General features: G+C 57.0%; 1 protein-coding gene across 3 annotated transcripts; it reads left to right on the plus strand.

Moving 5' to 3' along the window:
- Positions 1–4,297: 4,297 nt before the first annotated feature.
- On the plus strand, positions 4,298–59,427 carry VIPR2 (vasoactive intestinal peptide receptor 2). Of its 3 annotated transcripts, none has more exons than XM_032305236.1 (13): positions 4,298–4,541; positions 6,914–7,013; positions 25,050–25,157; positions 29,005–29,102; positions 44,830–44,927; positions 45,829–45,970; positions 49,785–49,902; positions 50,584–50,644; positions 52,215–52,284; positions 52,773–52,864; positions 55,823–55,952; positions 56,025–56,066; positions 56,731–59,427. In XM_032305236.1, the coding sequence occupies exons 1-13, from the start codon at positions 4,479–4,481 to the stop codon at positions 56,902–56,904; spliced, it is 1,296 nt and encodes a 431-aa protein (XP_032161127.1). In that variant the 5' UTR covers positions 4,298–4,478; the 3' UTR covers positions 56,905–59,427. The 3 variants fall into 3 exon arrangements, with proteins under 3 accessions (XP_032161127.1, XP_032161126.1, XP_032161130.1); XM_032305235.1 differs by having other exon boundaries at positions 49,752–49,902; positions 56,731–59,426; XM_032305239.1 differs by lacking the exons at positions 55,823–55,952; positions 56,025–56,066; positions 56,731–59,427 and adding an exon at positions 53,188–55,812 and having other exon boundaries at positions 49,752–49,902.
- Positions 59,428–69,530: the final 10,103 nt, after the last annotated feature.

Here is a 69,530-nt window from a genome sequence, read left to right on the forward strand (position 1 = left end):
TGCTCAGCTGAGAGCCTGCTTCCCCCCTGCCCCTCTGCCTGCCTATCTGTGATCTCTGTCAAATAAATAAATAAAATCTTTAAAAAAAAAAAAATCTTAAAAGCTATTAGCCAGGATGTTTCTTTTAAAAAACGTAGATACATGTGTAGAGCTAAGAAGCTGCTGTCCATGTATGATTTAATAAAAATAATTTTAAAGGGAAAAAAAGAACATTGGCTGGAAAGGTGACGGGGATGCAGGAGCCCTTTCCTCCCACCCAGGTTTGCTGCGCGTGAACTGCTTGGCAGACGAAGCTGTTTACAAAACTGCACGTTCCAGGTGCGGCTTACACACACTACCATGCTTCCTTTACTCTGGGGCCTCCCCAGGGACAGACCCTCTTCTGAAGGTCTCTGGGCCAGGCTCAGCAGAGCTGGAAGAGCATTGAGGGTGGCTCAGCCATTGAAACCCAAAGGCCAGAGAGCTGTGAGGAGCACCCCACATTTCAAAGTCAGGTGCTAGGCCATGGACGGGGGTTGCCAAGCTCTGTTCCAAGCTGGATTACAGAAGGAGACCAGCAGGGCAGACTTAGGGGAGACCCCACTGTGCTCAACATGGCCCTTCTCCACCAGGGAGCTGGGTGCTTCCTCTCCCCCGACCCAGGTGAAGCACCTCAAGACCCATTTGGGGAGCTCGGCCTGTGTTCTCTGAAGGAAGCAGCAGTGACTCTGACGCCTGGGAAGTCTGAACGGGAGGCTGCATCTGGCTGGCTGCCTCTGTCTAAAAAATAAAGGTCACGTTTTTGTCTCCTTAGTCAGCTGTCGCCTCCCATGGACCATCTTCAGACGGACTTTCAGGAGAAATGGTCTGGAGAGGAAAGGCGATCCCAGTGGAAGGGAAACCATCCTGAGGGGCGCCCTTTGCACCCAGAGGGCAACAACTGTAGGGTCTTGAGGACAGTGGGAGCACAGGAGGCCTGCAGACCTCACTGTGCTGGGGAAGTAGGGCTTCCTGACTCTTCCCACCCTCCCTCTGGAGGATGCCCGGGCTGCAGTGCGGAAGTGTAAGTCCGGGGGAGGGGAGGCTCCTACCCTATGGTGCTGTGCACAGCTCCCGGCACTGGGTTCTGGCCCCGGGTTCCAGCTGGTGCAGGACAGGGCTAAGTGGAGGAGGGTAGTGAGAATTTTAAATTAAGCAGCTGAAGGTGTTGCTAACCCATAGCACTGGGCCTTTTCTATCTGGAAAAGAGATCCTCACCAGAAAGAACCGAGGGCTGCCAGGGTGTCACAAAGCCACAGGCGTAAGGGAAGTTTGCTCAAAGGAATCCATCTCATTGAATAAGTTGGTTGTGGCTGAAAATAGGAAGGGCCAGAAACGGCCCGCGCAGATGAGCAGCCCAGATCCCACTGACCCATCCTGGGCCTGAGTCCGCACTGCATCTGTGCACCCAGGAAGCCCAGGCGGGTCTGGGGCTGAGGGGGGCACATCCTGAAAGCAGCACTTCCCATGCGAGTGTTCTCCGTGGCTCATGTTTGATTTCTATCTTCATAATCCCTTGAGAAGTAGGCCATGCGCATCTTGGGGACGGTACTGCATAGCCTGGGGAGCTGACGCAGCCTGCTGATACTAGGCGACGCGGCAGCTGTGCTCCAAGGTTCCCTAAGAGTCAGGGCGTCGAGGGACCAGGGACATGTACTCTACCCGAGAGGTGCGGGGCCAGGGCTTGGGTCCGGAAGGGCACTCCTGTGAGCTCTGCTGCTCTCCCCAGCACACCACTGTGAGCTCGTGAATGACGTGAAGTGTTCCCCAAAGCCCAAGGCTTTCTTAGGCAGGAAAAGAAAGTGCGCATTCTATGGACCTCTAGCATCCAGGCTTCTAAAAGACACTTAAATTGCAGCACAGCAAACAGTGAGTTTCCTCACAGGTCCAAGTTAACAATGGCCTCATGCGGTGTGGCCATGACCCTCCACCCTAGCAGGTATGGTCCTGAGTTATTCATCTATTCTTGGCAGAAGGACTGAATGGACCTCAGAGTTATGAGTATTCAAAGCTTATTCTTCTCTTTTGGAAAGTATTTAGTTTTGAGCTATTTCACTCTCTTCTGACCACAAAGCCCTAAAGCTTCCCTTCACTAAACCAATGGGTTTGTGAGCTTCTGACCTGCTCAGCTTCCACCGTGGGCTCAGAGCTGAGCCAAGAAAACCCAGGGAAGCCACTGGCAAAAACAGTGCCAGGCCGGGTAAGCTGTGTGGGCAAGGGGGAGCTGGCAGAAGGGGTGTCCAGGCAGGAGGTGGGGAGGGCAGCTGAAAAGTGTCTCATAGTCACAGCCTCTCCCAGACGCCTCAGAACATAGTCAGGTGCGGGTGCTGAGGGCAGGTGTGGTCAGAAGAGGTGTCAGGGAGCAGGAGGCAGTGGTGGAGCCCTTGTGACCAGAGCCCAGGGCAGGGACCAAGGCTTCAGCAAGGTGTGAGCACAGCCGATCTGGGGCTACCACAGCTCAGCAAGTCCAGTGCCAGAGGCCCAGAGACAAGGCCACTGGTCTACCATATCAGGAACCTACAGAAGAGCCCCTCCTCCCGCCCGGAGAACACACAGGCCCCCTGCAAGGAAAGTGGGAAAATCTGGGAGAGTGGGGATTCACCCAAACCAGTACCACCCGTCCCAACATCAGTGGGAATTTAACGAGGTACGGACAGTCAGAATTAGACAACATTTTGTCTAATTTGTGCAATCCACCTGCATGGTGTATAATTCCAACACGCACACAACACTGATTCTATCCTCCCTTGGGCCAACACAGTCTTTCACGTTCTCCAGCCTCCCGAATGGGCCATACTTCTTGATGTCTGTGATGCTCTCAGCACATTCGTGGCTCCCTGGTGCTTCTGAGATGCTGCCTCTCTCCACCCTTAATCACCCGTAACCATTCTCCTAACCAGTCGCATGTTCTCCTCCAGGGCCTCCCAAAGGCTGTCAACGTCTCCTTCTCCCATTAGCCTAGGTCTATGGTCGCACTTACTTCCCATCACACGAACTCCTACACATTGCCTTGAACCCAGGGTAGTACTGTTTCGAGTGTGGACCCTCAACAACCAAACACGGACGCAGTCATGATCTTGACTCCCACAGCCACCCTCCGAGGGAGAAGGCAAGTGTCATTATTCTCATTTACAAACGGGCATATCGCTCAGGAAGTCTGTTGGCTTGTCACGGGTTGAGTAGAGAGTAAAAGGAATCTTTATCAAGTAGGACCCAAGGTCAGCACGCTTCTAGACCACACGCTTTACCCACCCAGAACGTCTGGTCTTGGCCTCTAAGACTGCTCCCCCACAGAGAGAATGACGGATGATAGACAGACAGCTAGACGGATAACAGACAGATGACTGATAGATATTAATTGATACGGGGGGGTAGGGTGGTCAGAGAGGACACAAGTGATAAAAAGCCGAGGCGGTGCGACTTCACAGCTGAATCTGGGTAGAGGGCGAGGGGGTACTTCGTCCTCTTCTTGTTCTAGGCTTCGTGTAAGCAGTTATTTTCGCACGGGAAGTTACCACAACAAAAATTACCTGTTTCATTTTGCATTTCTAGGTGCTTTTCTATCTGCTGGATAGCAGCCAGCTCTAACGCTGAAATAATCCTTTGGGGTGTTCAGAGCTGAGGGGATGCTGCCGGATGTGCGCATTTCCATCTCGGGCCCCTCTGCTGCCGCCGCTCGCCACTCGCCACTCGGGAGGACAAAATGGCTTTCCTGGTTTGGCTTGGGCAGGACCCGCGGACATGCAGGGTCCGCCCACACCCAAACGCACCCCAACTTTCTTCTTACGTTTCAGTTGCCCCGACCCAGCCCCACTGGCTTCGAAGGCAGCACACCCAACCTAACTGGGTTTCTGGACATTTTGGGGGGCGCCTTCAGCTTATTTTTTAACGAGGAGGACGTAGGTAGGTGCAAACCCGCGGCGGTCCACGACCAGAGCCGTTTCCTCGTTCCCAAAGAGGGTCACTCCCAAGTCGCTCTCCCGCTGACCTCTCCACGTGCAGCCTGGAGGCCACCGCAAGCCCTTCGCCTGCCGGCGCTCGTCCCTCTGCTCCGATAGCGGCCGGGCGCGCGGGGCCAGGCTGGAGGACGTGGGGCGCGGTGGGAGCGGGCGCGGGGCGGGGACGCGGGGCGGAGGGGGAAGCGCGCCGGGCCCAGCGGAGAGCGCGCCGGGCTGGGAGGGGAGGAGCTGGGGACGCTGGGAGCGAGGCCGAGGGAGAGTGGGGGGCCGCGGGGAGGAAGGGGCGCGGGGCGGGGCCGCGGGCGCCGGGGGCGGAGTCGCCGGGCGCGGGGAGCAGCCAGGCCGGCGGCCCGGTTGAGGGGACCAGGCGGCCTGCCCACGCGCTCCGGCGGCCACGCGGCAGCTGCAGGGCGCGCGGAGCTCCGACCGCCGGAGCCGGGGCCGGAGCGGGGCCGGAGCGGGGGTGCGTGCTCGGCCCATGCTGGCGTCCGCCGAGCCGGGATGAGGGCGCCCGCGCTGCTGCCGCCCGCGCTGCTGACCTGCTGCGGCTGGCTGCTCGCCCCCGTGAGTGCGTCCGCGGCCCCCGCGCTCCCGCAGCCCACGCGCGTCCTCCCTCCGCGGACTGGGGCGCGGCTCCCGCCCGCGACGCTCCCCTCCTGCGTCCCGGCGCGGGGCACGGGGGCGGCCCAGGATCCTCGCTCGTCGGGGTCCGGGTCCGGGTCGGGGGTCCGGGGTCCGGGTCGGGAACGGGGTGGTCGGAGGAGCCCCGGGACCCTCCCCCGCGGGCCAGACGAGGGCTCGGGCGGGGAAGGGGCGGCTGTCGGTCCCGTCCGCGTGGTCCCCGGTTTGCTGGAAGCGGGACCGAGTCAAGGAGGCGCTGTTTTGGCCGCTGCTCCCCGGGGGCGTGAGGCTGGGCGCGCGGGGCGGTCACGTCGTCGCCCCGAGCGAGGCCATGTCCCCCCGAGGGAGACCGGAGTCGGCCTTGTCACGGGCGCCGCTGCGGCCCCTCCTGGGTCTCGTCGCTGCTTTGTGTTTGTTTCGTGTTTCGGCCAAGTTCCCTTCGGACGCGCGCCGCTTCCTCCGTCGCGGCTCCTTGCGGGGCGCGGGGGGCGCGGGGGGCGCGGGGGGCCGGAGCACCGGGTGGTTCGCGACCGCGCGACCCGCTTCTCCGGCTCCCGAGAGCGCTGCCTTGTGTCCGGAGGAACGGTCGGCCCGGTTCTTGCTGTCCTCCGCGCCGAGGCCGGGCTTGCGCGTCCGTCCGTCCGTGTGTCCGTCTTGCCTCCGGATCGCGGGGCTGGAGCCGCGGCCGTGAAGCCCCGGACGCAGCTGTGCGGGGACGTTGTGTCTCGTTGTTGAGGGCGTGGGAACCGACGAAAGCCCCTCGTCTGGGCTGAAGGCCACCGGGTCTGTCCTGCGGAGGAACAGGGCTTAGGGAGAGCCTGTTAGGGGCGCCGGGGGGCTGCCTTCGGCTCGGGTCACGGTCTCAGGGTCCGGGGATCTGCGTCCTCCTCTCCCTCTGCCTGCCGCTCTGCCTGCTTGTCCTCTCTCTCTCTCTCTGTGTCAAGTAAATAAATAAAATCTTTCTTTAAAAAAGAAGAAGAAGACCCTTGTTAGTCATTAATGCTTTGAAAGAGCTGGTCGTCACAAGTACCAGGATTACTCCGGCTAACGCAGCTTTGATCCCTAAGGTGTCCCAAAGTCAGTCGTTGCTCTCCGTGTTCAAGAATGTCAGGAACCATAGCGTCTTTTTATCCCTTGACAAACATTTTGTAAAGTGAACAAAATTTTCCCAATTCTAAAATTTAAAGACCATGGACTTGTTCATACAGGAGAAGTACAGTCTGTCCGAAACGAGGAGGTTCTACAGTGGGTGGCTGTCCAGTAGTAATGGGGCGGGGGAGGACACTTCGTATCTTTTTAAAAGTGAGGGTAATTGTGGCAAAAGTATCAGCATTTACTTCTTTTAATTCTGTTTAGAAACGTTATATCCAGTGTTTGGATAGTAGGGTCAGTGAACACAGGTGGCCGTCACCTACCCAGAGTACGACAGCCTCCCAGGAAAAGTAAGATTTTCTTCAGACCGAGCAGGGCTGTGCAGCTCCAGCCTGCAGTACGAATACTTGGGATGGGGAGAAATAAAGAAGAGAGAACGTTGGACTTTCATAAAAGCTCAGAGACTCTTTTCTTCCAAGACTGAAGCGTGCGGCTCTGTCTGTTGCCGGCGCTCACAGGCGATATCACTGCCCCCACCCCTGTCCCACAGCTTTAGTTCCCGCGACAGGTCACTATGAGAAATCACCCACCTCTTGGTCGGGCGGCATACCACTCTTCCCTCTTTTCCCCTCCCTACTTACCCCTCTAATCTTTTTGAAAATCTTCTGCACACCAAACTCGAAAGTTTCAGATGTGACCTCGGGCTCTGCAAACAAGGTTATCCTATTAGAGGTCTGCCCAGCAAGTGCAGAGGCTGTCCGTAGATGAGGCGGGCTGGCGTCTGGGCTAGCGTGTGGGTCTTAAGAGTGCACATGTATGTACTGTAATTAAATCAAGGGCTATGAATGGAGGACTCAAATATTGAAAGATCATTGGATTAAAAAACTCTATTGCTGCCAAATTAGTACAAACAAAATACAATGTTAGTAAGTTGTTCATGTTAGTTATGTTAAGTTGTTGTTAACTTGTTTACGTTAGTTATGTTAGTAAGTTGTTTTCTGCTCAGAAAAAAATTCTGTTAGGTTTATATTTGTGTTATAAGTCTTTTACAAAGTAATTTTTTTAATGATGTCAGAAATATGAAGGTGATTGCTTTTAAGTGAGTGTTATTTGGGGAGCAGTTTAGAACCATGAGCAGTTTGTTTTGTTTTGTAGAAGTGTTGTTTGACTTTCCTCTTATGGTGAAATTTTTAGTTACTTCCGTTTTTTTAAACCTTGACCAGGTGAACAGTGTTCACCCAGAATGTCGATTTCATCTGGAAATACAGGAGGAAGAGACAAAATGCACAGAGCTTCTAAGGACTCAAACAGGAAAATACAAAGGTAAGATAGCCGCTTGGTGAGTACAGGGGCTCAGCTGGGAAACCGGGCAGGCTGATAGCTCCCCCTCACTATGAAAACTGATGTTTTAAAGTCACCTGCATCTTCCAAAACAAACAAACAAAAAAGGTCTGTTTACACTGCTGGGAGCCAGGGAATCCTTCCCATAATAAACTTTTTAAAAGTTGTTTTTATTAATATATAATGTATTATTAGCCCCAGGGGTACAGGCGTGTGAATCGTCAGAGTTACACATCTCACAGCACGCACCACAGCACACACTCCCCACTGTCCATCCCCAGCCGCCCTGTCCCTCCCCAAGCCTTAACCCTTACCAGTAACAGGACCCGTGGTTTGACATAAGAGCGAATTACTAAAATAATTTCATGAGCATTGTTATGCTTTGCAAAAGCAACTCCATTATCCATGGAATGAGTATTTTTATCTGATTTCTCACATTTAAAAATTTGAGTCACATCCCAGATGATTTTAGTCCAGTTAGGAATGTGGAAACACCAGAAATCAAACAGGGAAATGGGACTTTTGTTTTCCTGAAGACAGACCTATTGTGAATACAGCAGATTTGCTCACTTTACCTTCTCCAGGTCAAACCGCACACACTGGGACCGTTTGTACTCTGGCTAGGCACATTCACAGTCTGTAAATTCAGAAGGTTCTGTGATAGCACCCACATTCTAACAGAAGCAAAAACCTTTTGTCTTTCATCTTCATTCATTTTCAAGACAGAAAGTGAAATCAAAGACTACGTGTTAAAACAGGCTGGTGTCCTGCAGGGGGACTTGAGACCAGAAGTTACGCACATGGGCTTTGTTCTAGACCAGTGCTGCCTAGAAGAAATAGTAGGTGAACCGCATAGATAATTTTTAATATTCTAGTTACCCCATTAAAATGTGAAAAAAGGGGAGATTAATTTTAATATACTTTATCCAAAAATATCCAAACCATTATTATTTCAACTTATAATCAATATAAAATATTGATAAGAAACTTTGAATTTGTTTATACTAAGTCTTAGGAATGAGGATTTGATTTGTGCTTACAGCACATACACTGAGGACCCAACTCATTTCGGGTCCTCACAGCAGCCAGGGCCCCCACGAGGGACAGGACGGCTTCGGATCACTACTAAAATGGGCATCCTGTGCCCTTTCTAGTCCCCTGGGGAGCCTCTACTTCCTCAGCTGAAAAATGAGATCTCTGCAGCCTTAAAGATCTGTGATTTTGGCAGCACGTACATGGTCCCAAGGCCACATCTTCCAAATGATCTAGGGGAGTTCTGAGCAGGAAGAGGCAGATGATGTGGCTCACCCCATGGCTAAGGTGGGCTGAGCGTCCACCCTGCACAAAGCCGTGAGCTGACCAATTAGCCAGCTCTGAGGATAGATGAGACACAGGTCCTGTCAGCCAGCGCCTCAAGACAAAGCTATCATCGTGGCCACTGAGGTCCGTTCCCTTCAGTGAACATTAAGATATTTAGGAAAATCAATGCAGACAGGAGCCAGAATTTAGAGTCCTCTGGTGAGCGTCTGGTGAGCCCAGGCCCAGCAGCACCATCCATGAGACCTCCAGCTCAGAGACAGGTGGGCCAGCGCGCTGTCTGCTGCGTTCTCAGTAGGTGATGCTCGGCCATCCGAAGACGCCTGGGGAGTGAGAACCCTACCCCTCACACCGTCACTGTGCGGTCCGGGCACTGGTGTGCTCGGAGGCTGCCCACAGTGGCATTCACTCACGGGTACTAACTGTCCTCCTGGAGCCGCGGTGAACAGAACCATGTCTTTGCGGGGTTCATCTTCCAGGGTTCACGGGGCTCTGTGGCTGCCATTTCCTGCTGCCTTCTTTAGGCCATACTTCCCAGCCCTCTGCCACAAGCCAGGGGCACACGCAGACTGTCCCAAATGGGGAAGGGAGGAAGAGGCTGCCGACACCGCTGGCCCGGGGCCATCATGAAACCGCAGACCCAGCTGTACTCCGTTTTGTCCCTGTCGACAGGTCCTTACAGCGGCACACCTGTCCTAGCCTGCACCTGGGCGACGGCTCCCCTTCCCTCGATGCCCTCACAGCTGATGCTTTAGGGAAAAGCTCTGGGAATACTTCATGCTTCTTTCTTGTCGCTCTTTACTCCCCACGTTCATCAAGGACATCTCGTTAACAAATAGAACACTGGCACTAGTTCAGTGGGCAACAAGAAACACTTAACATTTAAAAAATAGCATAGGGCTCGCGACTTTCCCTCTGCGGAAGCTCCTCACGGTAGGCCTGGGGTTGGCTGGCTCGTGCACAGAGCAGCGTGGAGGGGCACCTGTAGGTCTGTGCCTGTGGCTTGCCCGACAGGTGCTGTGTGATGAGAAATGGGGCTAGTTCAGGGAAGCTAAGTTTTCTGCCATTATGAAGCAGGCCACATTCAGGGGCTTTTAAATGTATAAAAAGATTCTTCATTACTGGTTCTCTCACATAGAGGGAGTGTGGCATTAGTTCATTCAAAGCAATGTCCTTTTGGTTTTACTCTGTTCCAAAGACACAGGTCTCACCCCTAGTCCCTGACCAACCCTTCATGAAAATAAGGTGTTGGCCCAGGGCGAACTGATGGCCTTGTGGCTGGGCAGAGCCGACGCGTGGGGCCGTGGGGATGCTGGGGGCGACTGGCAGCTACTCCGTGCAAGCCTCGGTTGTTACTGTGAGGAAATGCAGATGCCAAATTGCCCAGCTTCCTATTTTCAGAAAATATCAGAAATGTAGACTTTACCTAAAATATTCCAGTTTATTAAAAGTTTGCAACTAGTTCTTTAAAAAAAAAAAGTTCTGCAGGAGACAGGCAGACCTCCTGCGGGGCAGGCAGACATTGCCTGGGAGCTGTCAGGTTGCTCTCTCCGGGATGTCTGGGCCCCTCAGGCCTCTCCCCACCATCGGACACACCTCTGGGGGGTCCGGACACCCTAAATGCTCAACAAGGTCTCCTTCGCAGGCACCTCCTGCCTGGGTTCAGAGTGGCTCAGGGGTGATCTGTATGAGATCCACATCAGACAGTGGGATGGCGACATCTAAGGGCAGAGTCTCTGAAAATCTTTCGTTCGCCATGACATCAGCTGGAGCAGAAAGAACATGGTAGTTTTGGATGAAGGTGTAAACGGTCTTCCTTGGTTGCAGCAGTCCAGAAAGACACGCTCAGTTTTCTTGCAGTGACGAGCATCTGTCTTGGATGTTTTCTTTTATGGAAGGCTCTTATTATTAATATTAGCTCTAGAGCAGAAACACCTGCGTGTGACTCATTTCACCTTCGGGCTTACAGGAAGAGCCTGCTACAGGCCACCTGCGCTTCAGGAGAGGAGCGGCCACGTGCCTGTGTCCTGGGCCTGGCCTCCCCTCGGCTTTCTGTGAAGAACAACTTGTGTTCTAAAGTCCGTTTTTCTGTTTGCTCGTTGAAATATGCATGGCTCAAATGCCAGAGATATAAATAGGAATGAGTTACCAGAATAAAGATACTGTGGATGAGGGAAACCAGAAGCCGAAAGTGAAGGCTTTCTGACCGGTGAGAAGAGGGTGTACATTTGCTTCATGGAATTAAAAGTGAGAAGGTCTGTAGTGTCTGCTTTTAAATCCTATAGGATTAAGAAGTTGCTGTGAAAACAGAAACAAGGAAAAACTAGCTTTCATTTTAGTGAGGTCACGCGGATAAATCTGATAGGAGTTCTTTTTCCTGGGCGCTGGGTCTAAAGCAAATGCAAACACACGAATCCAGACAGAAGACAATTTCAGTTCTAAACCCTTTTAAAGAATTCACTGTATAAGAAAAGCTTAGGAGCTATTTAGAGCTTTGTTGTTTAATATTGACTCACCGATAAGACTAACCTAATCCTCCTAATAGATGTATGAGGTGCTGTGAGGCCACCAGTGCCTAAAACTAGAGTGAAAATCCAGCCCTGTTCCCCGGCAGTGGCCTGTGCTGACCTGTGGCGGGCAGGGAATGAGTCAGCCAGTCGGGCTTTGCCCAGTTTTCCTGCCTGCGCAGAGTAGAGAGGAACTTTTGTGGGACTTTGTGGTTTACACCTAGATCTGGAGGGCCTGTGGCCTGGGCCTGCGGGCCTGGTCCCCCACATAGGTGGGACCCATGTTTTCTCGACAGCCCCACACCTGGAGCTGTCCCGTTCAGGTGCACGGCTGAAGGGGGTAGGTTGGTGAATGTTAACTTAGGACCAGGGCCATGGGAGGTGCTAGACTTTAAAACTCCCTTTTCTTTGACTTTGATCTACTTGTCAAGAGTGGTGAGGGTGAGGGGTTTGGAGTCTCCTACTTGCAAGCTGGCAGGTTAGCAAGGAGGCCTGCCAAAGGCTCGGGACTCTGGGTCCCAGGCAGACGTGGTTGCCCCCCTGGCACTCGGGCAGCTTGGGAGCCACGTTCGCATGGCTCCCTTCTCCCGAGTCCCCCGGGAGCAATGCAGGACAGCCATGGGACGCAGTGCCCACAGCAGCCTGTGTCACAGCTGAGGAGCCCCCAGTGTTCCAAGGAGGCTTCTGGCACTCCTGCCCAGTCTTTGCTCCAGAAAAAGATGCTATCTCATCTCTGTGCTCCATCCAGACGGAAGCAGTCTCTCCGTCCAGCAGCCGCTGTGACAGTGTCCCCAGATAGTCTGGAACAAAGCAGGTGCGCCGGGGAGAAGTGTCTCCAGCTCCGGGACAGTGGCTGCTCAGCGGGGCTGAGTCCCTGCAGATTCTCCGCAGCATGGCTCTGTGACCGCAGCTCGCTGTCCTGTGCCGTGCTGGCCCTGCGCCACGCTGTCCTCAAGGGGGAGACGACATTTTGTTCCCGTCACAGCCCGAGTCTTACGCAGTGCTTGGCATTTAAAAAGATGTTAAAGAAGGTTTTGCTGAACACATTAATGAGAATCTTCACATTAAAAACTAAGTGAGGTACCCCTGGGGCAAACAATACATTATATGTAAATTAAAAAACTAAGTGAACATGCACCTGGAAAAAACCCGTTCAGAAACACGTCTAATGACAGCTTTTCCCACTGCAGACGTGCAGTTCCCTGGAGGCAGCTGCCCTCCCCACGTGAGGCCCAGGGGAGATGCACATGGCCCCTGGTCTCTCCTGCGGCTGATAGAAGTGTCGTACCCTATGTCCTTACGCCCGTCTGCACTTTGGGTTCCTTTTTTGGTTTTGACTTCAGCAGTGTACTTGCTGACGGTTCTTTGCTGGTGTAATTACCCTGCTAAGAGCTGTGTAGTATCTCGTTAGTCTGTCCCAGACCCCTGGCCTCTTAGGGTAGCTTACGAGCCACGCTCTAGTGACCGCGTTTGTTCCTGTGAGTAAAACATCCCAGCAGCATTTGACGGTGGGCTTCCAGCCACTGATCCTGAAATCGTATGACCAATAACATCGTTCTCACAGCTTCATTTCTGTGTTCGTGTCCCACAGCATAGACGCGATTACGTCCCATTTTACACACAGTCCTTCCCCGCACCGCTTCGTCACAAGGGAACGAGGCTGTTTCGTGAATGGGTTCCCTCCCAGGAAATCAAGGGGGAGGGCGTCACCTCTTCTTGGATGCCTGCCCGTTGGGGTGCCTGTTTCTGCCGAGGGGCCCAGGTAGAGCCCTGCCGTCACGTGCACCCTCGGCTCGGAGATGGCCCTCCTCCCTGCAGAGTGTGCGTCCTTGAAGAGCCCGCCCCGTGTTGGTGACTTGCTAGTCCCGGTCCTCAGCAGACACACAGGTCAGGGCGCACACGGTCGTCTGTCCACATGAGTCTGAAGGGAGCTGCTCGGGTTGTCAGCGGGCAGCCCAGCGAAGAAGGCAGCGGCCTTTCTGGGGTCAGGACGATACCAAAGCCTGCTTCTTCCCTTTCACTCTCCCTCTGATGTAAGTTGGCCCTTGTTCTGATCCAGACTTCTCTGTGGGCCGATAAGTGAAGAGCCTGATCTGTTTTCCCTCCTAGTACTGGGTCTTCTCTTTTCTTTTTTTTAAACTAGATTTCTCCTAATTCTAAACTCCTTAAAATCAGCTAGTAGCCTTAGAGAGTTAAATAGCCAACTCATGTGGCCTTCGTATGGCTTCTGTCATGGCAGCAAACGCAGGCCCGTTCACGTTAGGTGTGGGGTCCCATCTCAGGGCTCCTCAGCTTCTTGGCACATAAGCATCTGCTGGAGAGACCTTTCCTGTCAGGCATAGACTGCAAACCTCACTGGGTGCTGAGGGCAGAGGGAAGGCGCCCAGCGTGCTGTGCCCCGAGACGTGGTGCGGGGCCCCATCTTGGGACAAGGCAGGGAGATGCGCACCAAGCCCTTGGCAAGGGAGCCGAGTCTTAATCGGGAAAGCAATCGTCAGCCGCCCTGTCGAGATGCATCGAAGTGCAGAAACCCGAGAGCGTTCTGAGCACGGCATCCAGGCTGTGGCAGACAGAGCCCAGGTCCCCGGTCCCACTCGGATGCTCTTTTTACAAAGTGACGTGTGGCATCTTAGGGTGAAGATGCTTTAGAAAAGACCTTCTCTCCTCTTTAAAGTCTGCTTCAAAGGGAAGGGAAGTTCCTTGAGCTCCACCATCTGTTAGCCGGGATGGATCCTCACCTCTCCTGCATCTCGTCATTAACTGTCAGCGCGTCCAGCCTAAGCCACCTCTTTGGATAAGGCGTTCCGACGGCCCACTCCAGCCCTCGTGGACCAGTGTCTCCTGTCTTCCGGCCGACAGCCGTGGTTTTGAGGTCTCAGGACAGGACCATCTTTCATTCCTGGTACCTCTGGCCTGAGTTTTGTCATCCCGGCCCTGGTGGGGCCGAGTCCGTTCTCGACTTCTCTGTGTGTAAGCGCAGCCCCGCCACACAAGCCGTGGTTTGTCCACGGGTGGAGACCTCGTGGCAAGGATGACAGGTGGCCGGCACAGTGACCGACATCTACACCCTGCCCCCCGGGGCGTCAGGCTGGCTGTGGCCGCAGTCCAGCAGCCGGAAGAGGCAGCGGCCCCCGCTCTGTAGCGGGCGGATCTGTGAGTTCGCGCAGCTCTGCCCTTCCCTGCGGCCGGAGGAGAGGCCTGTTTGCGAGGACAGCGGGGGTGAGGCCTGGCGGCGTAGGGTCTAGGGACAAGGGCAACATGTTTGTCCTACTGTCCCCCCAGCACTTCTGCTCTGTCCTGTGAGACCCTGGGCTCTGTGCGCTGGGGCACGAAAAGATCCTCGCAAGACTGTCTCCTGGCTCCACGACACACACAGGGTTTCAGAGGAGGGAGTGTTTTTCCGGGGGCCGGAGCTTGGAGAGGCTGGCTTTGGACATGCAGTAAGGGAGACACGTGTGTCAGGGGTGCCGAGCCTTAGCCTGGGGTGGGGGCTGGGAACAGGGACGGGAGAGCAGAGTCGCCCCACAGCCTGGACTGCTGAGAGTGCGGAGCCGAGGAGGGGCTCTGAGCCGTGGGGTGTGGGGTTCGAGCCACGCTTAGGACAGCTCAAGAGGCAGAGGCTTCTGAGAGGAACAAGGAGTGTGGCCCCGGGAACAGAGAAGCCTCTGATAACATGCGGGTAGGAGACGCTGATGCCGGCTCCGGAGGGCGATGAGAAGAGCCGTTTGCACGGACCGGGGCAACCAGCTGCCCACTGCAGAGTGGTGGTGACCAAGCAGGTCCCCACGGCTGGGTAGAGGGGGCAGACTGCCCTGGAGAGACCCCGGAAAGGCAGGAGGCCCAGGACAGGGTGGAGGAAGAGGCACCTTGGGTGGGAGCCCCGAACGCATGTGGAAGCAGAAGGGAAGAGTGGGCAGGAGGCGAGCCCAGGGGCAGACCTAAAGGTAGAGGCGGGCGGGGAGGGCAGAATGAGGAGGGAGAGGGCTTTATGCACGGGACCCACAGGAGGCTGCCCTCCTGGCTGGATGGGGGGCTGGAGGGCTCACCAGAACCAGAGCCCACAGCACTGACTGGTGGACACCCCGGGCCCTGGGTGACTTGCACACCTGTCCTCTTGTCCTGCAGACCTTGCTCAGGGCCGTGCCTCCCACCCAGCCCAGGAGGGGGCCCCCACAGGGTCCGGCCATAGAGCAGCTAGAGACCCTGTTGGCGTGGGGCCACGGGGCCCAGTGTTCCTGTGCCTGGGGGGGTCCTTGCACACGTGGTCACACCCCGCCGGCCGTCTGCCAGGCTGTGTACGAGTGTGATTTGTCTCACTCATCCTAACACCATAGGTCTATGTCCTGTAGTGATCCCAAGTCACCCAAGTCCTGACCATGAATCCGTGGAAGATTATCCTGGGGTAACATGGCAGGATTCCCTGAGCTTCAAGTCTCTGCGTATCTGCCTGTACCTCTCTGGCCCGCGCAGACATTCCCGCGGCCTCACGTTGTCACAGACGTTGGGAGGAAGGCTTTTGAAACTCTGAACATTTAAGGAAAGAGGGACACCTAGGTGGCTCCGTCAGCAGACCGTCCAACTTGGTTTCCACTTGGGTGGTGATCTCGGGGTCGTGAGATCCAGCCGCACGTCTAGCTCTGTGCTCAGCAGGAGTCTGCTTGGGATTCTCTCTCTTTCCCCCACTCTGCCCCTCCCCCGGCCCATGGGTCCCCCCCACCCAAAATTACAGAAATAAAATCTTTAGGAAAAAAGAGGAAATAGAGGCTGTTCACAAAAGGTCACGGCAGCAAACGTCGTAGTGAGGGAAGGCGTGCGCGTCTGTACACGATTTATCACGCTCCGGCGTTCCTGACAGACGCTGTTTTAGGGCCTATGTAAGCTGCCCGAGGCTGGCCAGGCCCGGCGGCCTGAGGAGGGGAGTGGGCGCTGCTCCCGCCACGGGGGGACTGGCAGCCCGTCCCTGAGCATCAGGGCCCGCACAGAGTCCCACTCGCAGGCACCGGGTTGGCTCAGGCTCAACTTGGAAGACAGTCCGTGCTCAGGATTTATTGGACTCAATGTTTTTTTTTAAATATGTAGGTTCAAACTGGACCTCTTCTTTGAAAAATCCTTTTGTTCATTTCACAGCCTTGGTTAATTCTGGACTTGGAGTGTTGGTTTGGTGTGAGCTCAAGTCCCAGAGTAGGACTCCCTCCGACGGAATCCACCTGCGCTGCCAACCCCAGAACACAGCTCTCTTGCCCCCGACACAGACTTTGAAAGGATCCGTCTTCACAGGCAGTCCTGCGGCCACGGCCCAGCCGACGGCCACGGCCCAGCCGACGGCATGTGCAGACCTGAGCTGTAGTTCTCGTCCCGGCTCCCGAGGGGGGAACTGCTCGCAGCACCCTAACTGGGCAGAATATGGGCGTCCCCTGGCATTGTCTGTGAAATACCCCTTGGACACCCTAAGCGCCTTCCGCAGAGCCGGTGTGCCCCGGCCGGGGGCCCCGCAGGCGCCCTGAGAGAGTGGCATGGCCCGACCGCGGTCAAGGCCTCCTTAGTGGTTTCTCTCAGGGACCAAGGCTTGACCTGTCCTGTGGCCCATGTGCAAGTCAGGAACGCGGAAGAGCCAGCCCCAGCTGATGTCTCTGCGGGCACACTTAGTCCCCTGCAGCGCTTGCTAGTGGGAGGAGCCCTCGGTCACGGCCCTCCTGGTGCGGGGACCCACGTGGGGCCTAGCAGGTGCGCAGTCTGCACTTGAGGAAGAAATGAGTACTTGCCCCTGTGGTTGCCGCGAGGGCCTGGCTCCTCTCAGCTACAAGCTGTGCTGCATTGGGAAGGAAGAGAAGTTACGTGGGAGCCGGCCCTGTCCGGCGTCAGCCCCGCGGACGCCCCACGCAGTTCCGGCTGCTGGTCTGCAGACGTCTTCCGCAGCTCCCTCTGGCATGGGCTTGTCTCTGACCCACACTGATGTCTCTGAGACAAGCACACGCGTCAGTTCTGACCTATCATCGCTTTGGGGGGTCTCCCCTCGAAAGGCTCCTTCCCGCTCTGCTTCTGCCCACAGCCGTCAGGGTCGTCCTTCCCAATGGCGGCACTGTGCCCAGCTCAGCGAAGCCAAGGAGGCTGCGCGCCGTGTCCCACCGGTGGGCATTTTACAGGCACACGATGTAAATGCTCATCCTTAGAACGACAGGAAGAAGGAATCCCTCGTCTGGTAGGACTCGGTCGTCACTGCTTGTGTTCAGATTAACTGGGGTCCGTGGGGCTTAGAGTAACAGGCCACCCAGACAGGGAGTGTGCAGAGATATCCGAAAAGGAGACCCGAAACCGAGCAAACCGAGGGAGGGGCTGGCGGGAAAGTTTACGAGCGAGAGTGTGTTTTGGAGGCTTCAGGTCCAGCGGAGGGTTTCCCGGATCATGGTCACAGGGTGAGGACGCGGGACCCTGCTCGTCGTCAGCCGGCGGCGTCTTGGACAGCCTGGTTGGCTTCTGTGGGGCGGCTTGTTGATGGCAATTGCCAGGGCCACCAGGAAACCGAGGCCTGAGTGTCCATGAGTGGTAGTCCTAAGGGCCGGTCTCTGAGCAGAAAGGGAGGGTTGAGACGGTTGTCAAGTTGCCCCCTGTTGTAACTGCGGCCGCTCCCCAAAAGCTCCAAAGGCAGCCTTCGGGCCAAGAGCAGAAATCACAAGTAGCCCAGCCGACCACAGTGACCTGAGGCCTCAATGTCAGAGGGTCACTTCAGGTGTGCTGACCAGCACTGGGGGAATCAGAGGGTCCGCATCCGGCCTCTCAAATCCTGGATGCTCCCTGTGTCTGGCCTCTTAAGTGAGGGGAGAGTTCTGGTCACAGCGTCTCCCGGGATCTGGGGCCCTCGAAGCCTGCCCGTGAGCTCCCCTGCCGGTGAGCACCTGGTGAGCAAGGACAAGCTGCTGTCCTGTCAGGAGGCCATCTGCAGCACAGCCCTGCAGCCAGCTCTGTGGGGCCAGTGGGCCGGAGGTGGGCAGGGGTCAGCTTGCCTGGGGCTTCGGGTGCAAACAAACAGCTGGGTTCACAGACAAAGCTCTTGTAAAAAGGGTTTTTTCCAGCTCAGTTGGTGAGTCACCTTGAGCTTCTAGTTCTTTCATTTGGTAACAGGCACGGAGGGGGCTGGAAAGGGGAAACAGATCATTGGCTTTGATGACCAAAAAGAAGATGATTCATTTTTTAAAAGACCATTAAATTAGAACTTTGCAGCTCAGAGGACCCATGGCCAAGCCCTGGGTGGTTGTAGAGCTGTGCCTGTCGGGGTCCCTCTGGTTCTCAGTTCAGTGGGAGGGACAGAGAATGCGGTCCAGACGGCCCAGGCCTTCTGGCGGCCCGCAGCGTGTGAGAACCTGCTCTGTGCCACTCCTGTCTCGCTCCTCTTCGGTTCGTCCTTCTGCTGCAGGAACACTGGGTGTCAAGCGGGGGTCCTTGTCTTCAAGGAATAAAAATGACTGAGCCGTCAGCAGTTCCCATCAGGGCACCGGCCAAGACCTCATCCCGCTCTCTGACTTCGTGCTTGCCCTCCGCCCTGGAGCCGCCGCAAAGCAGGGGTGCATGGGGATGGGGGCCGTGACTGGAGACAGAGCCGTGCCTCTTCCTGTCCGACTGTCCAGAGAAGCGGAGTGGAGGTCGTGGCCAGGAGCACCTACAGAAAGACCAGTCGTGCCTTCGAGGAGGCCGGCTCTGAGCCTCCCGAGCCCCAGAGGCGGTGTGGGCAGCCCCCACCTGAGCCGCTGAGGCAGCCCCTGCCCACCCTGTCCTCCACGGGCTGCAGGCCGCCAGGTTGGCGTGAGTCCCCCTGGAGGAAGACAAGTGGGACAGCAGATCTGGGAGGCTTGGGACGTGTTTCCGAGGGTCTCACGACCTGAGACAATCTGGCAGCTTCGATGCACGACCTCCCATCCACAGAGCAGAGGTTTTCAGAGGAGCTGTGACTTACTTCCCGACCCCGGCACCCGCTGTCTTTTGGACTGATCCGTCCCGACCCTGTGGGTCCTCGAACTTCCACTTCCCTTTCTCCCTGGCCGAGCCCTGGTACTTACCTGAAGGGACTGAAAGGGCAAAGCGACGGACAGAGAGGGGCACTTCTTCTTGTTCCTCCCCATTCAGAGACGTCCAAAGACCCCGGACCAAAGCACAGGCCACAGGGACGGCTGCGCCGCTGAGCCCACCCCCCACCTGCCATGGGCTTGAGCCCGGAGCGCAGCCCCTGTGGAGCGGGCACCCCTGTGGAGCCCCAGCGTGGTCGGAGGCTGAGCCCTCCTGCCGGCCCTTCAGGGGACCCCAGCCACCGCAGGTAAGTCGCCTTGAGGCTGTGTGGGCCAGGGCTTGGGGAGACACGCAGGCCATGGAATCGGGCTCTCGGGCAGCCTCGTCCTCTGTGAGATGCGCCCCAGTGGCCTTCGGTGTTCTGGGACGTGAACGAGTTCTCAAGCCCACAGAGCCGAGGGTGTGCGCAGCCCGGAGGACGCAGTGTTTCCGTCCACTCGACCGCGATCAACATCCACACTGTGACGCCACCTGCTTCTCCTTTAATGGTCGCATCTGCGGGCCCGGCTGGGCTCAGCTCCTACGGTCTTGGGGGCAGAGGAGAGCGTCAGGGGAGGGTCCCGGAGCCCCAGTCTGTGCCGAGCGGCCCGGTGCCATGGCAGCCTTGGGAGAACGTGAAGTGCCTGTCACAGGGTCAGTGAGTCTGGGTTCTCAGCGTTTCCTGGTCCGCCGCTGACGGGACCACCCGCGTTCTACTACTCCTAACCGGGAGAAGCTGCAGGTTAGGAAGGGCAGGCGCAGGCTCGTGGGCAGAGCCAGCTGGGAGGTTTGCTGGTCTTTCTTGAGCAAGGGTTAAAAGAAATGAGAAGTAAATGCGGTCTCGTTGTCTATGATGAGGGTCCTTGGACCAGCGGCTTCTTCTCACCGGGGACTGAGGGAGCCGCTGAGCCGAGTGGGTCCCAGTTGGAGGTCTCGAGGCGTTCTCCTCCTGCCGCTAAAAGCAGTTACTTCCCAGCGCCTCCCGCGCACCCGCTCCCGCCCCCTCGTTCAGGCCGCCTGCACGGCGCCGGAGACGGCCAGTGGTGGGGAGGGCAGGCACGCGCGGCATCTCCTCTCCCGGCGGTGTCTGTCTCGCTGCAGCCAGCCGTGTCTGGCGTCCTCACTCGCACGGACGTGGCGGATCTGAGTTTCACGTGGGGCTTGTGGAAGCCAGTACAAGGGCTCTGGCAGACATCCCTTCACACCCAAGCAATGGAAATACCTCTTGCGCGGCTGTCTGCCTGGCTTTCTTCGGGATCCTGGCCGCCGTCGTCCTGCGGGAGCTGCCGTGGACCGGCACTGACCTCCCACAAAGCCCGGCGGAGGGGTCCTCCCTCGCGGGCTGAGAGGAAGAAAGGCGCCCTGTGGGCGACTCTGTCACTGGACGCACGTGGGAACCACGAAGTCCGTCCCTCAGAGCCAGGCCCCCCGGGTTCCCTGAGCTGTCTCTCTGACCTGGTGTTTGTAGGGACTGGATTTCTCTCAGGGCAGGAAGGTGCCCGCAGCACCCCAGGACCCTCGCACAGAGAGGGCAGCATCCATGTGTCTGGCCGTGGTCACAGCCTCATCTGGAACCTAAGGCAGGGCGTTTGCTACACGAACCCTGAGAGTCCACACGCAGAAGGGGAGACTGTCTCTGTCCCACTTGAGGCTTCAGGAGGAACCTGGCCTCGGGCACATGCCTTGGGCTCCGTGCAGCACTCTCAACACAGTATCTCGAACATGGAAGACCGAAGTGTGGGGAGCATGTGCCCTCAGGTCTTGGGAGGGCCGGTGGGGACACGGGCCCTCGAGGGTGAGAGCGGTGGCGAGCGGAGATGGGAATGTGCGGCTCCGGACCGGTGCGCGTTTGTGAGTGTTCACGGATCCGTTCCCTACAGAAAGTGTAACGTGAAAGGGATAAGGTTCATGTTGTGCTTTGCCTGAGAATTGGTGGATGTTTATGTCTTTGAGAAAATGAGAACAAAATCCCAAACTCGAAACAACGCACGCGGCCTCCTCGGTGGGAGTTCCGACTTGGAGACAGAACTGGGTTTGAGGGGATTCGTTTCTCAACTACGGCAGATTCCCCACCCCCCCGGACAAGATAGTCTCAAGTCGGTCGAGTTCCTCCCTCAGAATTTGTTCTTTGTTCTTCTGGGACCTTCCGGGAGCACGTTTCAAAAGCGGCCTGTCCTGCGCCGTATCCATCGGCGTCGTGTACGGGCTCGCTGACACGCGGTGAGGTTTAAGAAAGCTCCATGGGTTTTCTGAGCAGCTTAGTCTAGAGTATTGTTCACTCTGGGCGACCGGACCTGCTTTCCCTTGAAATGGGCAGGTCCCCTCCAGGTGGCATGGCCGGGCTCCCAGGGAGGGCTCTCCGTGCTCGCCCATCGCCTCCTCCGACACCCCCTCAGTCCTCTGCTCGGCAGCTGCTCGGACAGCACGCGAGGCGCGGAGTCCCAGCAAGGCACTCGGTCTGAGAACCCTGGCGGGTGTGCTTTGGGAAAACTAGCAAAGGCGAGTTCCCGCCGAGCCGCTGTCGGGCTGAGGTGAGAATGACGCCTGGGGTCAGCTCCGGAACTCGAGCTCGGCAGGACTCTGCAAGCCCAGACGCTCCAAGTGGGAAGGCCCCATGAGGCTCCGGGTGTGTCTGCACGGGAGGGACACCGAGGGGCCCAGCAGACAAGTCCGTACTCGAGGGAAAAATCCTCTGGCTGGGTGCTCCCAGTTGAAGTAACACACACACACTTTTGTGTTTTAAATTAATAAATGTTTAAGGCATTTTTTCGGCTTTTCGATTCACCAAGCAACTAACCATCATTTGATTAAGAGGGTTTCTCCTCCATCTTCTTGGTAGGTTTTGAAAGACAGAAATTATTTGTGGGATAAGTGAAAAACACATTTTTTACCGGAAGGTTCTCACTTGTATTTATTCATAAAGTATCTTAGAGCGTTTATGCGGACTCGTTCGGCGGACAAACCACCGCATGGAGAAAGTCTGGACCCTTCACCCTCCACTCTCGGTTCAGCTACGACGGGTGCTGGGCGTCCTCTTTGCTCTGCGTTTCTTCATCATGCGCAAGAGCAGCTCGTCAGTCGGTTGTCGGTGGGCCTCGACGCAGCTCGGGGTCAGTGCGTCCGTGAGAACTTCCCGGGACGATCGGGGCTGCGTGTGGAGGGAGCCGTGCTGCCGTCGCCGCCGACCATGCGTGGCCGCTGCAGCTGGGGAGCCGGTCTGTTACTGTGTTTGATTTGAACTAATTTAGACTTAAATTGAAAGGGTCCTATGCAGCCAGTGGTTGCCCTGCCGGAAAGTGCGGTTGTAGGATTTTTCTCAGCTTCATACCGACGTGGTCTGCTGGGTTCTTCTTCCATTACCTGCTGCGTCAGCCCGGAGTCCTGGCTGGCGCTGAAGGACAGCAGTGATCGCGAGGTCCCGTCCGGTCCCTGACTTTGGGTGCGCGCGGGTTTCCTCACTTCTAATCATACCGCTCCTGGAAACAAGTGCCTTCGTTATGCTAAAGCAGCCTCCTTACATTACCTTCTTCTTCGAGTTCTGGAGAATCAGGAGAGGCTGCTCCGGTTTCCGGGCGGCTCTCGGAGTCCACTGGTCTGAGCAGGTGCGGAGGCCGCCAGGATGTGACACGAGCAGAGGCCGCGTGCGGCCTGAGGGCTCCCGGGGCCTCACCGCGTCTACACCAGCCTTTTCTCCCAACTGTAACGTCTCTGCTCGTCCTGCTTCTCACCAGGCCCGGCCCCTGGGCCACACTTCTGTCCCCCTCCAACCTGCCCTCCAGCACAGTCATGTCACAGTTGTTGGCTTATATTATTAGGGTCGCGGCTGACCACGTAACCGTCGTTTCTGGTATAACTTTGGGCTTTTCCGGGAACACTAAGTGGCTAATTCTCCTGCTCCTTCATTTTCTGTGCATCAGTAATTAAGCATCACACTTTGCACCAGGACAACCAGTGACTCTCAAGACAACTGGACACGCAAGGTCCTCACAATGTGCTATTTCCTTCTTAGAGCATCTCCTCCTGGGTGCTCCGTCCTCTGGCCTGAGCTGGCCTGGCTGGTCCGGGGCCTCCCATGGGCTCTGCTGCAGTTGGGTGACATCAGCTCAGGCTCCAGAAGAACCTGGCAAGGGCAGGAAGAATGCAGGTCTCACTGCTCAGAGTGCAAACTTGACGTGATGCTCCCAAATTCTTCCCCGCGCCGAGCTCGGTGTCCCGTGTCCAGAGCCCGCCTGGTGGGCCGCGCCACCTGCTTCTTCCTCCTCGCCCTCCACAGGCCCGGCGGCCCCTCCCTCATTACTCTACTCAGCACTGGAGTGTGCTTTCTGTGCTCCAAGCTGACCGACATCTCTGAGCGCTGCCCTTTCAAACTTGACGTCATCTTGTGGGATCGGGACGTGGAAGAGAGGAGTTCTGGGCTCCACCGGCTGTCTCCTGCCTGCAGACGGGCCACGTGTGTGAACACCTCCATACCGGCCCCCGGCCCTCACCCGCACGCGCCCCTGGGCTGGGCCTACTGCTCTCCCCGCTGGGCTGCCGGCCGGAGGCTGGTTACTCCCAGGTAACGTCCTGCACGGCCGCAGCGTGGGGCCCGGTAAACCCACAAAGGGAAGGCTTGCCGGCGCCTGAAAGGCTGACCCGTCCGACTCCCGGCGCTTGAATCAAATCCCGCTGTGACGTGAACACCGACGGAAACGAGCCCGTCGATCTAATGTGTGTCCCTCAAGGTTCCGTTATGAAAGCAGAAATTGTGGTCTTTGTGGTGATCGGATGGTCGGACCCTCCTGATAACCAGGGGCCAGGGCTCAGACGCGCTGCTTTCCCGTCGGTGGGGGCTCGGCCTCTGCTTGTGTTTCTTGGGACAGCTGGACACCTTCACCGGCCCCCCAGGAGCTCTCTGCTGGGAGCCCTGGCCCTGGCCGGGCTCAGCCGCCACGTGTCTCCTGCGCTGACATCAGACAGTGTCACGGGGGTGTCACTGAAGGGCCTGTCCCGGCCTGGTCTCTGCCGCGAGGCACACATCTGAAATCACTTGTCACCCATGGTCTTTGTTGACTTCTGCATATTTCTTCCAAAGCAGTATTTCTTTACATATGTGAGAATGTTAACACACTATGAATTTATGCACTCATTTAATCATTGGCATATAATTAAATTTTTAGAATAAATATATTTTCACTTTTATTTTAAAACCTTTAGAAAGTACTTTCAAGTCAAGTCAAAGCTTGACTTGCAGCCACTGTATGGGAGGTATCTGCGTCCTTAGAGTGAACACTCCCGGGCTCCGGGCAGTACCATGGAGACCCGCCGGCGCCGGCCACCAGCCACACGGGACCCAGTGGCTTGTGGAGCCGCTGGTCGTTGTTTCCTCCTAGGCTAGAACGTTGCTCCTGCAACACTGATGTTTACGTGAAATACAGCACTTTAAGTGTCGTAAGATATTGTAGAAACACCTGGGACTTGGGGTAAAAAGCCCTGGGTTCAGGTGTGGATTCTGTGCTAGTTTGCGAGACGTTTCCTCTGGGACAATAGGCGTGTGTCTGCAGGCCTCGCACAGGGCGGGTGTTTGCCGAGACCCAGTAAGAGATCTGCAAAAGTTACACAAATTAGGTTATCTGATACCTGCAGGGGGGTGACTTAAGACTTCACGACTCAGATGCCGTCTTAACTGTTAAAATCAAGTGAGCTTTTCAAATATTTAAATTTGCATATCACCCTTGAAGTCAGACACCCTAAAAGCACACATGTACGTTCATCCTGAGACCCTAAGCCTTCAGGACTCACAAAAACCCCCATAGGACCCATGTGGTCACACTGGGGGACGCGCCTCAGCTGGAGAAAAGTAACTGACCATTCTCAGAGCAGTCAGCCACGTGCAGGACGCCTGGGACGCTCAGTTACCTTCTGCCACACGCCCGGCGACTCCTCCAGCCTGAACACAATGAATGCAGAGCTAAGAGTACTCCCCATCGTACCGCTGGTGCAAGCTTCTTCCACAAGCAAGCAATTTGCCAGACAACTATCTGAGTAACGGGCTATCTCCTTGCAAAGCTTTAAAACCCACGACTTGCTGCAACGGCCTGGGCATCCCCAGGAGCAGCGATGCCTCTGCTTCCCTAGTGCTGCCTTAGTCCTTCTCTCTCTCTGTCTCTCCCTCCAGCCTGCACTGGTGTCTGGGACAACATTACCTGCTGGCGCCCCGCGGACATCGGCGAGACCGTCACTGTGCCCTGTCCCAAAGTGTTCAGCAACTTTTACAGCAAACCAGGTACCGTCTGTCCGCATTGTGGAAGCCTGCGCAGAGGCTGCGGTTGGCTTCCCCGTTGAGGCTCCAGGAAGCAGCTTGCCGGTCTCCTTTACGAAGGGAGTCGGGACAGCTGTGCCTCGTGGGCTGAACTGGTTTTAGGAGCAGGGGAACGGAGAAGCTCCTTGCTGGGTCAGCCACCTGAAAGCAAACCCCAGGGGAGAGCAGGTCTCAGGCAAGCGTGGACCCATGAGCCCCATACAGGACAGACGGGGCCTGGGCACCAAAATGGGGGGAGGTGGCAATGCCCATGAGGGCCAGTGCGCTTTGCGCACCGAGAACACACATGTGGTTCCATGCTTTCCTCCATGTGTGGCTGCCCCGAGCTCGCAGGGAGCCTTCCCCACAGGTTCTGAGGAGCCCTGATGCTCAGGGCGCTCAGGGACGGCGGCCGGCCTCTCCTGGAGCCCAGACGGCTCCTTGTCCACAGGGGACGTCGTATTCATCGCAACTGACTCCTCAGGTCCCACGGTCTCTGTTCCCAGGTCCGAGGGGGCTGGCCACGAGGGGTTGCCGCCTGTCCTAGGCCAGCTTTCTGCACAGCGGTGCAGCCTCTCGGCTTGTCCCCAAGAAGGGGGTTCTGTTGCGCCGTGCTTTGTTTTGTTGTACACGATCCAGATTTTCATAATATGAGAAAATCTGTCTGGAAAAATGGGAAAGAGAAGATACATCTGGAAATTAGAAAGTCCTGATATTTGGCGTTCTCTAGAGAACTGTTTTCATCTCGAGCAAACATTACAGGGTAAAGACACTGAGAACCAGAATTGTTGAAGCACCTTAAGCAGAATGCCGGGGCGCAGACTGGGATGAGAAAAAGGAGGTTCGAAAGAAAAAGGCTTTGTTTCATCTCTGTGACTGGCAAGGGGGGACCTTTCCTTGGTGAGTCAGTCAGTGGCGCAGGAAGAGAGGACAGAAGTCGTGCTCAGTCACAGTCATCTTCAGCTCAGAATCACTAAATCACCTCGGAGAAGCTGAAGTTTAGAAAATATCCTGTGCGTCAATAACGTTTCTACCAAATGGTTTGAGCTAGAATGTTCTCCCAGAAATCCTAAGTGAACTAGCATAGACCCAGGCCTCCCCTCATCAGATGGCTCTGGCTGCTTCGGTGGGCAGCCAGGGGTTCACGCTGACAAACACAAGAGCTCTGGCTCCTGGGCCGTTGGTGTGAGCGCCCAGCCTCTGCGAGACAGGAGCTGTCGGAGCGCCCAGTGCCTGGGGCCGCTCAGAGCCTGTCTGTGTGTGGAACCCCTGGGCATCCTCTGCTTTGGGGAATGAGAATCCCAGGCTGTCTTGGGTTAAAAGCTTGATGCTCTTTTCTTGTCCAAGCGGGAGGAGGACGCGGCCTCGCTATCACGGGGGGCATCTCTCCCACCAGAGATTTGCAGGCGTTTCCCTAAGTCACAGCTGGACAGTCTGTCGTTCAGCCCGTCACAGAGATGTGACGCAGGAGGTGCTCACACAGGCTGTTGACAAGTCACGGCCCACGTGGAAGGCTTGGAGCATTCATGCAATCACTTGGAGGAACGTGGGCGTGATGCAGAGCTGGGGGCTGAGCAGGGCTGGGTCCGGGCCGACAGGCATCAGGTGACAGCGGACTGAGGCCCCAGAAAGGAAATTCGGCAGAGATAAAAGTCTCGACATCCAGCGAGGACCCAGTGCAGCACCAGAATGAGTCTCTAAAGGGCGGAAGCGAGCTGCCGAGTGAAGGGGCAGGGGACAGGCTCGGAGAGGAGCAGGACTTGTTCTGAAGGGCCGAGACCTCGCGGTGCTGTGGGGGCAGAGAGGGTGGGTGTGCCCCGCGTCAGGGACAGAAGCGGCCGGAGCACACGCCCACCTGTGCTGCAAGGTCGCACGCAAGCCCCGCGATGAGCCCGACGTAGGAGTCCGGCCCCACGCCGGCGGTGGGGCTTGCCGTGCCTGCGACACGAGCTCACACAGGGAGCTGCTCTCTCTGGAGAGCGGGGACCTCCACGCGCCATAGACACGGTGCTCTGGGCAGTGCAGACGCACCCACCCCTCCGCCTCGGGGAAGACCAAGGACCCTCCCAATAGCCCCCGCAGACGTATGCTCCGTGAGCGAAGGACCGGGCGCCCGGGATCAGCCTTGGGGATCAGGGACGGAGGCACCCGTCACGACTCTGCTGAGGGCCCCTAGGCAGTGCAGCTGAGCTGAGAGGCCCCCCCGTGTGCTGAGGCTCCCGTAGGGCAGATGGTCCCACGAAGAGGTCCACCCGCAGAGGACAGAAGGGTGCGTCCTCCCCACCTTCCCTCCCCTGGTCCTGCCTTCACCTCCCGGGGCTCCCCCTCTCTTACCGCCCAGTCTCCCCCTCACCTCCCTGGGCCCCCTCACCTCCCCAGCACCCACTCACGTCCCCAGGCGCCCCCCACCTCCCTGGGCCCCCCTCACGTCACAGGACTCCGTCTTGCCTCCACTATCCACTGGGGTCCCTGCCCTCCAGCTGCCCCCAGAGCCCCCTGGGACGAGAGCAGGAGGAGGTTTGGGCCTGGACTCAGAGAAACGCCGTGTTGGAGAGTGAGAGAGCAAGCCCACGTGACCCTGCGAGGGGCTTTGCCGGGGTCCCCTAACCCCTTTCTTGCCAGAAGGTCAGGGTCTGGGCCCTCCCACTGGCCTGCACGCAGGATGCAGGCAATCGCTTGTGCATATTATCACCTCAGCGTGAGTGTGCTTGGCTCTAGGTTCTGTCTGACTGATCAATCACACAGGCCACCCCGGGGTTTTGAGTGAGTAAACCTACTCCACCACTCAGTCATTACAGAACATTGGGTGTGTCACTGAACCTCAGTGTCATCTGTAAAATGGGAAGCGTGACGCCCGCCGAGTCTGCTTCACGGCAGAGACAGACAGAGACGACCAGAGTCAGGCTCTGCTCTTCGGGGAGCCCCGGGGGCCATGAGTCAGGGAGGAAGTTGGTGGCTGGTCGGCCGCTGAACTCCCAGCGCCAAGGGCGGGAAGCACCTTCCCAGGCTTGAGCGTCCCACTGCCTGCCCCGCGAGCTCCCGCCGTCACCAAGGGTCCGGGCCTCAGGTCACTCAGCACCACGTCTTCCTTTAAAATTTATTTATTTATTTATTTATTTATTTATTAGAGAGCGTCTGCGGCAGACTCCACGCTGAGCGCGGAGCCCGACACCCAGCTCTGTCCCAGGGCCCGGAGGTCATGGCCTGAGCGGAAACAGTCCGAGGCTCAACCTACTGAGACACCCGGTGTCTGACACCTTCTTTTAGAGGGAACGTGGCATTCCTGAGTTTAACATACGTGTTTCCGTTAATTAAGACCAAAAGAAAGTGGTGCCACGAGACAAGCACTGCCTTCATTTCACGCGGTTTGCGTCTCACCCCGACAGTCTGCTGGTCAACATCAGGGACGGCGCTGCCTGTGGGGTCACACCCCGGGCAGCCGAGCGAGGGAGCCGGCAGGGGCAGGGTGCAGGGGAATGGCCGGCTCTGGAACGGCTGCGGTTTGGTGATCACGCTCTTTCTGGGCAGAATATGAGTCTGTCACCTTTCCTTGCGCTCCTAAATAATCAGAAACCAGCCGTTACAGCCACCTCGCTGGGCCCCGTGACCAGAAGCTCATCCGCGAGCCACTGAGGCCCCTCCAAACCCCACTTCAGTGGGTGGGGAGCCCGGGGATGGCAGGGCTGAAGGCGCACGCCGTGAAGTGGCTGAACAGGCTGAGGCTGAGCTCCTCGCTGCCAGAGAGAGGAAGCATATGAGGCCGTGCCCGCCGGCACCCCTCAGGCCAGCTGTTGGGGACCTGCAGGCCTGACGCCCACACTCTGTCTTCCAGGAAACATAAGCAAAAACTGCACGAGTCACGGCTGGTCAGAGATGTTTCCCGACTTCGTGGACGCGTGCGGCTACAGTGACGCCGAGGACGACAGCAAGGTAAGGGCCCGTGCGGGTCCCGCGCTTCCCGGTCCCGGAAGCGGCCACCGAACGGTGTCCTTGAGCTGCCGGACACAAACGCCTCCGAAGAGCTGCTTCCTCGTGGCCAGTGTGGGCCGCGTCCCTGTTTCAGTCCTAGGCCTGGCACCTGGCGTCGGTCTGTGGTTCTGTCGTTTCGGAGGCAGGAGAGCCTGACTCTGTCGCTGGCCTCCAGGGAGGCTAAGTGGCTCTGCGGGCCTGACAGGAGCTTTAATGAGCGCCATTCTGCCGATGCGTTTCTTTGGTCTGTTTAGGACTCTGCCACAAAACGGGCTCTCCAGAAGCCGTGCAGTGGGGTTTCTAGCCGCGAGCCAGCAGCAGGAGAGGCGCCTGGCTCTGGAGCTTGCAGCCGTTCCCGGCTGGCGGTGCCCGGGGTGGGCTGATGGCCAGCGTGCCGCAGAAGGCCCCAGAGGTGTGCGCAGGGGGATCCCTTTCTCTGGGAAGGCGACTGTTCAAATGATGTGTCGACTGGAGCCTGCTCAGCTCCGCTCAGCCCCAGGGCTGGTCTGGGGTGGCCTTCTTTCCGGCTCGTTCAGCCAGCGACACTGTGGGATTATGGTTTTACTGGGTCTGCCACCAGGAAACCAGGTCACCGTCCTCCCCTCGGGCCACCTTCCTTCACGTGACCCCAACGCCGCATTAACGACAGGCGAACGCCCTATTAACGTGAAGGCCTGGTGTCTCGTTTGCCGTCCCCTGCAGCCCCCACTGGGTGGGAAGGTGCTGGAGGCCCTTGGAAGAGCCTCGGGGAACAGCCAGCTACTCCCGCACCTTGCTCCCCCTTGTCTCCAGCCCTGCACCCGCCTCCCCACCGTGGAGACTGCTCCTAGGTCACGGTCAGGTCCGCTTCTTGGGGGAGTAACACACCCTTCGTGCCCCTCTTGTACAGTGGGACTGTCTTTGCTCTCCTCACTAAGATTCACGGTTCGCAGCCAATTCCTTTACAAACAAATTAGTAAACCTAGAGTAGGAGGAACCTCACGCTTCAGCCAGTGTCTCACTAAGCGAAGGTTAAGTTTCCTGACACGGGGCCCGCGGTCGGTGGGAACGATGCTGGCGTCGTTGGTGTGGCCGAGCGCGTGCTGTGGGCCGCGCCGCTTACCCGTGTCATCACGGGTGCCCTTCCCCATTGAGGCAGGACGGACGCGTGGACGCGGACGCACTTACGGAACAGGCGTCCCTCAATGCTGTGTTTCCGCCGGGGCAACGCCGCCCTGTCTGTGGGGCATGTTTCCAGAGATATTTGCTCACTTCGTCTCTCTGTGTCACGTGGCGCTCGTTCTGGCAGTAGTTCTGACGTTTTCCTGGGATCATGCTTGTTCCAGTGACCTGTGACCACTGAGTAGCCTTCGCTGCAAGCTCGGAGGGTAATTAGCATTTTCTAACAATAAAGTAGTTTTTAACTAAGTACGTACGTCGTCTTCTTGGACACGATGCTGTCGCGCGCTCAGAAGCGACGGTCTCCCTAAGCCTTACAGGCGTCAGGACACCAACCAGTTTGCTGGACTCCCTCCGACACAGCTCCTGCGCTCGGCGCTGGCCCAGAGCAGACCGGCCCCCACGGCACGTGTGACAGCCCGGTGCTTCGGTGCGTGTACATGAGCGCACTGTGAAGTGATCTCTCGGTTAAACAATCACCCGTCACCCCACATACTTATTGATTTTGGTTTTGGGGGGGTGAGACACGGACCTTATTACTCCCTTAGAGCTGAGAGTCTACAGTTTTTCTAACATCACTCACGACCCCCACCCCCGGTCTTCCGTCTGCGTGACCACCCACCTTTCAGATGGAAACGCTGAGCTTCGGTTGTGACCCGACGTGGTCAGGGCCTGGCTCGGTTTCTGTCGTGCGATCACAGACGCGTCTGTGTCAGATCTACCCGCTGAGCCTCCGGTGAAGCCTTTGTTGGCACCTTTGCTCTCCGGCCAGCAGGCAGCCACCATGGGGCCTGCGTGTCCCTGCTGTCCGGGGACCGTGGGCCGGATGTGAGGACACAAGGGGTGGTTCACACCCTCAGCCGGGCTTGTGACCAGGGAGGCCTAGACACAGAGCAGCTCCCGGGATCGCTCCAAGGACACATGCTCAGCATCGAAGGCCGCAACGCGCCCTCTCGGCTCCTCTGCCTTCTCACCGGCTCCGACCACAGCCTCCAGCTCCGAGCCGCAGCCTCCTGGTCGGGGAATCGCCCCACGTCGGGCGTGGCACACCAGTCACGACGTCCTACACGCAGAGTGAGAGTCCACGTCCTTCCTCTCATCCTGACGGGATTCTGCAAGAAGCCCCAGTGGGACGTCAGCGCGCGGTCACCCGTGGGGCAGGCAGCGCTGGGGCCGGCAGACGCCAGGTGTGGCCCAAAGTCCGTGACCTGTTCACATCAAATCGGGATGCCCAGCACGTTTTCACAGGAAGACGCCTGGGGATGTCAGGTTCTAGACTCCTCCCAAACTGCTTTCAGCTGTTCCGTGGGACCAAACCAGGAGACCATCCTGGCGGCGTTCTGAGACTAGGTCTTGAACGGGCACAGAGTCGAGCCCCAGCCTCAGGACGAGTTCACAGGCCCTGTCCTGCCGTCCCTGAGTTATGACCAGGAATGGGGATTGCCTGTCCTCACAGTGACCAGGAGCGGCATCGGGACAGCTGCCCGTGACACCCGCTCCCAGGTGACCCTAATGGGCGTGGTCAGACCATTTCAGGGGCAAGAGGACAGGCCCCGGTGACAGGGACGGCCTTGGCCCTCTGGCCAGGAGTCGGGGTTACTCTGACACAACCCTCATTCCTCTCTGCTGGTGCCCCGGACCCCTGGCGGGTGGACGCAGAACATCTCAGTCCTCCAGGCAGTACTTCTTCGGGCCGGTGGGTCCCGGTTCGAGGGTGGGCCCGTCCTCATTCGGTCGTTTCTTGGGAACCCCGGTGCTGTGAGTCTGTCCCGTTATCACGAGCCCAGCGTGATTGTGGGCAGGGCTGAGAGCTGGCGTCCAAGGCCACATGGGCACACGTGACCCGCCAGGCTCCGCCATCGGAGGCCTTCCCAGGAAAACCGGCGGATGACGCTTCCCGCCCCCAGAGGCCTGCGGCCGGGCCCCGCCTGCATGAAGCGCGGTGTCGCTGCTTCTCCTGCATTTCCGTCCAGTCTGAGGAGCCATTTTTCCTCTTGGTTAAACATTTCAGAGATTCTACAAATATCATGAATGCATATTCCCTACTAATGGCTGAGAAAGTCAAAATATTTTCACATGGGGACGCAAAGACAATGATGGCACAAAACCAAAGTGAGTAACGTTCCTTCCTGACAGCGGTTTCCGCCGTTCGCACGCTCTGAATACTTGCTTGTTTAAGGAATCCTGCAGAAGACGAGAACCACGCGGCGTGGCGGGGCCCGTCGGGGCTGGGGCACCAGCTGGGTCTCCTCGGACGGCCAAGGGGAGGGCGGCCCTGGCCGTGAGCCCGGCACACTCTGCTTCCGATGTCATTCCTCATCTCTTCAGCAGCGCACCAGCCTCCCGGTTTTATGATTTTAATTGGATTTCCTGCTGTCACACAGCCAGACTGTGCTCTGGGTGTTGTGCGTGCAAACTTCGTTGGTTTCTGAATTAATTAAATTCAAGAAAAAAATTAGCCTCCACAAAAGCCACAGGCTTGGCTCCATGTGGTGAGGGAATCAAAAGATAAAATGAAGTCAGGGGAGGCCCGTGAAGGGATCCGAAGCCCCGGGGGCCGCTCAGAGGGTTGCGGGAACCCCTGCAGAAGCTGCTTCTCACCCCACAGCAAGGCAGCCCGCGAGTCCCAGGGGGCTTGGCTAGCCTCGGCCTCGCGAGCCGCGGTGAGACCGTGAAGCCTGCCAGGCTTGGTTCAGCCTCCCTCTGTCACGAGGTCCTGGTTCCGTGTCCAGGCTTCCTTGTCTCTGACCCTTTCCCCCAAAAACCACCTTCAGGAGCAATTTCCTCTCAGGCCTTTGATTTTCGAATCTTTGCACAAAGTGCTTCCTCCCAGTAAGGGGATTTGAGTGAGCCCCCCGGGGGTCCACAGAGGTCACGCCAGGAGCGGCCCTCTGTCCTTTCCCAAGCCTCCCCCGTCCTGGGGGTCTGCAGGATCCCTGCTCACAGGAGCTGGGGGTCTCCTGGGCCGAAGAAGCTGTCCTAGGGTCCTGCCTTCCGCCTCAGGGGGGACTGCCAGCGCGGGTCCTCCTCCTGGAGCTACCGGCCTGGTCGTCCGTCCCTGCAGGCCCGGCCCTCTGCCCTGGGGTTCCCCAACCACGGCAGTCTCTTGGCCTTTCTCCTGTGTGTCCCGGGCGGTCCTGAGGCCCTAGCCCGGGACACTCCCTCAGGCCAGGCTCCCTGCCTCAGTTCCCCATCCCGTCTCCAGGGACGCTGAGAGCGGGTGAAACATGGAAACACCTAGAAATTCAGCAACCACAAGTGTCCGTGGCGTCGGAGGTTCCTCCTCTCTCCTGAGTAGCAGGAGTCTTCCAGACGAACACAGAAGGACCCAGAGCAGCCCCTGACCCCTCGGCTCTGTGCTGGTCGGCATGCATGACTCTCCCCTCCGGCGCATGTCTGCCCTTTCAAGGGACAGCCCCCGATGACATCCTGGCGTCCTGTGTGCCACGGACACGGAAGGCAGAACCCTCCACGTGTCTCCTATATTGTATATTTGCTAACACGGTTCTTCAGGAAAGAGCGCTTCAGCTAAATTTAGCCGACAGAGCCGTCTGGCACGTCAGCCTCCCCATGCATCAAGCGGATACATTTCTTCCATATTATGCCATATTCCTAAAAATATTCCTGCTCTCTCCTCTCAGCTTCCAGACACACCAGTAACTCTTGCTGCCTAACCGCTGGTGTGGCCTCCCGGGGCTCCCCACTCTGACAACAGAGACCCCAGGGCTGGGTGTCTGGCCGCACCGTTTCGCTCAGCCCTCACGAGGGCGTGTGCTGCTACCCCACTGCCTGGCGGTGGGGGGGAGGGGGCGGCGCGGGGGCCTGTCGCCCAGGGATGTGCTGAGCAGCTGCCTGGGAGACGCGGGGCCAGGAGGAGAGCCCTGGGTATGGCATGCCAGCTAACCTGACCAACTAACCCGACTAACTAGCTACGCCAACTAACCCGAGATCTGGGCCCCTCTGGCCCGTGCTGGCTCCCCTTACAGGTCCCGTTTAATCCAGCTTCTGACCCAGCTCCGGCGGCTGCGTCTGCTCTGCTTCCTGTCGCACGGCAGGAGCGAGCTTCCCACTGTGGCTTTCAGGGGCGCATGAGTCCCGCACAGGCGGATGGCTCAGGGGACCCTGGGAGCCAGGCCGCCAGGGGGGCGCCGGAGACACTGGGCTCGGAGATCCAGCGAGGGCCCAGAGCGGGCAACACCGTCAGGAAGCCTGGGTCAGAACACCGGAAGCAGCGGCGGGACCCCGAGCTGCAGCCACAGTGACAGGGCCCGAGCTCATGGGAACGGCTGACTCGGGTCTGGGCAGAAATCCGACCGTGAGCAGGGGCGGGTTGGGAAGAGTCACGAGACAGGCACCGTTATGGGCTATTTTCACGCTACTTTTAACTGAACCGGAGACAAAGATGTGTGATACTTGCTGAATAAAGAATGCGTCTTTCCAAGGCCAAAGAAGAATGTGGAGGAGAAGTTAAGAAATATAAAGACAAACTCACAGGGAGAGAGACCGTGCAGTCTCCCAGGAGACGGAAGACTCTGCCACGAGCCCAGGGCCCTGCTCCGGGGAGCACAAGGCCTCCGTCCAGCGAGGACTGGCTGTATCCATGGACCTGGGTGTGTCGGGCAGACTCGGGTGGCTGGCTGGGACCCCCGGCAGCGGGTCGAATGACACCAGGCGGGTCTTGACCCGGAACAGTGCTCTCGAGAAGGGTCTGACCTCCTGGCCCCCTGCTTCCCTTGGGCTTGTTCGTAAGCAGCCTTGCCCGGACAGACAGGCGAGGTGGCCGGCAGTCTGCAGGGCCGGGATGCCACTGCCCTGGCCATGCAGCAGGCGGGAGCAGGACGGAGGGTCCCCAGCAGTCGGGGAACAACCAGCTCTTCACCGAGCAGTCCGACTGTTTCTCCGTTCGATGTTCGCGTCTTAGGACTGACTGAAATAATGGAACAAAGGGTGGGGTCCGGCGGGATTTGCTCCACTGGGTACGAGCGAGCTCTGTCAGAGGCCTAGCAAGAGGAAGAGGAGGTTCGACGGAGCTCCCTGCTGACGGACGGTCACCTCGGTGTGCTTTGCGGGGTCTGCAGCTGGACGTGGCCTGAGAGCCACGAGAGCCGCTGACGAAGGACAGAAGCTCCTCGGGTCCAAGAGGTCCTCTTAAGAGCTCTGTTCTCCTTTTTAAAAGTCTCTTTGTTATATTTATGACTTTCTCAGAAATAAGAATATGTTACTTTTGTACTCAAATAAAATCTAATTTTAGTCCAAAAAGAAAAACCTCTTAAAAGTATGCCAGGCTTATCAGATCATTTCTCAGTTACATTTGCCTTTTAAGTCGGGGCTTTGTTGGGAGGTGAGGAAACCCAACTGTCCCACTGCGTCGTGTGGTGCCGTTCGTGCACGGAGGGTGCGGGGGCCCCGCACACGTCCCCCGTTCTCCAGGCAGAGTCTCGCCACGGCTGCGGTGCTGGCCGTGAATCGCCGAGCTGTGTGGGCACCAGCCAACCAACCAACCGCCGGCTGCGCGGGCTCCCCGTGGCTCCTGAAGCGTGGTGGAAGTGAGGGTAATCTCTAACCTCAGCACTGTAACCCCGCTTGGGAAGCGTGCCGTTTTGGCTGCTACCCGTCTGCGGTCTGGGCCCCAGTGCTGGCTGGGTCCCGGCACCAGCTTGTCGTGACGAGTGAGCGGCTTCCAGTCTGGAACATTCCTCAGTCTTTCTGCTGTGCGGCATGTGTTTCTGAAGAATACAGTAGACGGCCTGATCTTGGAGACGGCGTCAGCTGAGCTCACTCTGACGTTTCTGACAATGACACTTGGGTGTCAGGGGAATTAAATGCTTTGTATCTACGGCTCTTTACCTCAGAAATGTCGTATTTGGATTTTAAAAGAAAGTCATTTCTCTCCTCTGAGCCCTCCACACCAACAAAGGAATGCTCCGCATAGAGACTCAAACGAAGGGGCGGCCCGGAGAGCTGAGTGACGTGAGCCTCCCCTTCAGATGTCGCCCTGCAGCCGCGCAGGAGAAGCGGTGAAGTCAGGTCGCCATTATCCCCGCGGGCTCTGAGTGAAAGAGCAAAGCCGAGGTGCTCTGGGAAAGCAGCGTTTATTCAGAGCAGGAGTCTCGGACAGTCTCGGACGTCACCCTCCCCTCCACGGGGCACCTTCAGGAGTCTGCTCCTTCCTCAGGGGAGCGGGTGCCCTCCCAGAGGAGAGGAGGGCGTGGGGCGCTGGCCGCAGGCGTGTATGCACACACACACGGGCGTGTGCACACGCACAGTCACACATGCACGCGTACACCCGTGCACACACATGCGCACACGCACGCCTCAGCTCCTAGATCATTAGCACTGAGCTCTCCGCGGTGCGCGCTGACCCGTGGAGCCCAGCTCCCACGTGGAGGCAACACGTGTCCCAGATGCCCAGATATCTCTGACGGCTATAGGGAGGACCCGTGCCTGTTTCCTCGTGACTCTGCAAGCACATCCACACCTAGAAAAGGCCCTGATTTACCGCTCAGAAGCAGCCACGGGGAGGCTCTGGCTGCAGGCCCTGCCTTTCCCCTGCAGGGCCCGTCTGGACTGGACGGGAAAGAGAAGCCCCTTCTCCAGCGGTTCTGACCTTTTCTGTGAACGCAGCCCATGGACAGGCTTGGCAAGTGTTTCCTCACTTCGATAAGGAGTACGTGGACCATTGGGTTAATAAACTTTAAGACCTTTCTCGCTGTAACAGCGGTTTGCATTATAAAATCAGACCAAGTAACATAAATCACTTACTAAGGGCATTTAGGAAGCCCTGTGTGGACAGTCTCATTTAATCCCCGACAGGCCAAGGGACGCAGCACGGTTGTTACCATTTCTGGCCGGGAGAAGCAGACGCGGAAGGGAGTGAACCCCCGTCTTGTGTGTTCACGGAATGTCGGCCTGAGCCGGGGGCACCTGCTGTCCTGTGTGCGATGTTGATCCCAGGAGCACAAGCCCAGGTCCCCGGGCACCGCGCTCCGTGCTTCATGGGGAGTGTGTCTCCGTGACTTACTGAGCATCTGTACGTGTTCTCTGGTGGGGGCTCTAGTTTTTCCAAAATGGGTTTTTTTTTTTAAAGGGGTTCTCTTTTTCCGGTTGGGTTTTGAGAGTTCTTCGTGTGTTTTGTGCGCCCGTCCTTCATTGGGGTGTCCCCAGCCTGCGCGCGTCTTCCTGCTCTGAGGCATGGCTGATCGCGGAGTGGGAGTCGGGCTTTAATGCGTCTGCATATTAGCTACTCCCTTCTCGGACCGTGTCTCTGCAGCCGCAGCTCCATCGCGGAGTGGGAGTCACGATCATATGCGTTATTTAATGCGTCTGCGTATTAGCTACTCCCTTCTCGGACCGTGTCTCTGCCGCAGCCAGGGTGGTCTTCTTCTCCCCTCGGATGTCCAACCGCAGTTTCCTAGGTTCGTGTTTCACGGGAGGACCTCTGACCTATTCCGCATTCATTCCGGTGCCACTGTGAGCTCTGAACCTCCAGTCCTGGTGGGCGCACGTTGCCACGGGTCCTGGCGGCATGTGACTGGATTGCTTCTGCCCCTTTGTCAAACGCCATGGCTCTCTGTCTGGGCCCCGTTCTCTCCCCTGACCCACTCGCTGCGCTCGCCCGTGCCAGGCCGCCTCAATGGCCACCGTGGAAGTAGTCGTCAGTCTCATGACTCTGCCCCGGCGAGCAGGGACTCCCGTGACGGCGCCCGGTCCCCCGCTGTGGGGCAGCCGCGGGTCCTGTGTCCTTCCCCCCTTGTTGATCCAAGAAAGGTGGTTGGTTTTTCAATTTGATTCGTTCGTTGTCAGCATGAAGTGGCAACTTCCACACCCCTTACAGGCAGCACTAATTCCTCTTAAAGTATAAAATCAAAACAAAAGAGTAACCGTGGCCCTCGTGGGGGACGGCACCGTGGGTTTCCGGCCGGCAGCTTCAGGGCCCGTATCCTTAAACATGCTTCTCGTGTCCTGGAGTTCATGTCCCCCATCTGTTAACGGGGACTTGCTTCCGTCCCAAGGTTCTTGGGAGAACTGGATGAATTTCGTGTCACATTTTATTAAGTGGGGAGCCCTCCACCAAGGTTTTGAGTATCGCCACAGTCGCCTGAGCAGAACGGCTTTAGTGGACAACGTGGGGCTCAGAAGACACTTGCCCAGGAAATATCAAGAGGAAAACCTCCGCTTGCGACGTTTTACAACAGGTGGTTGTGAGCTCTGCCCTGAACCTCTTGGGAGTGGGGCTTTGATGTCTTGCCGCGCACTAGGGGAATAAATGGATCCTTGGACCTCATTCCCCATAAATCGGGGGTGGTTTCTAGTGATCTCTAACGTTTGTTTCAAAGAAAGCCTTGGGGCACCGAGGTTAGGCCCCTGACCCTTAGTTTTGGCTCAGGTTGTGATCTTGGGGTCATGACTTCAAGTCAGTGGGAGTCTGTCTGGGATTCTCTCCCTCTCCCTCTGCCCCTCCCCCACAAACATAAATAAGTCATCAACAAATCAGTAAAACAAAGAAAGCCTCAGGTTTCCACTTTTTATGGCGAGAACAGGCATGTCCTTGTCATCTGACAGAGGGCTGCCGGTCCCCAGGCTCCTGAAATCCTGCCGCAGCCCCAGAAACCACGCCCCCAGGTGACGTCCCCTGGACTGGCCATCACACTCCAGCGTGTCCTACTGTGTGAAGCAAGCACAGCCCTTAAGCCTTGCTGGCCGCCCCACGGGGCGTCGGACTTCGTGAGCCCTGGAGTCGGGAAGGGACAGAGCCAGTGTCACCAGTGGTGGTCTTGTCCCTCGGGGGGCCCGACGCCCCTGCTCCACCTGGCCGGCCGCCCCCACCCCCTCCCCTCCCCCTGGAGCCCCGGGCTTCTCCTCCCCGCCGAGCACTCCTCCGGCAGCTCCCACCACCCACGTGCTCCTGCCCCAGCTCGGCCCTTCGGTCTGAACTCGGAGCGAGACGCGCAGGCTAGCTCTCCCGCAGGCTAGCTCTCCCGCATCGTTTCCCAGCTGTGTTTGGGTGCTGTTCACCCGACAGGACTTCATGCGCCCTGAGGATGGGAACTGCGCCTTCCAGTTCAAGGGGGACGCGTCCTAAGAAGAAGGGTCTGCGTGTCCGTGGTGTTTTCTCTGCCCCTGATGCAAAGGTGCTTGCTGATGCGCAGGCAAACTGTTCTGCGAGGGGTCTGGGAGACCATTGTTTTCCCAGCGGGGTGTGTGTGATGAAGGCATCGTAGGTTCAGGAGAGAATGCCGCTGAGCTCCTGTGTCAAGTTCGCTGAGGGGAGAGGTGACAGGCGGCGCAGCTTTTACCAGAAAGCTTCTGAGACTGTGCTGGCGTGAGTCAGAGGTCTCTGGTCTGGCCAGCAGTCTCTCGGCGCCTTCGGGCAAAGTGCACAGCTGGAAACCCAGCACACAGGCAGGGCAGCACGAACATCTCACAGAACCGCATTCTCCAGGCTACTCTCCTTCAAATGTGGGTCGCTGCCCACTAAATTGGTTGCATACCCTACGAACGGCTTGTAATAGGGTGACTATATTGTATGTCCGCCAACCCTGGCCTCTTGAGGGAGAAAGGAGGAGCTAGTAATGAGGGCTCCGGACGCCAGATGCAAGCCAGGCCTGGGCCAACCGTAGTCCGTCGTCACCCTAGTTATGACCCACTGTTTGGGCGACACTGGCTGGGCCCTCCGCGTCCCTGAGAGGAGCTCTGTCTGCTGGCAACACCTGCACAGACCTGCACTCGTGGACAGTGAGAAGAGGGCATCACTTTGTCCACACACTTGCTGGGCGGCTCAGGAAGCAGGTCCCCAGCACGGGCTGGCAGGGAAGGACCAGCCTGGCCGCCGTCTCGGATGTCGCCCCCTCCCAGGCAGGGCTGCCGAGCAGAAGCTGGGCGGGAGTTTGCTGGCCCAGCCCGAAGCGACTCAGGGCGGAGGGTCCCCACTGCCTGCCCGTCACCCTCGCTGGCTCCTCACAAGTACTGAAGTGTTGAGAAGGGGAAGTTTCCTGGACTTCTTTGTCTTCCTTCCTGATTTGTGGTGATGGTGGTGAGAGACTTTTCCAAGGAAATCAGCCTCGACGTGTGATCAAAACACATGGCCGTGTATCTGCAGGGGACCCAGGGTGGTCCCCTGCTCCAGGGTGTGGAACTTGGCCATCGGGTCACATGTGCTGTGGCTCTCAGGACCCGAGCGGTACTGACAGCCGTTTCTGTGCAAGAAAGCATCACGCCAGCATTGCCTGGGAGCAAATGCCTCCAGCGGCCAGGCTGCTCCTCCCAGATTTTCCCCCCGGCCCTGCCAAGGCCATGCATCGTAGGGACTGTCCACGGGGGAAGGAAAACCACATTAAAGATATCACATGACACACAAAGCGAATGTTTGCTGGTGATGGAAAATGAAATCCCAGGTTCCTGACGCATCCAACATCCAGGTGCTCTTCCCCTGAGATCTCTTTAAACGGAGCCGCCCCCTTGTCCCCGACCACCTGGCCCTCCCGCGGTGGCAGCCCAGGCCCTGCCTCCTCAGCTCTCTCAGCTTCCTGGCACAGCCACCTCGGACGCAGTCACGGCCCTCACAAGGTCCCCTGAGCCCCGGCTCGCGCCCCGCGCCAGGCTGGGCTCCTCTGTCCCGCACCGTGCTTGCGGCTGAGAGAGGAAACCCACGACATCCGTCAGCAGAGAAAAGAACCCTCTCGATCGGCCTGCAGTGGCCAGATCCACGAGCTGGATTTCAGGTCTCACCCTTGTCTGGGGATGGCGGGGACTTAATAATCTAGAGGCTGTTCTTCTGGAGCAACACCACTTCGCCCCACACAGAAGCAGAGGCCCCTCCGGTTCCTGCCGGTGCCCTGTGAATGGAGGCCTGCGGAGGGCACAGTCGTAGGTGGGCAGGCCTGAACCCTCTGTGGTCTTAGGAAAATTGGGAAGAGGGGCAAGAGGCAGGTAAGAGTCCCCGAGGGACAGAGCCTTGTTCTGGAGGAAGTCTGTGTCCGCCAGGCAAGGAGAAGCTGGCCTTGTCCTCCGCACTGGGGTCCCCACGCTGGGTCCTCCCCACCCAGCTGCCTGCTGTGTTCAGTGACTTCTCCGTCCGCCCTGACGTTGCCCCCGACACTCCTGTGAGAAGCCTTGGGGAAGCCCCGGAGGGCAGGGCCCTGTGCCGTCAGCTTCTGGGAGGAGCTGAAGCGAGAGTCCTTACCAAAAAGGGAGTGGGGTCGCTGCTGCCTTTCCCGTCGTATGGGCCAAGGACAGAGCCGTGACGCAGCCCAGGGCTGCAAACCCAGATCCATCCGGCACGTGGATGTGACCCCAACCCGCTGAGCACCCACGTGCCCCGTACGCACTGCCCGTGAGCCGCAGCTCTCCTTCCTGCCGGGCAGAGGTCGTCACCCTAGCCTCCGGGTTCACCTCGGTCTGAAGATCCGACGACATGGTGAGGGAGAGCTGAGACCGTTAACTTCCGCGATCTCTGGTTCCCAGCGGCCCGCAGGGGGTGGGCGAAGGGGACAGGACGGGTACCTGCGCTCACGGGGCTCCAGCCACCGCCGTGTGACCTGGCCAGGGCAGGACAGAGGCTGGGAGGGCAGCTCCCCGAGGAGGGGCCCCTGAGTAGAGTGCTGCGTGCAGGGCAGGGGAAGGGCCGAACCGCGGAGACGCAGCGCTGGCGGCCTCCAGGCAGCAGTGAGGGCGCAGGTGGAGGCCGCCGTCTGGTTAGAGGGGCCTCAAGCACGAGGAGGGGTCTCCAGCCACCTCGGTGTGGCCCACGGCTCTGCCCACAGAGGGGCCCTGCAGAGGGTTTTAAGCAGGCGCCAGAAGGGTCACGTGTACATTTTAACCCTGCCTGTGGTGTAGACCCGAGGTTCGGAAAGGAGCCACATCGGAATCACCGCAGGGTCTGGTTCGGGGCAGGCAGGGGTTGATGGCCTCTGGGTGTTTGTTTTTGGACACGTTCCTGAGGGATGATGTCACTGCCGCTCTGGGGTCACACCGGGAGAACCACCAGTACACAGCACAGCAGCGTGACCTCACGTGGACCAGAGCACGCGTCTCCGCAGGTGGGGGAACCAAGGCAGGAAGCCGGACTGGGAATCCGAGGCTGGGAAGACCCTGGAGCCTCCACCCAGACGCCCCATGTAGACCCTCCGTGCAGTTCTAGAAGCCACTTCTAATGAAAATGAATTTATCTATTTATTTGAGAGAGAGCATGAGTGAGGAGAAGGTCAGCGGGAGAAGCCGACTCCTCGTGGGGCTGGGAGCCCGATGCAGGCTCGATCCTGGAAGTCCGGCATCGTGACCTGAGCCGAAGGCAGTCGCTCCACCAACTGAGCCACGCAGGCGCCCGTGAATTTATTTTTTAAAGATTTCATTTATTTATTAGAGAGCTAGAGAGAGAGCATAAGTAGGCAGAGCGGCAGGCAGGGACAGAGGGAGAAGCAGACTCTCCCCTGATCAGGGAGCCTGATGCGGGGCTCGATCCCAGGACCCCGGGATTGTGACCTGAGCCGAAGGCAGAGGCTTCACCCCCTGAGCCACCCAGGCGCCCCCTAATGAAAATCGATTTAAAGGTGCATCAAAGATGGACATTTCCACACAGTTCTAGGGCCCATGTTCTAAACATGAATTCTTATTCCTCAGCTCTGTCCCCACCGGCAGCGACACAGGTCGGCTGTACACAGAGACCCCAGAAGTTGTTCGTCGGTGCCCTCGAGCAGAGCCCCAGACCGTGCCCTTGTGATCCGCCTCGTTCTCTTAGAAGTTGGCTGGGAGAGGCGTCCCGCCTGCTCACACAGCGCGTCACCCTGTGGCCGTTAGCCTTGGCTCTGGGTTGCTCAGCCCTGGGGCTGTCCTGCGTTCTGTTCTGGTGAGACTTCCCCGGAGCTGCGCGCCTCTGAGGCCTCGAGCTTGTCCCAGAGTGTGCTCGGGCGAGAAGCCCTTAACAGAGACAATTTGCAAATAACCAGACCAAACCTTCTAAATGACTGAGCACATGAGAAATGTGAAATCTAAACCTCTTTAAGCAAAGTAATACAGATTAAAATGTGGATATTCTTTTTTTTTTTTTTTTTTTTTTTTACACGGACACAGAAAAAACGTCTTAACTCATACCTCTCTCAATTTCCAGTTCACGTGCTGTTCCTGGAAGTCCGTCCAGGGGTGAAAATGTGCCTGCAAGCTCCTCGTGGAGCTTCTCTCACTCTCCCTGTTCCCAAGGCACCTCGCTCGCTGGTTCCCAGTAAATGCCGGTACATGTGCGAGCAGGGTGAATTAAACTAATGGCAATGCCAACTGTGTTCAGCAAGAAATAAAAATCTTCTGTACGACATTGGAGGTAAAACAATTCCCAGCACAAATCACTCGAAAATGGTAGACGGAGTGTAACCGTGTTGCTTGAAAGTGCACAGCTGAGATTTCAAGAAAGGAAAGAATCGCAGGCACATTGCCGAGCCCCGGTGCGGCCCGCAGGGGCGGCTGGTTCCCGGGGCAGCAGCCGCAGCATCTGGAGGAGCTGGGGTGAGCCGCGCGCAGGTGTGGGTGGCGGCGGGCGGCTGGAGCGGAGAGCTGGACGGAACGTCTGCCCGTGGCAGTGATGGGGAAGGTCTTCTTACCGCCTTTGCTTTCCAGGAGGAAGATATGGAGGGCGCGCCCTCCTGCAGGCAGGTTCCCCATCTGGGTCTTTGAGAGGCTATACCAATTTCATTTTCTCGTTAAATATTAACGAGAAACTCATTTTTTCCAAACTTTGCAATTTACTTCTGAAATATGTCTTTACCCATATTGAGTCTTCAATAATGAGGGTAATAAGGAGACAGAAACTCTCCTCCAAGGGCATCACCTTGTTGTAAAGAACAACACTGGGGCTGGACGGGGTGTGGACCAGCCTGCGGGGGACTGGCCCATAGGTGCCCCACGAAGCTGCAGGAGCAGGCCTGTCCCTCCTGCCTCGGCCTGGACCTGGGTTTGCTCGCTGACCCCAGGGCAGGGATCAGCTCGGTGCCTCCCTAGCGGGCACCATCCCCTCAGTAGGGTTTAAACTAAGCTGGTGTGAACAGAGCTATGGAGAAATCAGGGCCAGTGTGGAACGTCCACTGGGTCCACACTCCTGGGCCAGTGCAGCATAAACCTGGGTAGGTCAGGACATACTTGCAAAACCAGCCCCCTGTGGTTTCTGGGACTCTCTCATGGGAAGCACCCCCCCAACCCCTGTCTGGTATCAGCTTATTTTAAAAAATATTTTTTAGAACAATTTCAGCTTATTTTTAAAGAGTCCCCCATAATGAACAACCCATATTCTTGACATCGGCAGTTTCTCTCAGATTTGTGATGTGTGATCAGACGGCAAAGTGGGGGACCCTCAGATCACCCCTCTCCCTGCTCCACAAAGAGTCACTCAGAATGAATTTTAAGGAAATAAGCAGGCATTTAAAGAGGTGAATAAAGCGTTTGGGCTCAGAGTGGAGGTGGGCTGGTGCTGTCTGGCGTGCCCCGGGCCGGGCAGCATCGCTCCGGCCCAGGCTGACCGCCAGCATCTCTCCATGCCTCTTCGCAGATCACGTTCTACGTTCTGGTGAAAGCCATTTACACGCTGGGCTACAGTGTCTCTCTGATGTCCCTTACCACCGGGAGCTTCATTCTGTGCCTCTTCCGGTAAGTATCGGGAATGAGCCATTCTGCTGAGACCAGAAATTGTAGGTTTAAGCCAGGTGGGCCCATCCGAGGAGGAAAGAGATTCACTGTCTCCAAGCCGGCTCTCTCTCCGTTACACCCGGAAAACTCCCTTGGAGAATCCCGTGTGGAACACCAAAACACGTTGCTAATATTCACATTTCTGTGTACATAGTCCGCATTTCTTATATAAAGACACGATGCTGACTTTGGATAAGAATTCAGTTCAGCTGCTGCTACTGAACACCTCGCCGTTGCACAAATCCTTTGAAAATACAGAAGCCGTGAGCCTGCTCCTGCCATCCCGCAAGCGGGGAGAAATGCTCCTACGCTTTGGGCGTCGTGTCCTGACGGCTCTGAATCAAAAGTCAAAGTCAAAACAAAGACCAGTTGGGTTTTCTGCAGAGCAGAATGTACGTGGAACAGGGGAATTACAAACAAATGTTCTGAGCACTTTTTAGAGAAGCAGATATCACATGAGGTGAAGTTCACAGGCAGGTCATTCGACACGGGTCTTGCAGGAAATTTGCTGCAAAGATGTTCTCTTCACATCTGTGAAGTGGGCACAGGCCGCCGCGGCCCTGTGTGCTTCCACTCTTGCTCCGAAGTCCTGCTCCAGGGCCCCAGCCTCAGGAGATGGAAATAAAGGACCAAGTTTTACCTACAGAAATAGTTCCCATAATGCAGAACTGAGAACATCCGACACATTCAGTAAGGGACAGTAACGTCCACAAAAACACAAGAAGCCTTACGATTACATCTGATTATTAAAGTGTTCATGGCTCCCTCCACCCCACCCCACCTCACCCCTGCCGCCCCCTCCCCCACCCCACCTCACCCCTTCCCTCCCCTCACCCCTCACCCCTGCCCGTCTCCACCGCAGGAAGCTGCACTGCACCCGGAACTACATCCACCTGAACCTGTTTGTCTCCTTCATCCTCCGAGCCGTCTCCGTGTTGGTCAAGGACGGGGTGCTGTACTCCAGCTCGGGCACAGGGCACTGCCCCGACCAGCCGTCCTCCTGGGTAAGGCTGCCCCTGGGAGCAGGGTCCTCGCACTGCGGGGACGGTGGCCGGTGCGAACTGCAGCCCCACAGACCTCCGTCCTCGCCACCCGGGCCCGTGGTCCCCGCCACCTGACACTGGGATGCCGTCTCACAGCTCGTGCTCGGGGCTAAGGGCAAGGGTCAGGCTGAGCAGCATAGGGGCTGCCCGAGGGGCTGGGGCTCAGAGCAGGCCCAGGTTGGCAGGTGAGACTGGGATGTGTCCCAGGCACCTTCCTGGTCTGGGAGGTCGTGGGCCGCGAGCGCTCACCCCCGAGCAGAGCCGGGAAAACACGAGGGCACCACCCCCACGGGAGCCGCGGCGGCAGCTCTGGGCTGGAAAACCCGACGTGGTAGAGAGGCACAGTGCCAGTGTCTTCGCCCCCCATCTCCCAGATGCCAGAAAGAGAAGCAGCCGTGGACTGCCGGGGGAGAGTTCCCAAGGGGGGCCTGAGCCCCCGCAGCCCCCACCGGGAGCCCCGTGGCCTGTCTGTGACCACGCTGGGCCCAGCAGTCTGCCATGAGGAGGAACACGCTAGTTACTTCTACGGCTGCACACTCCTGTGCCAGGCTCCCGCCCAGGCTGCGCTGGTGCTGAGTGTGGCCTGCGGTGCTGGGCTGGGCTGCACACTGACCGCGCCCCTCTGACACGGGGGTCCATCCGAGTCCTTCCTAGGGCTGCCTCGGGACCTCTGGCAGGCACCCGGGCCAACCGGCAGTCGGTGTGACCGCAGCTTCCCGGACAGCCCTCTCTGCACGAGGAGCCGGGACGCTGGCCAGTGCCCCCTCGGGCTCTGGGCAGCTGGATCTGTCTGCTGAGCTGTTGCCCGGGATGGAACAGACTTGAGTTAATTCAGTTTTCAGATAGGAAAGCCTTCTAGAACACCGCAGAACACCGGCGTTTCGCAGGCCTGCCAGTAAATAGATTTCTGGGGACAATCTGTTCATGACATACTTGGACTGAGTCAATCAGCAGAGTTTGTCGTAATAAAAGTAACACAAGACCCTTCACCCGGCAGACCCCCAGCCCCACGTGGGAGTCAGAGCCCCTGGGGTTCTTGCCACAGTGGAGTCTCTGACGTGGGCGACAGGGGTGAGCCCCAGTGCCACTCTGGGTTCTTCTTTCGTTGAGAAGCCTCCTTTCCCTTCTCCAGGAAGCTCAAATCTCTGCTCAAAGGAGCCCCCCTTCCTGAGCTTCTTATTAAGGGGCTGGTGAGTCTAGTGGGCCACAGACCCCACCATCCAACCCAGGCCTGTGCTCCCAGCCATGCAGACGAGACCCGGCGGGCTCCTCCCTGAGGGGTGGGGAGTGACAGCAGCCCAAGGGAACGAGAACCCTGCCACGGCCACCCGGCACCACCAGCCCCTATGCTGAAGGTCACTGACCCCCTGCCCACCTGGGGTTGGAGCTTCACCTCCCCACTTCTCGACAGCCTTCCAGGGCCAGGCTGGATGCTGCTGGGGAGGCTCTGTGATTCAGAAGAGCCGCTGGCCCATTTGTGCGGGAGGACGCAGGTCTCCTGAGCGGGATGGGGCTGCGGTCAGCGTGCAGACAGCACGTGTCCCACACATCCTGGCACTGAAGTTGTCCAGGGATTCAGGGCTAAGGACTGAGGTGTGAGAAGCAGGGAGCAGGTGCAGAGTCCCACTGCCCAGTTCCCAGAGGGGTCCCCAGACGCTGCACCCCTCCATCAGGATGTCACCAAGATGGGCACCCACAGAGGCAGGAGGTGGGGGACAGAGGCAGGAGGAAAGGAGGGGGCTGGGTCTTCCCCCCTTGTTCCCAGAGAGGGCAAGTTTGGAGAAAGTTAGAGAGACAGGCAGACCTCAGCATGAGGGCCAGAGAAACCTCTTTTCTTGCAGTTGCATTTTTTGGACATTTTGGTTCTCAGCTGGGTACCAAACCAACATTATTCTCACAAGCAGGGGGCATCTCCCCCAAGTAGGCCGAAGGGTCTGTTTCTCAAGGTATTTGGAGGAGCCGAGCACTAGGCAGAGTCTATTTCCTTCCAAGAGGAGGCTTCCCCTCCACGGGCCCATTCTCCCCACGTACCCTGGACACAGCGCTGAGCCCTGGGCTCAGTGTGTCTCCTCCTGGCTGCCCCAGGCGGGCTGCAACCCCGGCAGCTGATTCTCACTGAGACCAGAACGGACGACATGTGGGGTCGATGGGGACTCTGAGAAACCTAGCTTCGGGCTTTCCGAGGTGCTCCCCGTGAGCCTGAGCCCCCGGGAGGGGTCAGGTGGGGTGTCCATGGTGGCGGCCGTGGCCCAGCACATGTCACATGTGGAACCACCGCACCGATGACGGGCACCACGACTCCCCGCAACACGAGTCTCTGCGCCTGTTCTGGCTCCGTCCGACGAGCGCCGCCGTGCAGGCTGCCTCGAAGGGCTCTGTGCTCTACAGCTGTGATGCCGGTGACTGCGCGGCTTTCCCAAAAGTCGGAGCCGCTGTGGGCTGTGTGTCTGCCGCGGCTTCTCTGGCGTCCCAGGGTCGGTGGGCTCCGAGCACCTCCGCTCGCACCCCGAGCACACGCCCGCGTCCCGGTGAGTGGCCCTCAGTGAGTCCCAGGCTCACTGCGGCTGGTTTTCCTGTTCCCACAGTGTGTCGTGAGTGCGTCTCTCCACTTAGGGTGCGGGGGCACGACGTTCGGGGGGACCTACGTGCCAGCCCCACTCCTGGCCCCTTGGGCCTCAGGCACTCAGCCTCAGGAAGCAGGAACTGGTAGCTGCAGCCCCGCAGACAGTGGGGCTCACCCCGCTGCGGACAGAGAGACCTGGGACGAGGTCGGGGTGGGAGTGCAGTGAGCGCAGGAGGCAGGGGCAGGTGCCACGGGTCGCCTGGCGGAAGCTCCTGGCGGCCCCGGGCGCCAGCGTGGAAGGGCTGCCGTGACTTTCCGGTCAGCACCAGCGCCCCCACACATGCGCGCCGGTATATCCACACACGCACGTATAAAAGCACATGTGCATACACACGTGTGTGCAGCGTGCCCACGCGTGTCTGTGGGGTCTGTGTATCAGTACAGACACCACGTACAAGGTGCACGCTGTGCAGACGGACAGGACTCCTCCTCGTGTGGAAGTGTGTCCGCAGACACGCTCACGTGTCCACGTGAAGAGACACCCACATACGTAAAGTTGCCTCTCTCCGCGAGGGAGTGTCTGCCTGTACACATATGTAGTTTGTACGTACACGCATGTCGTGTCGGGGGGCAGCAAAGCTGCAGGAGAGAAATGAAGTCCCGTTCTTCAGCACACGTACACGAACTCGCTGATTAAAATCCTCAATTTCATGTTTTCTCAAGAGGCTGAAACCGCTGTGGGACTCTACGAAGGTCTGCGGGGTCTGGTTCCTCCCAGGAAAACTCTCAAGATGCCGGGAACATAGCGTGCTCGAGGGACTCTCTCATTCTGCCCTTTGTTGTTCTGCCCCTTGCTGAGCGGGTGTCGAGGACCAACGGAGGAGGGCGAGGGGGTGGGCAGACGACGAGGACACGGACGTGCGGCGGGGGGAGGGCAGGCGGCGAGACTAACCGCCGCGACGCCACAGCCCACGGCTGTCCGAGCGGCCGTGTTCATCCTCCAGTGAGTTCTGCCCCAGGGCTGGGGCTGCCGAGGGCCTCACGTGAGCACAGCGCCCGACGCCACTGTTCGGTCCCCTCGGGTCCTTCGCGTGCCTTCCGTCCTAGAGCTCCTTCGCCCGCCGTGCACTGTTGTGTCCGACGGAGTCTGTCTCTCTGCCTCTGTCCCTGACCTTCCAGGTCGGCTGCAAGCTGAGCCTGGTGTTCTTCCAGTACTGCATCGTGGCGAACTTCTACTGGCTGCTGGTGGAGGGACTGTACCTCCACACCCTCCTGGTGGCCATATTCTCCCCCAGCCGGCGTTTCGTGGCCTACCTCCTGATTGGATGGGGTAAGGACTGTTTCCCCCGTGCATGCCCGATGCCCCAGCAGCCACCTGCCAACGCTCCAGGTGCCTGATTTCCACTGCTCTCACCTAGAAATGCAGACCTTTTAGCTCAGAAAAACCCTTTGCTGCGCCGTAGGATGCCCTTCTGGTTAGATTAGGAAGAGCCTTCCTGGCACGACTAGTTTCCTGGAGGCAGCACCCTCATATTTCTAGGAACGAGGAACCTAGTCTAAAACTGCTATAAACTGTGCTGGAAAGTCAGAAAGAAGTGCCGTGGAGGAGAAGGGCAGGGAGCCCTTCTCACAGGAGGTCCCGGCAACCCACCAGTTAGCAGGACCTTCATTGGCCAGAATTGGAAGGGGCGTAAGCAGTGGTCCCCCTGGGCGCGCGGCGAGGGGCTCCCCTGCTGTCATTGCTCCCACACTCCGCAGCAACACTTAGGATGCACGGCGAAGCTTTGCCGGCCTGTGGGGCTTCAGCTTGCAAACCCACGTGTATCATCACTGCTTTGTAATGAGCATAAGCGTCAGAGCGTTTATGAAGCATTTCCACTTGACCCGTCCATCAGAAAGCCCCGGTTCCTGCTGCTCCTGGTGGATGAGGGTGCACACTTCTGTCCCTGGGGGCGGTCCCTGTTAGCTCGCGTGGGCTTGTGGATAACCAGGTGACTTCGGTTTATGGCAGGCATCCCCACCGTCTGCACAGCTGCGTGGACGGCAGCCAGGCTCTCCTTAGAAGACACAGGGTGAGTGCTCTGTCCCGCCTCTGCCCGTAAAATGGGGTGGACCAGTCCCGGCCACGTTGCCGGCATCGTTAAGTCTTTGGAAGCTAGAAAGAAGCTCCCTCTCTGGGTGGAAGGAGGGTCTGCGCCTGTGGCTGCCGCCGAGCGAAGAGCTCCACCGGCAGTGTCTGAGCACCGCCCACGGGAAGCCCTCAGACCTCGTGACGGTTCGCTGGGGCGACGGTATGTGGAGAAGGTCCGTGTGAGGGAAGGCAGTGAACCAGGTCCTGCCGCGGCTGGGATTGCGATGAGCCAGGCGGAGGCGGGAGCAGCACCTCCGGGAGCGGAAGCCGTGTTCACAGACGGGAGCCGAGCAGAAGGCACGCACCGTCTGCCAGGGCCAGGTGTGGGGGGGTGACAGCTGAAGACGAGGTTAAAATGGCCAGCAGGAGTGCAGCTCTCTGAGATAGTTCTCTAAAACGCAACAGAGCAGGGTCTGAAGTTCTTCTGTTTTCTGTTTTTAACCAACCCAGTGTACAGGGTCAGGGCCCCAGACACAGGCACCAGGATCAGGGCCCCAGAATCAGGCCCCAGGCTCCCACCATGAATGTTGCGCCTCGTGAAGGGCTCTCCGGGTCTACCAGTGCTCTACGAGTGGTATCAAACCACCCTAAAACTCAGCGGCTTGCAGTTTCTAGGGTGTGTTCCTGTGCCCGGGCAGCTTGGACAGACTCCCGTGGCCTTCTTCTGGCCGATGCCCGGCTTGCTCCCACACTGGGCCCCTGCTGGGTTGGCCGAGGGCTGGCGGGGCGGGGGCAGCACCAGCTGGCAGGCTCCCTTCTGTCCTGCAGGTTCCAAGCGTTCCACATCTTATTGCCATAACCTGCTAGGATTCTGAGGCGAGGGCTGACCTCTGCCCCTGCTGGGAGGGGTTGCAGAGCCCCACTGGGGGTGGGGGTAACAGGGAAAGATGGAGACGTTGCAAGCACCCACCCCCAGCTCGCTACTGGAGACAGCCCTGACGCTGGAAACCGGAGTGAGAACATCGCTGGGCAGACATTCCTAGCTGTGCCTGCCTCAGTTCCTCCGAAGGCATTTTAAACCTTCATTCAAGACCCAAACACAAACCATTCAGGAGGGGAGAAGAAATTAATTTTCAGGAGAAAAAACGCCCCTTTGTCGGACGCCGGCCGGAGTGAGCATGAGACCCCCGCTCCCTAGTCAGGGGCCTTCCGCGCAGCTTGGTGTCCCGTTGTCCTGCTCCGGGGGTTCTGCTCTGGCTTCACGTCTCTGTTAGCAGATGTCCGCGTCAGGAGGAGTGAGGTCACTGGCCAGGGGCGGATTGCAGCCAGGTCCCTAAGCGCGGAGCAGCTCTGCTCTCACAGCGGCCACCCGCCCGTCCCGGTCCCGCGTGCGCCGTCCCGCAGAGGGGTCTCGGAACACACCAGGCCCAGAGGCCCGCGTGGCTGGAGCACCAGCCCCGTTTGGCCAGCCCTGCGTAAGGGGCGCGTCCACAGGCAGTGCGTGGACCCTCCTGCCCTTGCTTTGTGCATGAATCGGAGGTGACGTGGTTTTCCTTCTCTCTTTTCTCTAGTTGCTGGGATACCAATGACCACGGTGTCCCCTGGTGGGTTATACGGACACCGATTCTGATATCGATTATAGTAAGTCATCTCTGTATGGAAACGTGAGCTATCCATTGGGCTGCGCGCTTGGGCAGAGAGGGAGCCCACGTCGCTGTTTTACATACGAGTAGCCTCGTCCCACGTGGCCCCCTGAGAGACGCAGTGGCCCAGCTCCTAACATCTGCCCTGGACTCTGTCCCCCTCTGGGAGGAAGGCTCAGTGAAGGGGGGAGGGGGTGGGGGGAGAGAGGCAAGCTCTCCAAACCCTGCAGGGAGGCGGGGCCAGCCCTGCCCGGACTGGAGCCGAGTCACGTTGTCCCCTCCGCTCTCAGGACTGACGCCCCTGCAGCCAGGGTCCTGAGATGCTGTCGGGAGACCCAGTCCGCTGGGGTTCTGAGGGCAGCCCCGGCCACCAGCTGGGCAGGGCAGAGCGGAGGAGAGCCGGTTCCGGGCTGGGCTGCAGACAACCTGGCCCCACCCACCTCCCCACCGGGAGCTCACACACACATGTGGTCTCTCTTTGTGCAGGTCAACTTTGTCCTTTTTGTGAGTATCATACGGATTTTACTACAGAAGCTGACGTCCCCAGATGTCGGCGGCACTGACCCGTCACAGTACAAGTGAGTCTGTGTGTGGGTCCCAGAGCCCAGCTGCCTTCACAGCCTCCCGTGGCCTGGAAACCCAGAGTCGGGGAGGACGTGCCTCTGTGCACGCAGCGAAGTCCCGCGTTCACCCCGTGGGTGCGGGACCGTGCTTGTGGCTGGGGCGGCGGTGTCTTCTCCCAGGCAGGTGACGGCGGCTCCGGTCGAGCCCCTCCCCTGTTTCAGCACGGACACCCTCTAGGGCTCACGGAAGCCCTCTGCCCGCTTTCCTGGTAATCTGACTTTTGCTCCTCAGTCACACATTCTCTGTATTTCATGCTTGACTCTTTGTTCCCCGTCAGACCACATGGTTCCTGCCGGCATCGAAGGCCAGGCCTCGTCCTGGATAATAATTCGTGGTTTATTGGCCGAATGATTACATGATGGATTTCATCATGTCCGTTCAGTGGGAAAGAGATCAGAGGTCAAGTAACGCCACAATCATCCGGCTAATTAATGAGGACCTGGAGACTCGATAAAAGAACGTGAAGATTCTATAAATTTCTGTCCAGAACGCACAAAGGAAATGCCCACAACTTATTATCAAGTAGAACCAGCTCAGCACGGGGTGGTTGGTCCAGCCAGTGGGGGCCCCAGACTCAGACAGACAGCTGGAATCACAGCCGCCTAGAGCTGTGCGACCCTGGGCCGGTGACCTGACTACAGCCAGGGGTGGGCCTGGCAGTGGGACAGGCAGCATCATTGGTGGCCAGGGGCCCTGTGCTGGGCTGACACACCAGCTGCAGGCCGGGGGGATGTGACCTCACTGCTCTGGGCCTCAGTGTCCTCATCTATAAAGTGGAAATGATGATCATCTCTAAGGAGGGTAAATACAGTTAGTACTGGAAAGACATTTAGTGCCAGCACCAGTAAGTGTTGTGGGGAAATCTGTGCACAGATCCTTCTGACCATGCCCTAGGCTACATACAACCCGAGGCATCCCTTTCTCTGCCCTGTCGACTCAAGGAAGCTACACAGAAGGCCAGACCTAGAGATGAGATTCCACATCAGACCACAAAGGACAGAGCCATGTCGTCCCATGCAAGCAGCACCTGTCCTGGCCCCTGAGCCCGCCCGCACCCACGGCAGGGACAGGACGGCTCTCAGTTGCTCTTCGAACTCAGTTTTGATTTTCAGCTGGTCTTGTTTAGCTTCTGTGCTGACCTTTTCTTTGGGGTCTCTGGGAGTGTCCGTTCAGTAGTCTTAGAGATACATGTTTTTATTTTAGAAACAAAATTAAGTAGGAAAATATAATCTGTTCTTTTCCCAGGATGACAAAAGAAACAGAGCTAGTCTGCAGTGTTGCCCTCTGGTTGTATCTTGATGTCTTTTCTCTGGAACTATCTTTATAACAGTAACAAACGCCCCCGAACAGGGTCCCAGAGGTCCAGCCTTGCTAGAAATCTGTCTCCAGAAATGAGCATGATCGTGATTCCACATGTACCTAAGGGAATTCAGGCAGATTCTGTGCCTCACACTGAACTGAAGGGCACAGCTCCCTACACAACCACCTTCGGCTCACCAGGCTAGTGCTGAAACAGGATGAAATGCAGCGACCTTGTGAGGTTAGATGTTTGGATCTGCAAGGGGACAGCGGTGTGACGCCCACTGATGGGCCGTCCTTGCCGACGGGGCTGGACCACATCCTGTTGCACAGCGACCGGGCTTCTGGGGTTTGCGTGGACGGCCCACTTGTAAGCACCGCAGGACATGGTTCGTTTGTGAGGGAAATCAGGAGAAATGGACACATTTCTAGAACTTACATCCCAGGCTCTGAGTGCTAGGTTCGAGGTCAGTGCCTTAAAAATATGTTAAGAAGTTCGTGACTTTTTCTAAGCATTGGGTTAAGGCCAAGGAAGAGGAGAAGGCGGGGAAGGGGCGGAGTGGAGCCTTCTCGCTGGGTTCCTTCGGGATCAGGCCGCCGGGTCCCTGCAGAGGCTACCGGATGTTCATTTAGGGGCCTTGATATGCACACACATCACCGGGTGGCCTGACTTGGCCTGGGGCCAGGATCCTCCCTGACGAGCCCCCGGGGACCCCAGTGCCCCTGACGAGCCCCCAGGGACCCCAGTGCTCCTGTCCATGCTGGAGCTACAAGGATGAAATCTGGCCACAGGCCAGGCCGACCCAGGAGGCTTTAGAGCGACCAGCGCCGGCCCCGCTGCGGGGACCTGGTTTAGTCGCGGTGAGGAGGCAGGCCGGACTGAGGACTCTAGAATTTTCCACGGATGACTCTCACACGCAGCAAGGAGAGGCCCCAGCTCAGAGCAGTGGCTCTCCAGTGGGATCCAGACAGCAGAGGCAGCATCTCTAGGAACCCGAGAGCCAGCCCTGCGAAGGCGGGGCCAACGACCGGCCTTCAAACGGGACCCCCAGTAGAGAAAGGAGACGGTTTGCCAGGGCGTGGGGAGAGCAGCTAAAGGAAAGGGGCCGTGAGCTCGGCGGTCTTTCTTCCAGGCGTAGAACCCAGCGAGCAGGAAGCTGCGTTTCCATCAGGGAGGGCGGTGACTCCGCGATGGACAGAACAGTTACATCGGGTCCAGGTCAACCAACCCCACGGAGCCGGGGGCACCCAGACCCCGGGGCACCCGTCCCGCTGCCACACTGTGTTCGGGGGGCTGCCCCCCTGCTGAGTCTGCTCCTGTGAACACAGAGTCAGACTTGACTGCCCGTGCGGGGAGGCTGCCCTCAGACGCACGTCCTTGCTGGGGGCCCGGCAGGAGGTCTCGGAGGAGCCTTGCGGCGTTAGGAAGTCCTGTTTGTCACCGGGCCGGCACGTTCTGCCCGCGGCTGGGTGGGGGAGGCTGGTTTTCCTCGGTCTGTGAGCAGCAGAGCTCCGAGGGTGAGGCCCTGGCCCTGGACCAGCGAGCCCCCCCACCCCCGCCACTCCCGGAGCCCAGGGGCCGGCCCCGCACTCAGCGTCTGTCTGTCCCGCAGGAGGCTCGCCAAGTCCACGCTGCTGCTCATCCCACTGTTCGGAGCCCACTACATGGTGTTTGCCGTGTTTCCTATCGGCATCTCCTCCAAGTATCAGATTCTGTTCGAGCTGTGCGTGGGGTCATTTCAGGTGCGTGTGGGAAGGGGCGGTTCCTCCTCCGAGAGTCGGGGCGCGGCTCTAACAGTCCTTTCTCGCTCGCAGGGCCTGGTGGTGGCTGTTCTGTACTGCTTTCTCAACAGCGAAGTAAGTGCTCGTCACAGCTCGGGGGACGTGTGTGGGTTCCCTGACGTGGCCCCGTGAGCTGCAGGAGAGCTCAGGTCTTCTGTCCTGGCAGCCCCATTCACCGAGCCTGTCTCCCCACACCAAGCCGGCTCTCCCACAGGGAGAAAGCTCCCGAGAAAGCTCCCCGGCCGGCGGGCGAGAGCAATCCTGCCCTCGGCGTGGCCCCGGCCTTACTCCTTGACCCCGGATATCGGGCCACGCAGACACCCATGGGGAGGGGCGGGCCCAGGGGTGGGAGCCCTGCTCCCTGAGCTCCCTGCCCACAGCCAGTGAGGATGCGCGTGCGTGAGGCCCCCAGAGGAGAGCCCTGGTCGGCTTGTTCCCGTGTGCCTTCCCCTGCCAGGCCTCATGTGGCCCCAGCCCCCAGGCTTCCAGCCCTGCGCCTCTCCCTCCCTCAGCTCAAATGCCCTCCGGGAGCCTGCTCCCCTTCCGCTGCTCTGGGGGGCCCCCGAGTCCTGACCCCACCTGGCTCTGAGCACCCTTGCCTGCTGCTGCCCGTCATCCCTCCTGGTGCTGGCTGCCTGGCCGGCCGCATCTTCCGTACTGCGGCTCCCCCAGAGCAGGGCGTGTGTCAGCTCCCACGTCCGCCTGACCCCCGCTTCCTCGTTGCCTCGTCCTCGCCCAGGTGCAGAGCGAGCTGAAAAGGAAGTGGCGCGGCCTGTGCCCCGGATGGCCCTGCGGCCTGGACCACGGGCTCCGCCGCGCGTCTGTCTCGAGGAACGACTCGGAGAACGCCCTGCAGTTCCACCGCGGCTCCCGTGCCCCATCCTTCCTGCAGACGGAGACCTCGGTCATCTAGACGGGTGCCCCATTGCAGATGGACAGATGTGGGCAGCCGCAGGCCAGGAGAGCCTGCGCGGACAGATGTGGGAGCCCCAGCGGGAGAGCCCTGGCGGGTGACTCAGGGGTGACTCCACAGAGCTGGTCTCTGCCTGTCCCCTCCGTGGAGCTGGGGTCCCGTGGGCACCGGCTGGGACTTCAGTCTGATCCCTGTTAAACGTCAGTGTGTAGGCAGTTTTGCTCGTAATGCTGTTTGGCCAAGTAGGGGGACCTGTTTTCAGAGAGAACAGGGAGACGACGCGGTCTCTGAAACGGGACACAGTGGCCCAGAACTTGGCTCCATCCACTCCACCCTGGAAGGAATGAAGGTGGGTTTCTAATGGTGCCAGTTCTGGACAGGGGGCAAAGGCCTGAGCTGGGGGCTGGAGCGTCCCCCTGCATGACCCCCAGCTCTGGCCTCCCCTGCCCAGTCCTCAGTAGGGCAGCATTCTCATCTGCCAGACACAGGCACGTGCAGCAGAGCCTGCCCCTGCTGGGTGCCCCTGCTCGTCCCCACCTGGCCCAGGGCCACCCCTACCTGCTGGTCCACCAGGAAAAGTGCAGAGAAGAGTGTCAGTTCACAACGGCAGCGAGTGGCGTGTCACCCTGCGAGGGCACCGAGCCTAATGAGACTCCCCCTGAGACCACGTCAGGCCTCCTCCCCCCGCAGGCGTGAGAAGATTGGGTAACCTGCGGCCCAGCTTGTAGGACCTGGTCATCAGGGCAACTACGACACCAGGCATTTTATCTGGAGCAGAAAGCTGTTTTCCTTTTAATGAAATAATCTTTTAATGAAAATAATTTTAAAGTCCATTTCTGCTTAAACGGAGGTTATTCAAACAAAATATAAAAACGTGTTGAGCGCTTCTGTCCAACCGTGGCAAGCAGCAGCCCCAGTTTCCAGTTCCCCCGATGTCTGCAGATTCGGGAGCTGGTCTGAGTGCTGAGCAGCTGCAGAGACGGCAGGCGGCCGGCGAGGAGAGGGCGCCCGCCCCCATGCCGGGCCGGCCTTGCAGCACCGGACAGACGGACGATCTGCCCATACCCCGTCCAGCTGCCCCAGCTGCTGCACTCAGCAGTTCGACCCCATTTATGTTCCTGGCGCCCCCAAACCTGAGGCCATGAAGTCTTCTTCCTGAGGCGAAGCCTGGACAAACAGGGACAGCAGAGCGGCTGTGTGCAGAGGTCCCTGAGCTGGGGCCCCCACCTCAGATGAGTCACTGTCACCAGATCCCCATGACCACTGAAAGCCCGACCCGGGCTTACGTGGGGCCATGGCTTGTGCTCAGCCCCGGACGTGCCTCTTCCTTGCTGGCCTGCACCAAGGCCCGGCAGGCGTGGGCGGGTCTGTCTTGCCTGGGAAAGGGGAGGAGGCCGGGAGAGCAAATGTCTCCTAAGAGCAGCGCGGGGTCAGCACACTGGTCCTGACCTGCTGTAGTGTGGGGGGGACGTCCACAATCACTGGGTGCAGCACTTCAGGAAAACCTGAGCTCCTGTCCAGAGGCTCTAGACTGACTGGTCTGCAGGTCCCGGGCCCTCGGCTGCCACGCGGAGGGCAGACTCACCGTGCTCAGCGGAGGCCGTCCCCGTGCCCCGAGCTCTCCCTGCAGGCCCAGCAAGCTGCACGGAGGAAGGCAAGCAGAGCCCCGTGGCGCCTTCAAGGCCCTGGAAGCCGCCACCTCTCCCGGGGCGCTGAGGCCGCCGGCCAGGTTGCCCTCCTCAGGGCACTCAGGGCAGCGGAAGTAGCCACCCAGCATGCAGCGGCTCCGGCAGCCACCCTAGCTGAGAAGCAGGGGCAGGGCTGACACACATGTGCACGCCTGTGTGTGTCTGCGAGTGCCCCGACCCCGTGCGCCTCGGCCCGTAAGATCTGCGTCAACACCGTCTGTGCTCAGCCCGCGCTCCCCTCCGGAGGAGCAGGGTACGCCGTGGAATGCAGACTCTCAGAGCCAGGTTGGAGGCCCACCGGGGAGGAGGGCAGCCTCGGCGCAGCGCCAGGTTGTGGGGGAGGGTGTCCCCGGGAGACCAGGGAGGACCACGGTCCCGACGCTCAAGGAAGACAGTGGTGTGGGCTTGCGCCCCCGCCACGCTGAAGGAGACCCTCTCCACGGCGGGCCTGCTCCTTTCTTAGCAAAAAAGGCAGCTTTTAAGGGGCCTTTTTTCAGGTGTTCAAGTAACAGGCAGAACAGTCACTGGCCCGGGCTCCCCCGTCCCTCCCTCCCGATACAAGCCGAGGTGTCGCACGAGCATTTGTGCGCACGCCCAGGGACTCCCCCAGAACAGGGTCTCCCACGTGCTGGGCACAGCCCAGCGCAGTGGACCAGCGGCGGCAGGTGCAGCTCCCTCGGTGGCAGCTGGGACGGTCCCCACCCACCAACCCCAGCATCGCTGACATTTCCTCTCTTCTGGGCCCCAGTCTGCCGGCCTCCAGGCACGGCACAGGAGCACCTGCCCCTTGGTTCTGCATTAATGCGGAGCCTGATCTCCCATGAGACGGCCACCCCCAACCCCCGGCCCCCGACAGGCGCCCCCCACCCCCAATGCAGGTCCACTGCTTTTTATTTTTTTTTTTCATAAGATTTTGTTTGTTTATTTATTTGACAGAGATCACAAGTAGGCAGAGGCAGGCAGAGGGGGAGAAGCAGGCTCCCTGCTGAGCAGAGAGCCCGACGCGGGGCTCGATCCCAGGACCTGAGATCATGACCTGAGCCGAAGGCAGCGGCTTTAACCCCCTGAGCCACCCAGGCGCCCCTCCACTGCTCTTTCACAAACCGACTTCTTTATTCCTGGGAAAACAGGGGCCGAGACTCCGCAGAGGCCGTGGGTGGTTTGTGTCTGAACAGACAAGCACGTAAAGAGGCACCCCTCGGCCTGTGGACCTTACAGAGGATTTAGGGCATCTTTTATACAGAAAAGTGCTCTTTGGAAGATGGAAAGACGCTTCCTTCATGGGCTCTAGAGGTTTCCTAGGGAAGCAGAGCAGGCAGAGGGGGTCTGCAGATTCGCTCCTCAAAACGAAAAACAGTCCCACCTTCTCCAGATGCCCTAGAGCGAGCCCTGAGCGGAAGGTCAGCAGGTCATAGCCTGAACACCGACCCCTCAGCTAGCACAGGACCTTTGCTAAAGCTGCTTCTGTTCAACACCCAGAACTGAAGGAACAATAGGGGAAGGAAACAAAACAGTGGGATCACGTAGGACCAGCGCTCTGTGTAAGATTCCGGCTTATGCATACCCTCTCCTGGGCGGAAGGTTGTAGGTGATCAAGTCAAAGACAGCAGTCTATAAACCCGACACCTCCGAAATACAAGATTTTATAGTTTCAATAATTATAATAATGAATCTAGAATACGCAAATGTTGTTTTCCAAATCACGACGTAAATAACTACAATTCCTTTCTGATTTGAAAACACACTCCACTAAAGCCTCATTTCAAGGTCACTCGTAATTCCGCAGAGTTTCACGCAGCATGAGTAGATTATGGTCTCCCAAGTCTGCCAACCTGCAGTGAGAAAACCCTTCTCTATTATAGCTCTATGGAAGCTGCAGGTACGTGGGACATGATCTCTGTACACCTCATCCCAGTCTTCGTGTGTGAAATACGCAGGCACCCAGACACAGACACACAGGCACCCAGACACAGACACGCAGGCACACAGACAGACACGCAGGCACCCAGACACAGACACGCAGGCACACAGACAGACACGCAGGCACCCAGACACAGACACGCAGGCACCCAGACACAGACACGCAGGCACCCAGACACAGACACGCAGGCACCCAGACACAGACACACAGGCACCCAGACACAGACACGCAGGCACCCAGACACAGACACGCAGGCACCCAGACACAGACACGCAGGCACCCAGACACACGCACGCTGGGATAGGATGCGTCCCCGTGGGTGCGCTCCCGCCTGCCTCCCTCCCGCTGTCTGGGTAGGATTTTGTCTGGCTTCACACACGCTTCTCTTCTCTCCCTCCTTGTCAGACAGCCTCTGGAGCTTTGAGATGGGGACCTGCGCTCCAGGCCTTCCCCTGGGCGGCGTTGATGACGCAGCCCAGGCGCAGCTCCGCACCGAGAGCGAGAACTAAGGAAGAAAGAAGACTGGGAGCTACCAGCACACACAAGGGGCCTCTGTGGAGTAAGAAAATGCGTGAACTGCTCAAATTCCTGGGGATGCACAGATCGTGCTTTTGATCACATGTCGCACTTCCCTGGGAATGAGACCACGGACCGTGGATCGATACGTGTATCTGGTCTGCACTGTGTCCTAACCCCCATGTCCACTGTCCACCTGTCCATCTGGCCATGTGACTGCTCATGGCTCTGCAAGAGTTCAGCAAGGCAAAGAGGGTTTGAGGAAAAGACAGCATTAAATGAGGTTACAGGGGATATGTGGAATTTATAAAAGGGAACAACTTAACAATAGGGCGATGTGGCTAAAGCGGCTTGCCAAGGGGCCCCGCTCCGCTGTGTCCAGGAAGGCAGCCGGAGGTGCAGTCAGGCGGACAGGCTCCAGACGCCCCTAGCAGATGAAACAGGCTTTCTTCCGAAGACTGGGAGCTTCCCAAGGCTTTTGAGCTGGGGAATGATGAGGCGGAGGCTGTGTTTCAGAAGCGAACTGATGGCTGGGAAAGAGGCCATGTCATGGAGCATCTGTGAGCTTGGTCCACACAGGAGGGGAAGGAGGGCACAGGCTATCGAGGCCAGGAGCCGGGGAGCCACACCTGTGGTGGGACAGTTTGCTGAGAGGCAACACCGGGATCACAGGAGAGTCCCCGGACGGCCACATGACAGTGAAGCACGCTGTGGGCCAGAGGTCGCCGCGTTCACGCCGTTTACTCTGACGCTTTCAGAATAAAATGAATGCGAGGCTTTCTCCAATAGTAGTCTGGCGGACAGAACCAGCAGCCAGCAGTTCCTCCAGCCCTGCAGGCATTTTTCTTAGAAAGGAGGGTGTCCGAGGGCCAGGCGGGAGACAGGCTTTCCCTCTGTTCTCCTCTGCTGACACAACAGCATCACAAACCCACTCACATCATAAGAGACATGGAGGAGAAACACTGGGGATCACGTGGGTTTGTACAACCCCAAGCCACGCTGATTCTGAACGTGCTTTCGGTGATGTAAGAAACCACAAAGAAAGAGATCTACACATCGAAATCTGCGCAACTAGATTCAGGCCGAAACAAAGAAAGAGCATCCAGAGCGAATCTGAGTCAAACTCAGAGAGCAATTCGGGGCGCCATGGGGTCTCCAGCTCAACAGACCATAGCTCGAACCTGGGACCCCAAGGCGACCACCCTCCCTGACCTACACTCGCTGTCAAGCTAGATACACAACAGGCTCCCATAAGCAACGTCAAAATGTGTGCTTATGGAAGTTAAACCCCAGAATCCTATTTGGGGCATTTGGGTATGTGGGGCTGTGAGGGGAGGGTCTGTCATTGAGAATTACCCTCCAGATTCAGTAGCTGAAGTTCAGGTCAGATTGCCAGGCCGATGTCAGGAATCGCGAAGTCAAGACAGAGGCAGCCAGGGGTGGAGGGGAGGTCATGGCCCACAGGAAGGGGGACGTTTGTTAAATGTCTGACCTGCAAAAGGTCAGTTAGCAGGACAGTTATGCCCCAGACACAGGCAGGCTGGGTGGGTTCCGACCTGTCTCCGACGGCACCATGTGGGGGGTGGGGGGTGGGGAGGCGGCAGCACTGTGCCGAGCAGGATGCTGTTGAGGAAAAGCACGAGGCTGGTCCAGGGACGCCTCGAGGACCCTGTGATCAGGGATTCCCAGTCGATCCCACAAGGTGTGTCCATATTCCAGCCCATTTTCCCAGCTGGGCCAAAGCGGATTACTGAGGATGGCATGGAAAGCCACTCCACACCCTTGTGGCACCTCCTCAGCCTTGGCTTGCCAGCCTCACTGGTCAGCATCTCACCCAGATGATGTCCCTGCAACAGAGAGACAGTGTCCACCCAGGTCAACACAGCCCACAGACATTGCTCGGGCCCCAAGGTGAACACATCCCTGGAGCCATCCCCACAGTGCCCTGCTCTCAGCCACCCGCTGTCTGCTTGCTACTGTGAGCTGCCTTGAATTTGGGGATGGAGGCCAACAAAGCAATACATAAAAATGCCAGCCCTCCTGCGGCCACCCAGCCGGTCCTGCACTGGCCAGTCAAGCTAAGGTCTTCCTGGGGTCCCCGTGCAGTCCCCTCCTGTTTCTGGGCCCAGGCCAGGATGATTTCCTTCCATGAAAGATAGCTCTCCAGATGTGAGTGTCCAGCAGAGGAAATCAGGAAAGGACGCCGGCTTCAGCCTCTTCAGAGTCTATGCTGGGGACCTTTTCAGAGTCTATGCTGGGGACCTTTGAGCAGAGTGAGATCCAGGTGAGACTTCTGCTCCCAAAATGTCAGGGCTGCTCTAGGGGACACCAGGGTTTGTGGTGGTTTGGGGTGAACTTCTTGAATAGTCTGCCTCAGCCACCTTCCCTGCAAGACTATGGCCTCCTCACTGCCCTCCTGCCCATTTCAAGGGCTCTTACCTGCCCACAAGCATAGCCCACAGCCCCTTCAGCACCCCCTTGACCGATGTAGATAGAAGTCCCTGTGAAGACATGCAAGTGGGTTGGTTTGCCAGAGGTAACCAAGGACACGTCACTGCACATTACTGTGGAGCTCCCGCCCGCCTGAGGGTGGTCTAGGTCTGGGTCAGCCGGGATGCCGAGGAACCCTCCGTGAGCAGGGAAGCAGGCTCCTGCTCCAACAAGCACACCTGTCTGGAGATGGTGGCTGGCAGACCTGAGAGAGAGCTCCCTGGGGGCAGCCACAGAAAGGAGCCCGTCACTCCAGGAAGGTGCTGAGCCCTAGGGGAGAGCTCAGAAGGAAGCCCCAGCATACTTTCCTGGTGGAGAGATGACCTGCACCAGATGGCCTGTTGGGAGGGCTTTGGGCCATGCGAGAGGAACTGAGAGAGAAAATAACCTCCAGATGCCCCAGGGCCTGGAGCACACAGGGAAGCATCTCGCGACAAACTTTTTTAAAAATATATGTAAGAAAGAGGAGATCCTGCTGGGAAGATGGCAGAGTAGGAGAACCCTGGGCTTACCTCTTGCAATGTGGCCACCTAGAGAGTACCTACATCCACATAAATAACCCAGAAAGCAACCCAAAGCCTGGCAGCATGGACTCTCCATAGCCAAGCATAGACAAAAGGCCACCACGACGCAGATCTAGTCCTTCTAATCACTTTTGGCAAGGTCCCATCAAAGCGGTGCCACCAGCGGGTGGTGTACAAGCAGCCCAGATGAGGGCCAGCATCACTCCAAATTGACTCCTGCCCCCAGGAAAGGGGAGGACTACCACACACACCAGTCTGACTGCGGTCTCAGCAGTGGGCTGGGGGCAGGCAGCTGGTCTGACTGCAGGCCCCACCCAGCAGCAAACTCTTCTCAGGGACCACACAGGGGAAGTGCCACAGTTTGGTGCTACTGCATCTCTGGCAAACACCTACTCTGACTCAACTCAAGCCCAAGGCAGCCCCCAATCAGCCCACTAACACCACGGGCACCAGACTCTACCCACAGCAGGCAGAGAGCCATCACAGTCTAGAGTGAAGGCAAATGGAGCTACACCACAATGGCAGGACACCCCTGTAGCAACACACATAGGAGATACCCCTGAAGCACCATTTTCTGGTGAAAAGGAGATGTTGCCCTGTGGGACACTAAAGGGCCTCTTCCTCACAAAACCACTACTTCCAAGTATGGGAGATATCGCTGGCTCTCCTAAAACAGAGAAACAGACACAGATATAGACAAAGTGAGGAGACAGAGGACTATGTCCCAAATGAATGAGCAAAACAAAATCATAGCAAGGAATCTAAATGAAATGGAGAGGAGTGATACATCTGGTAACGAGTTTAAAGCAATGCTCATAAAGGTATTCACTAGAATTGAGAAAGGAGTGTAGGACTTCCCTGACACCCTTCATAAAGGGATACAAGACCTTAAAAAGAACCAATTAGAGAAAATGAACTCACTTAATGAAAATGAAAACAGACCACCTGGAATAAGTAACAAACAAGAGGAAGTAGAAGGATGGATCAGGAACCTGGAGGACAGTGTCACGGAAAGTGATCAAGGTGAGCAGGGGATACACAGAATGAGAAGAGATCCAGGGAACATAGCAACACGGTCAAACATAACAGTTGCATCATAGGGAGCCCAGAATGAGAAGAGCAAGGAAAGGTGGCAAAGGTTTATTTGAAGAAATAATAGCTGAAAACTTCCTGAATCTGCGGAAGGAAAGAGAAATCCAGATACAAGAGGCACAGAGAGCCCCCAACAAAACCAATCCAAAGAGGTCTGCACCAAGATACAAAGTAAATAAGATGGCCAAAAGCAGTGGTAAAGAGAATGTTAAAAGCAGCAAGAGAAAGGAAAACAGGTACATACATGGGAAACCCCATAAGACTATAAGTAGATTTTTCAGCAGAAACTTTACAGTGCAGAAGGGAGCAGCATGACATACTCAAAGTGCTAAAAGGAAAATATCTGCAACCAAGAACAATCTATCCAGCAAGGCTTTCATTTAGAATAGAAGGAGAGATAGAGTCTCCCAGAAAAACAAAAGTTAAAGGAATTCATGACCGGGAGCAAAACCAACCACATTCCCATCACAATGATGCCATCAGCCTGTGAGTCTGAAATCTAGAGTCCGGCCTCCCTCCTCCCCAAGTCACATGCACAGCCTGCTCAATGCCAAATCAACATGCCTTCACCACAGATTGAGGACTGAAACTGACACCCTTCCCCTCAAATTGCAGCCCCTGTGCTCAAGTTTGTGCACAAAAGTGGACATAATTATAACTGCAGAATGAAGCAATCCAAATAGTGACACCAATTCTATGGACTATATCATGGATAAAAGGAGTGTGCTAGGCTAAGAATATCTCCAACACGCACATCAAAGATACACACAGCACAATTCTGGTTACTAAAAGAAACAAACCTGGCAAGAATAAAAGAAGATGAAATCACAGAGGGAGACAAACCATACGAGGCTCTTGGGCATAGGAAACAAACTGAGGGCTGTTGAGGGGAAGGGGTTAACTGGGGAAGCCACAAAGGGGGGCGCACGATGGGATGAGCACTGGGCGTTCTATAAGACTGATGAATCCCTGAACTCTACCTCTGAAGCTAATAATACACTATATGTTAATTAATTAAATTTAAATTTTAAAAAAGAAACCCCAAAATATATGTAAGAGCAAGCTGAAAGATTGCTTGATTTATAAAATGAACTGGAGAAGCAAAGTATTTGACTCTTAGTTCACCTCAATAAAGTTTCTGAGAATTCATCCAAGCCCCAGTCCCCTCTCCTTCCCTCTGGATGGGGCAAGGGTCCAGGCCCAGGAAGACATTCACTGCCCCCATTCCAGCATGTGGCCTCAGCATCAGGAGCTGGTGGTGCTGCCTTGTGGAGGCACATTCTCTTGTGGGGTTGGGCAAACCTATCCTGCAGCTCCCTCTGTCCTTCCAACCCTTCCAGAAATGCCCTCAAGCAGTCTGTTTCAGCCAGGAGTCATTCTGAAGCAGAAAGGAAATGGTTTGACTGGGAGATCTGGGATTTTCTCAGGTGGGCTCCAGGCACAGCTAATCCCTCAAATGAATGGGAATCTAATAGGTTCTCAAAGCCTAGTCACTCCCCCAGTATCAGAGAAGCTCCAGAAGCCTCCCTGACTCTCAGCCCTCCCCAAGGTCCACCCCCCTCCAAAGGCAGCTGATCAAGGAGGGTCTTAATGACTTTCCAGCAGACACTATTGCTAGATGTCCCAGCAGTCCCCACAAGGGATGAACAGGCCCTACAAGTGTGCCCTGTGAGCAGACAGCTTGGGTCCAGAGCATCGAGGTGTGAACCCCAAACCCCCTCCCAACTGCCAGACCTGTGAGCAGCTTGTGACTTCTGAGAAGATGGGCTTGTTAACTGCAGGAAGCTCTAGAATCAGGCCCAACCCTTAGTAAGGGCTAACTGAGGGTTAGCAGTTTCTCATTTCATAATTGAAGGAATGTCAATCTTCCCATGAGGAGCTTATAATTAAACAAAAAAGTCCAACACTTAGAAAACTGACAAACAACACAGATAATCAAAGAACAAAAAATTATAAAAACAGGAGTAAGGAAAAAGTTATACACCCCCATAAGTAAAATAAAAAACTGGATACCTTAATTTCCCAAAATGGCACTATTCAGTGATGATGATGCAAGGTTAGAGTTATACTATGTAGTATAGTATTATATATTTCATATTTGGGGGTTTTATTATCTATCATAGTTTTACCATAAGGCAATATACCTATTATACCATATAAGCATATTATTATCCTGTATTTATTTCCTCTATAAACATTAAACCTGTTAGAACTTTATCTTTTTTTTTTAAGATATTTATTTATTTATTTATTTATTTATTTATTTATTTATTTGACAGAGGCAGAGCAAGAGAGGAAACGTAAGCAGGGAGAGCGGGAGAGGGAGAAGCAGGCTTCCCGCTGAGTAGGGAGGGGATGCGAGGCTCAGTCCCAGGACCTGAGATCTCGACCTAAGCCAAAGGCAGATGCTTAGCTACTGAGCCACCCAGGTGCCCTATAAACCTGTTATAACTTTAAAATGTTCATTCCAGTTAGTAGGTTTATCTCTAGGAGTTTTCCCTAATTAAATATTCAGAGTTGTGCCCAATGATTCATGTACAAAAATGGTCATTATGATGTAATTTATATCGATGTCAGAGAACTGAAAACAATAAAAATGTTGGGTCACTTAAGGATGATTAAATAACCTGTGATTTAGACTACTGGATGAAGACTCTGACATGGAAGGTCCACACTGGGCAAGGGTACCGTGAGGAAAGTGGGGCTATGTGCCAATCCATCTTTTGCAAAGTACACTGAGTCAGCCACATACAGACTGAGCATTCTCGAACAAGATCAAAATTATGGGAAAGAGTCACCATAAGTAAGCAGGAGGAACAAGTCGCTGCCCTGTGTAATCTGAGAGGCATTTACTGCCTGAGACAGCTCTCTTGGGTGGTTCAACCGGAAACACTCACCATTGTGCCTCGCTGTAATGATTAACTCTACCAAGCAAACCATTAAGAGTGCAACGCAAATTATCTGATCCAAATGCTCACCTGCCAAGGATATTCAAGGATGAAATTTAGACAACCACCTTTGATCAAATGGACTGGAAAAGGAAAAGCCAGCTCATCTAACCCAGGGTCTCGATTACGACAAGGATGGAACCCATCTTCATACACAGCTTGGTGTCTCTTCCTGAGGTCCCAACTCGTATCTCCACTTGTACATCAGATATCCTCCCTGATAGCCCATCCCACATTCAGCATCTTCTTCCCGTTTCACAATGATGAAGAGTTGATTTGTCAAGAAGATATAAACAACCCTAAATGTGCAGGCAGCTAATGACCATCAAGATGCACAAAGCAGAATGGACAAAAATTTTTAAAAATAAAAAATAAAAAGAACAGACAAATCCACACACATAACTGGAGATTTTAACCACTTCTCTAAAAATCAATAAGGATATAGAAAATTTGAACAGTATCAACCAACTTGGCCTAGTGAACACAGGCAGAGGACTTCACCCAACAACTGCGGAATGTGTGTCTTTCCAAGAGCACACGGATACTTGACCATGTGTTAAGCCATGAAGCAAGTCTCGATAGATTTCAAATGAACAAAACCATACACAGTAGATTCTCTGATCACAACGGAATTAAACTAGAAATCAGTAACAAAAACAAGGAGAAAACACTGAACATGAAGTTAAGCAACACATCTGTCTAAATAAATGAAAGAAGAAATCACAAGGAAAGTTATAAAATATTTTGAACTGAATGAAAACAAAAATGCAATGTATCAAAATTTGTTGAATGCAACTAAAGAAATCCTCAGTGGAAATTTTAAAACTTAAAATATAGATATAGTGAGTGCTGTGAAGTATAAACCTGGCGATTCACAGACCTCCTATGCCCCTGGGGCTAATAATACATTACATGTGGATTTAAAAATTTAAAAATTTTTTAAAATAAAAAAATATAGATATTAGCAAAGAAAATGAGAAAAATCAATGATCTTGCTTCCACTTCATGAGAAGAACAAATCAAGGGGTGCCTGGATGGCTCAGTGGGTTAAAGCCTCTGCCTCCGGCTCGGGTCATGATCCCAGGGTCCTGGGATCGAGCCTCGCATCGGGCTCTCTGCTCAGCAGGGAGCCTGCTTCCCCCTCTCTCTCTCTCTGCCTGCCTCTCTGCCTACCTGTGATCTCTGTCTGTCAAATAAATAAATAAAACCTTTAAAAAGAAGAAGAAGAAGAAGAAGAAGAAGAAGAAGAAGAAGAAGAAGAAGAAGAAGAAGAAGAAAAAGAAGAAGAAGAAATAATCAACAGCTTCTTTCCCAGTCTGTTGTTTCTCTTGTTTTGTCGAGCCGGAAGCTTTGGAGGCACCCAAAATTCTTCCTCATCCAGCCGGTACACCCAAGGGTCTTGCCATCACTACCCCACCACTGTCTCCCTGTTGGCTCTTCTGTGTGG

This window comes from Mustela erminea, chromosome 11, assembly GCF_009829155.1.
Source record: "Mustela erminea isolate mMusErm1 chromosome 11, mMusErm1.Pri, whole genome shotgun sequence".
Taxonomy (NCBI): domain Eukaryota; kingdom Metazoa; phylum Chordata; class Mammalia; order Carnivora; family Mustelidae; genus Mustela; species Mustela erminea.

Excerpts from the sequence above, each read along its gene's own strand:
- VIPR2 (XM_032305235.1), top strand. The coding sequence starts at position 4,479 with ATGAGGGCGCCCGCGCTGCTGCCGCCCGCGCTGCTGACCTGCTGCGGC. Across the intron at positions 7,014-25,049 it reads TCAAACAGGAAAATACAAAG|CCTGCACTGGTGTCTGGGAC; the intron begins GTAAGATAGCCG and ends CTCTCCCTCCAG. Across the intron at positions 52,865-55,822 it reads ACTGACCCGTCACAGTACAA|GAGGCTCGCCAAGTCCACGC; the intron begins GTGAGTCTGTGT and ends TCTGTCCCGCAG.